The 68643-nt window shown below is 35.1% G+C and overlaps 2 protein-coding genes across 3 annotated transcripts; both read left to right on the top strand.

Moving 5' to 3' along the window:
* The first annotated feature begins 26517 nt into the window (after positions 1-26517).
* On the top strand, positions 26518-36787 carry LOC139086804 (beta-1,3-glucan-binding protein-like). Of its 2 annotated transcripts, none has more exons than XM_070635403.1 (14): positions 26518-26690; positions 28018-28245; positions 28306-28431; positions 29354-29578; positions 30934-31056; positions 31665-31886; positions 32295-32417; positions 32850-33080; positions 33555-33915; positions 34059-34231; positions 34626-34810; positions 34931-35125; positions 35264-35372; positions 36586-36787. In XM_070635403.1, the coding sequence occupies exons 1-14, from the start codon at positions 26567-26569 to the stop codon at positions 36687-36689; spliced, it is 2529 nt and encodes an 842-aa protein (XP_070491504.1). In that variant the 5' UTR covers positions 26518-26566; the 3' UTR covers positions 36690-36787. The 2 variants fall into 2 exon arrangements, with proteins under 2 accessions (XP_070491504.1, XP_070491505.1); XM_070635404.1 differs by having other exon boundaries at positions 32853-33080.
* Positions 36788-37230: 443 nt separating this feature from the next.
* LOC139086871 (transmembrane protein 64) lies at positions 37231-58192 on the top strand. Its single transcript, XM_070635488.1, has 4 exons — positions 37231-37946; positions 51858-51981; positions 54702-54863; positions 56137-58192. The coding sequence occupies exons 1-4, from the start codon at positions 37474-37476 to the stop codon at positions 56254-56256; spliced, it is 879 nt and encodes a 292-aa protein (XP_070491589.1). The 5' UTR covers positions 37231-37473; the 3' UTR covers positions 56257-58192.
* Positions 58193-68643: the final 10451 nt, after the last annotated feature.

Raw genomic sequence — 68643 nt, forward strand, 5'->3', positions numbered from 1 at the left:
CACTGAGATACAGAGACACAAGGACACCAAGACACTGAAACACTAAGACAATTAGTAATTGAGACACTACGACACTGAGGTACAGAGACACTGAGACACTGCGAAACTGAGACATTAAGACCTTTGTTTTCGTTCCAGTCCTGATTCCAACTGTCATTTCTATTTCCAACTCCCCATGTCATCCAAAAAAAAGTCATCATAATTTTTAACAGCCATCATAAACGACTTGATTCAATTCATAAAAAATAATAAAATCAACCACAAAACTCATTAACACAGAACCCCGACAGAATAAAAGCATCAACACATTTTAAATAAAAAAAATTCTCATAAAAAGCCCTAAATAGAAAAAAAAAGTTTCAATGCTTCTCGAGGAAGAAATTTATTTTTATTTACTTGTGACAAATTTTTATGATACCACAATGGGAATTTGTGAAAAAAAATGACAAAAGGAAGAAATTTTCGACAACTTGGTGAACACAAAAAAAAAGTTCATGGCTGTTTGTTGCTTTTGATATTCACACTGAGTGTCACACCTGAGTGACACACCAGTGTCTCTTTGATTAGATTTTGAGGATTGAAGGGAAAATTTGCTGGGGATTATCTGGGAAAATTAGGTTTTAATCGACTAACATGTAAGGATTGGCCGCAAAAAGGAATGATAGGGAACAAACAGGAGCTACAGTATGAATGGACAGAAAAGACATTGAAACACATAACGATAGTTTAAGACAGAAGCACGGAAAGCAAATAGCATAGAAATAGCCGAAAATTTGACACCAGGGCAGATCCAGCCTCAGGGCAGAGTCATGTCGTTCTTAAGCTAGATTTTCGGTCATATCTACCAATATCTACGTCGTTTGCAATCGGGGAATGACACCATATGAAAAGGATGGCTTTTGAGTGCTAAGAACCATCACATAGGATAACAAAGGAAGACTAGTCGATGAAACATGTCATGATTAACGATATCTGATTTGAAAAACTTGTAATTCTAGTAAAATTTATGATTTTTGATTGACTAGTAAACAAATACTTAACATCCATGTGAATATAAAATCAACTCTCCTCAACCCTTTTGCTTCCACTTAGATCTAGTCCATAGCAATTCAAAACAGAGAACATCATAAAAGTCATTTATTTGTGGTATCCAAAACTTAAACAGACGATGATAAGGGGTGTACCCGAAAAGCATACAACTTTAAAATTGCCAAAAATCCGGCAAGAGGCTAGCATGTCTTTGAACCTGCGCCAGATTTTTTGAAATCCGTTTATTATGTCAGTGTCAAGTCAGGTTGATGCTAGATTTTCGAACATTTATTCGCTGTTTGCTTCTCATCGTAGCAATAAAAGTAGGACAACTCTCTAGTTAGATCCTGAAATACTCAATATAAATATTCTTGCCCGAGTGGACAACTTAGAATAATGTTCCCTTCATTGCTCTACTTACGGTAGACTAATATTACATATTTCATCCTAAGTTCAGGAAAAAATAGTATTCATCGACTGTATTTCCAATTATTAACTAGACATTTTATCAAGTTGTCCACTTGGGTCGTAATATAGCTCTGTAGCTGTGACTTCTACTCGTACATAAGGCCTCAAAACTTCAGGCTTGAATTTCTTGGATTTTAGATGCGTATGCTTGCAGTTTGGGAGGTCATGGATCTCAATTGATTTATGCAACCAACTAAGTTAGTAAGTATAGCTTTGGGTTGAATCTTATAGTTCGTCCAAGGCTTCAGGCCTGAATTTTTGGACGAACCCTCCTTAAACATAATTTTTGAAGGAATTCTTTCAATGCTTCAAAAGACATCAATTACAAACAACCCCCATTACAGCCTCAACTTAAGCAAAAACATTTTATTTTCACAAAAAAACTTTTCTATATTATCAAGTTCTTTATTTGTTGATTTTTTTATGACAAATATCGTCATTTCTCTTTATGGACATCAAAACTCATGATGGATATTGTTCTAATTTCACTGAAAAAAAGTCAAAACTTTTTATTTTTGTGCTTGTCTTCTTTTTAGTCATACAAAAAATAATCATTCACGGATATTCTATCAATGCCTTTAGACCAGCATGATTGAGATTTTGTTTGTCAAGTCCTCGAGAGCTCGTTAAGACTTTTTTTGTTGTTGTGCTCCTCGAGGAACGAGACAAGCAAAAGTTTCAAGACATAAAAAAAATAAAGAATGAGTTTTTGTCTTGTTTCACGTTGTTGAGCATTGGATTATCGATGATTCATAGCCATGATTATCGATGACTGAAAAAAAGTTATTAATATCTTCATCAAAAATATTCTGAGATTATTTTTAAGGAACAGCAATTTTTTTCATCAAGACTTTTACGTTTTGTTGATTTTGTGGCTTATTGGGATGTGGATTTTAGGAGATTTTTATATGGAATTAGTTGGTAATTTTTTTGGATGTATTTTCATCAAACTTTTCTTATTAATTTGTTAATAATTTATCATGTGGTGATTTAAGGTCTGCTTTATTCTCAGATGATGAGGTTATTGGGAATTTTGAAATTTTGATCTTTTGGATTGGCTTGGAATGAGAATTAGACTTTTTTAAAATCATAAAAATCCAATTAACTTGATACTGATTTGAATCGAGTCGACTTTACTTGAGCTTAAGCTTTGGATGTACTATATTCCAGTGAATCCATTTACAATCACAATTCCAGGCTGTAATTATTTTTAAAGGTAACAACATCCAGGTGGTTGTACCTGTGGGAAGACACACAGCGTAGAAATGGCAACAAATCCGGCCTCAAGCCGTCTAAACACTGTCCTAAGGCTGGATTTCTTTGAATTTAGTCTGAGGTTAGAGTCACCGTAACCTGGGATCAGATTTTCGGCCGTTTCAGTATTTTTCAGACATGTATTAAGGTACCACGAAGGTTGACAGATCGAATAAAGTCAATCATAGGGGTTTCAATCCCGGGATTGATTTATATGCAATCCCGGGATTGAATCCCGGGATTACATACATTTTGATCCCGGGATTGAAACCCCTAGTCAATTATGTAGTTTAACTTGAGACTACATTGGATTAGATAACGGTACACATTGGATTAGACAACGGTACAGGAACAAGAGGTATGAAATCAATAGTTTATTTATGACCAATTTATGACACTTTACTAAACGGACAGTGGATTCGAGTCCCATTTGGGACTGTTCGATAAGCAGATACAAATATCTTAAGGCTCCATCTTTTGCTTGTGATCAATAATAATTCATCTCCACGTATAGCAAAATAATTAAAATTTTGGGCAATAAATATCAAATCATGCTTGAAATTGCCCGAAGTAAGTCTTAAGCTGTGAAGTCAAAATAAACATCAGCAGTATTTTTAATATTCATAGACAGAAATCAAGAAAATGTCTACAATTTTGAATATAATAAATGCTTTGTCTACCTTGTTAACTGAATTTGTCAACATAAATATCGAATTTCCAAATAATCTTCTTAAAATTACAAAATAAATTGATACTTTATTAGTTAAACAGCCTCAAAGTATATAACAAAAATAAATTCAATAACGCACTAAATTTCCATGTTAAAATGTCTGAGAACGGAATTATCTCCTTAAAATTATTGTAAACTTCTTATCATCATAAAAAAATTTGTCATGCTGCTTCATTAAGCAATTTACTTTTTTAAGAGCAACAAAAGCTTCTTAATTAGTCATGACTCAAAATGAAATTCGGCCCAAAAGTTATCGAAACAAATCATAAAGAAAAATAAAACGTGCCATGAACTGTGCGCATACCGTATGCTATACAATCAATAATTATCGTAGCGAAATGAAGCCTCAAACACTCCAAAAAGAGAGTAGGTCAATGAGACTGTTCATGTATTAATCTCATGCCTATCTACTAATCTTATTGACAAAATCTCTTAATTAAAATCAAATTTCTTGACTTGTTTTTGACAGGGGTGTAGATAGGATGGTTAAATTAAGGGGGTTGGTGGGGGTTGGGTTTGGATTTTTGGGTGGAAAAGAAGCATTGACCTTCCTAATTCCCATTCTCTTTCTTCAAAAACTCATTCTTACTTCTCATAACCCCATACACCCTACTATACCCAATTCTCCCTCTTCAAACCCCCATTCCCACTTCTCAAAACTGACAAGACATTGACCTTCAAAATCCATTCTCTTTTTCCAAAACCGAGGGTCCGTTGACCCCAAAAATCCCATTCCCTTCCCCAAAATCGAAGTTGCGTTGACCCCTAAAGCTCATTCTCCTTTCTAAAACCCGATACTTCCTTCTCAAAACCACCTTTTTACTCCCCAATACCCAGGGGACGATGACCGAAAATTACCATTCCCCTTCCCAAAACATCATCCCTACCCCTCTTCTCAAAACCCCATTCCCACATCCCCAATCTCCTCCTAGAAAATCCGTTTCCATTTCCAAAACAGAAGGAGCCGTGACCTCCAAAATCCCTTTATTCGTCCCTAAAACCAAGGGGACATTGACCCTAAAAATTCATATTAGTCTCTCTTAAACCAAGGTAGCGTTGAACCCCAAAATCTCATTCCCCTTCCTCTAAAATCCTCATTAACTTTCCATTCCAAAACTAATGGGTAGTTGACCCTCAAAAATCCCATTTCCTCTCTTCCTCCTCTTTGAATACGCATATTAGTTGTGAAACAAAGATTTGAGTCACGAAAATTACTTTCAAAATGAAGACTTTGTTCTAAAAGGGGAGAGGAGGGTTTGACCCTGTTGCGTCTACTCACTAAGGGCACTCAGGAGAGCGAGTAGCTAGCTTAAATTGAGCAGCTTTAAAAAGCATGAGTAACATTAGAGAGAATGGTACGAACAGCTCCTTATAGCCTGAAACCCCATTCTCCCTTCCCTACTCCCCTTGGATACACCCCTGCATTGTGAATCACAAAACAAAAAGAAAGCAAACCCCTCAAAAAAAAGAGATTTTTCAACATGAACAAACTTTTATTTCTTGTTAAATTCACAAGAGCGACAAAAACTTTTTTTTTTCTCTTTTCATTCTTCGCTTCAAAGTCAAATAAAAATTTATTTTTTTCTAAAGAAAAATCATGCCGACCATTGAAAATGTCGTCAATAACAATCGGATGATGATGATGATGGCGGAATGAGAAATTAAAATCGCAACCACGCATTTTTATGAACGCTCGAAAAGTCAGCTATCAATATTAATTTAATTAATTTTAATTAAAATGATTTAGGAGTCTTGGCATCTTCGAAAGGGAGAAGAAAAAGTTTTGGTAAATTAGAGCATTTTGTGCTTGTTGTCTGGTTGATTAAACAGAATTTTTTACTGATTTTTTGGAACGATGGAGAAATTAGATTTTGAGGATTAGGGATGGAATTAAAGGGTATGGTGGGTTTTAGGTAGGTTTGTTGGTAGGTAGGGGTATTTTGGGGTCAAAATTGAGGGCACATGAGGCAGGGTCAGCGACCGAAACCAAGACTTTTCAGAATTAGTCACCAGACTTGACTTAATTTGACTTTTTTTAAGAATCAACTCTTCAATGCCTCACTATGGGGCAAAATGAAAAAAAAAGGGACATTCACTTTGTTTTTTGGACTTTTTCGAATTACACCCAGTGGGTATTATTTCCTTGTAGTCCATATAGCAATAGACTTGCATGCCAAATTTCAGGTCATTTGGTGCTGTTTGGTGGGTTCTGGAGCTGTTTGAAGTTGAAAAATGGTGAAAAAACAGATTTTTTCACATCCTGTTTGACTCGGGAAATCCCATATTTAATTAAAAGGTATTGAAAAACGGTTTTCGGTTCCTAATTGTACTATATAAGAGCTTTAATTTTATACCCTGGGAAGTTTATATATACTGAGTTTTAGTGGCAGGGCTTTAGAAAATGTATGAAAATACTAGGAAAAAAAGCTTCATGCGTCCGGAACTAACATTTTTAGGTCGATTTCCCCCATACGGAGCCATACTGGCTTAAAGTACTTACTTTCTAGTTTCCAAAACCGTTAAAACCTTTACAATAAGTACTGGGGAGCAAAAGTTATTGCATTTTAAGTTTTGGACGAATTTTTTTCTCAAAACTAATATTTCTAATATAAATTTGGAAAATATCATTTGGAAAAAGTTTTTTTATGTTTTTGTATGCATTTAGCCATTTAAGAACGATTTGTGAAGAAATTTTTCAAAAAAGTTCAAAATTCGCCGAGTTAGAGGTACATATGCTATTTGACGACTTGACCCTTTTTCTCATCACTCAAACTGCTATAACTTTTACATGGCTAAATATTTTTCAGTTCTGTTTCTTGTTTAGTGTAGCTTATTATAATACCTTTCTAACAATATATAATACTTAATAGTTAGAAGTAGCCTTGGTCGTGAAAACGGACCCTGTTTGTGACTGACCCTTTACAAAGAAATTTTCAAAAAAGTCATTTCTCAAACTACCACTTAGAAATTAAATAATACAATGTTTTTGTGTTTTTTAGGTCAAAATATGATACTTGTGAATCTCAAAACACAAAAAATCTCATTTTGTAAACTTTCGACAACTTTAGGGGCATTCATAGGTAATACTTAGGTAGTCTCTCAATTCTCAGATATGAAACATTTTTATTGACTTTTTTTTATTGATATTAAATATTTAGACTTATTTTGTGCAAAATATATCAATTTTAAAAAGTTTGGGTCGAAAAAAAGTGATTTTTGATTATTTTGTTAAAAACAGGCTTAGGTAGGCCACGTTTAAGTCACTCCAGTAGCCACTATGATTAAGTTCTATACATGTTTTATACATATTTATAAAGGTAATAGTAGTAACTAGTATTAACAGAAAACAGAATGCAAAAATATTGGTTCTAAAAAAAGTTATAGTCATTTGAGTGGCCAAAAAAGTGTCAAGGAGAGCAACCAGCATAGGCAAAAACACAAAAATTCAAAAATTTAATGAAATTCTTGAAGTTTTTTGAATAAAAACTATTTTTATGTCGTAATAATTCAAATTATTGCGTTTTTTGTCAAAATAAACGTAAAATTTTAAATTTTTGTGTTGTTGCTTATGCTGGTTGCTCTCTTCGACACTTTTTTGGCCACTCAAATGACTATAACTTTTTTTAGAACTAATATTTTTGCATTCTGTTTTCTGTTAATACTAGTTACTACTATTACCTTTATAAATATGTATAAAACATGTATAGAACTTAATCATAGTGGCTACTGGAGTGACTTAAACGTGGCCTACCTAAGCCTGTTTTTAACAAAATAATCAAAAATCACTTTTTTTCGACCTAAACTTTTTAAAATTGATATATTTTGCACAAAATAAGTCTAAATATTTAATATCAATAAAAAAAAGTCAATAAAAATGTTTCATATCTGAGAATTGAGAGACTACCTAAGTATTACCTATGAATGCCCCTAAAGTTGTCGAAAGTTTACAAAATGAGATTTTTTGTGTTTTGAGATTCACAAGTATCATATTTTGACCTAAAAAACACAAAAACATTGTATTATTTAATTTCTAAGTGGTAGTTTGAGAAATGACTTTTTTGAAAATTTCTTTGTAAAGGGTCAGTCACAAACAGGGTGCGTTTTCACGACCAAGACTACTTCCAACTATTAAGTATTATATATCGTTGGAAAGGTATTATAACAAGCTACACTAAACAAGAAACAGAACTGAAAAATATTTAGCCATGTAAAAGTTATAGCAGTTTGAGTGATGAGAAAAAGGGTCAAGTCGTCAAATAGCATATGTACCTCTAACTCGGCGAATTTTGAACTTTTTTGAAAAATTTCTTCACAAATCGTTCTTAAATGGCTAAATGCGTACAAAAACATAAAAAAACTTTTTCCAAATGATATTTTCCAAATTTATCTTAGAAATATTAGTTTTGAGAAAAAAATTCGTCCAAAACTTAAAATGCAATAACTTTTGCTCCCCAGTACTTATTGTAAAGGTTTTAACGGTTTTGGAAACTAGAAAGTAAGTACTTTAAGCCAGTATAGCTCCGTATGGGGGAAATCGACCTAAAAATGTTAGTTCCGGACGCATGAAGCTTTTTTTTCCTAGTATTTTCATACATTTTCTAAAGCCCTGCCACTAAAACTCAGTATATATAAACTTCCCAGGGTATAAAATTAAAGCTCTTATATAGTACAATTAGGAACCGAAAACCGTTTTTCAATACCTTTTAATTAAATATGGGATTTCCCGAGTCAAACAGGATGTGAAAAAATCTGTTTTTTCACCATTTTTCAACTTCAAACAGCTCCAGAACCCACCAAACAGCACCAAATGACCTGAAATTTGGCATGCAAGTCTATTGCTATATGGACTACAAGGAAATAATACCCACTGGGTGTAATTCGAAAAAGTCCAAAAAACAAAGTGAATGTCCCTTTTTTTTTCATTTTGCCCCATAGTGTGCCTTTAAAGGTACGTTCGGTAATTATGTAACGTTCAAAATAGTCTTTTTTAAACCCCAGCATCCTCACCTGTACCCCTTCTACCCTAATCGTAACGCTCTGTATCAAAATCATCACCAAAATTTGATATCCTTAACGAATTTCCCAACGTAGAGTAGACATCTCAGGCATATAGATGTATCGATGCTAATCCAAGCCTAACCATACCCTCCAACCCCTTGTAACCCCCTCAACCCCATCCCATCATCAAATGCACTCCGATCATAATCATCCACCAAACTTCTTCTCAAAAATTTTTCAGTCGTATCCAATTCAAGCAGCATAAAAAAAAGGCAAAAACTTTTTTTTTGATGAACTCATTAGTATTGATGGATAGTCTTAGCAAACTCTGACCATGACCTTTTAAATTCTTCATCATCATCTAAACAAGATTTTCTCTTTTCCCATCTTATTTTCTTGTTTTATGATATTTTTTTAGGCATAAGTACACACAAATTCATCATCAGTGGATGGAAAATGAGAGACGAAACGGACAGGGAGATAAATGGGGGATATAGGAGTGGGTACTTGGGGGAATGGGGGAGGTTAGGTGATGTAAGGAGTTAGGTTCTAGGTTGCTAGATGCTTTGAAAACATTGATGTGAACTAATAGACAAAGAAGATGCGTTTAAGACTCTGGAGTGGCCATAAAGTAACATGATAGCATGTCTTGGTTGTGTTTAAGGCAGGGGCGTGTTCAAAAGGATTTGGAGGTCAACCCTATCCCCCATTTTTTGGACAAATGTTCTTCATGCTTCCGAAAAGACAATGAACATGCTGTCATGTTGTTATAATTGTATGAAGAGTTTTGTCCAATAAATGAGGATGGGGTTGACCCCCAAACCCACCTGGAATGTACCTCACCCTTGAATGAAACCAATGGAACCAAGCAATGTACGCTTGCAGATACCCAACTCCAAATCATCAAAAATAGGGCGAAAATTGGTAAATCATGTCGAAATCTTCATAAGTACCTTGCAAGTACCCTATCCCTGCCAACATGCATACAGATGAGAACACAAAAACAAACGACTGCCTAGCCGAAAAAGAAGAAAATTGTGAAAAAATATATGAAAAGCAATCTTTGTTGCTTCACTTAATGCAAAAGGCACAAAAAACAGAAAAAGGCTTATTTGAATAAAGCTTTTATTGGCTAAAATAGACGAAAGCTGTTGTTTTATATAATGCAGAAAGTGGATGGGATTAAAGTGAGATTAAAAGGGGTTTATAGCTTTTTATTTCTATGCCTTCTTCTTTTCTCATCATTTTTATCATCATCAGCTATCCCTCCTATATCCCTCAACGCGTACTCAATTAGGTTTCAAAATAAAAAGGCATTTGTTGTGCTCCTCAAATATCCTCAACTTTATTGTGTTGATGAGGCATCCATTTGTGCCTTTTTTGTGTGCTATTTTGGGATTGAGCTTTGATTTGTTCAATTTTGTTTGAGTTTTTTGGATTTTGTTTTAATGATTATTGTGCAGCTATTCATTTTGAGAAAATTGAGGACAATTGAGTGTAATGGACATGCTGTTTTGTGTTGGGTATCAAAAAGTTTAATTTGGGATGCAGATGTGAACTTTTGGAAAGAAGCTGTCGAGATAGTATTGCACTTGGTATCGGAAATTGGCAAGTGGAAGCCAGCGATTGAGGCAGCTTTAGGCGACTCCTGTGGGAGGTCATGGATCACAACTGATCTGTACGACCAGCGAAGGAAGGAAGGAAGGAAGGAAGTGAACTTTGGTGCTTGTTCTTTAGAAGAATGACTTTCAAAGTACGGTAAAATCTGCATTTTTAGACACCTTGGTGCCAAATCCGGTTTAAAACCCGACACCATGTTGACCTGATTCGAAAAGTGTCGGTGCTTCTTGGAAGGTTTGTTGCTGAATTAGTAATTTAAAGCTTCTAATGTTACACCAAGTTATCCCTTAAGACAATCTCGACTTCAATGTCCCATTTAATCTCATCAACTTCCACGCTGGATCAACAAACTGATTTACGGATCAGAATTGATTCTGGATCTCTGGTCACTGGATGAGGTGAACGTAGAGAGCAAGTGGGTATTGTCTGGTGCGCCAAATGGCTTTCAAGCACTTATATTAGGAGACAACATCCAACCAAGCAAAATGCATGAGATGAACATCCAGCAAGACTTAGTGGATGTGTCACTTCAAATAGGCCATGAATTACAGTCGATAATAGCACTTTTGAGTATGATTCAACAAAATCCGATCAAATGGTCTTTGGGACACAATTTTTCGACAATTTCACACCATGTACCTTTCGAGTAGCAGATTTTTATCAATCCAAGCAGCACACAAAGCTTTTCTCCATGCAGATTGGCATTGGAACTGTCCAGGTCCATTTCCACAATATAAAGAATTTGGCAATAAAAATTGACAATCAGAAGGCAGCAATAAAATCAGTTTCAGAAAGCATCTGACCGAGCCCATGGACCCAAAGACACATTAAGTTCCTCTGACGCCCATCCACAAAAATTTATCTTAAATTGCCATCACTTATGTAAATCTCAAACAACATAAGCTCATCTTAAAATTAAAGCAATCACGCAAGTCAGAGACAAAGTTCTAAGGTATTAAAAAAGCAGATAATCAAATTAAGTGAAATATGTAGCATCTCACATGAAAGCGAGACAAAAGTCTTTTGAAGAGTCTACACACAAAAGTTGAAGCACTTGATGGAATTAAATTGCAAAAATGAGGAAACTTTTCTTTGGCTTTTTTTTTTATACTTTCTGAAAGCTCTTCTGCATGTGCTCATTTAATTTATATGTGAAGGATCTAGACATGGGAGGTGGGGAATAATATGAGATTTGAGGATTTGAGACAGAGAGTTATCTGATTATATGTTGAGGCTTGAATTGGGCTTGACTTGATTGTTGTTAAATGAAACCAGGGTTTGGAAACCACTGGAGTCGATCTTGGAAGTCCAATTGGGATCCAGTCTGAGAAGCACGAATTAGTTTACAAAGTGCTGTTTACATGTTCATGACTTGGCGACATATTGTCGTGACAGCTGCATGACGGCTGATTTCAGTCAACAAAGTGAAATATACAGCTCGGTTCCATGTTCTTCCTACCCTTTATTCATTCCAGTTCAGTACTCAATTAAATTAAATTGAAAAATTTTCATACTGACACGAAGAAAATTGAATTTAAAAATCTGCTAAAAAATTGCTGAAGCCTTCAAGTTAATTCAATTCCAACAAAATTGCATTTAAACTTTTGTACGAAAGAGAAATTTTCTTCTGGAACTGTTGCTGAACCTTAAATACATTAAAATTTATACTTTTTAAAAATCATAAAATGATCTTTTCTTGAGCCATAAAGCTCAAACAAGCAAAAACTTCAATTAAAGTTTGAGACTTTTTTTTGAGGAACTTTTTGAATTTATTCATCATGTTGAGCTTCCTTTTAATTTAACAATTTATTTAGACAACTAACAATAAAGAAAGCTTTAAATGAGAAGTGAAACGAAGAAGGAAATTTTGTGGGTTTCTTGTTGGGGATCGTTGATCAGTGACGTCTGTCATTAAGGAGCGGTTCTCTAAAAGGTCTGTAGCCAGGGAGGACCATTAGAGGTACGAGTTCCAATCCAAAAATGGGAAAATTCCTAAAACTCGCAGATCTTGTCCTGAAATTCATAAATAGCTCTAATTTCTAGCATAAATCAGCTTATTTGTAGATTAAGCACTGACTCCACAGATTCTTAGTCTACAATTTGATGACAGATGTAGCTTAACTTATCTTAAATCCCAACAGGCAAAGAGCATGCTTTCATGATACAGCAAGAACACTTCTATACATAAAAGCAGTCTCTTTGCTCCTTAGCAAAAGACCCAATTATGCAGTGGACATCATTTACAGACCATTCTTAATAAAAACAGAGAAGAAACTTTCAAGAACACCAAAAATTCCACTCTTGATGCTACAAAAAGGCATGATCGGATGTTTGTTTTTGTGCTTTGTCTGATTTTTTTTGGAGAGTTTCTGTGTGTTTTTCTTAAGGATGGCCTTGTAGAATTTCTTTTGGTAGGTCTACATTGATAATTTTATATAAAAAAGTCAGTGCTTGGTATTTTGTACAATTTGAGTCAAATTTTGATGAATCAAGGATCAGACACTGTTGTAATCAGAGTCTCTATTCAAAGTCAGAGTTGACAGGATTCTACAATGGAGTCCAACTCCATGTGATGGATTGCGATGAAATTTAGAAGTTCGATTGAATTCCAGTCTTATCCGATTCCCGACGTCACGACAATTCTCATCAAAATTATCAAAAAATTCGTCAAAATTTAGTCTACAATACTCAGACGGGCTCTGAAATTGGCTCTATTGATTTCCATAAATCCACAATTTTCAATACCAAATGCATCACCGTATTTACCAACAGTTTCCTTCCATAAATTATTTAGATGTTGTGCAAGGTCATCCTCTCTTTATAAAAGTCCCTGAAGACGCAGAATTAGTCCCCTTCCATCTTAGGTCCAAATATGATTCGTAGGATCTTCCTTTCAAAGACAACTAATGCGTGCTCTTCTTACATACTTTCTTCGCTGATTGTACAGATCGATTGCGATCCAGGACATCTTTGGGATTGCCATTTGAAGCTGGGTCTATCACTGGCTTCTCCTTGCCAAGTGCAATATTACTTATTTCTATCAACAGCTTTCTTTGAAGAGTTCTTTGGTCATCCACGCAAGCTCATATGCGACATTCATATTTCAATACTACAACCATAAAGCGCAAGTAAGCGTATCAGCATCTTCAGATTAATCCAAGAACACATAAATCTCCAAAAAATGCGCTTCAAACCCCACAACACACAACAATTCGAACCCCAAAATATTTGAAAATAAGAAAAAAGTTTCAAAAAAGGAAGCTGGTTCAAAGGCAACAACAGTAAAAGATACTCAACCAACAGTATTTCTATATGTAATATATCTTACAAAAGCCAAAGATCCATTAGCTCTGGGTTAATATTATTTTGTGGATTACAGCAAGACATTTTTCTCTATTTCGTCCTCCTTATTTTTTTTACTTTACTTTTAGCAAGCATTCATATCGTCACATAGAAAATCCAAAGCCATCAAGTTATGTGCTATGTCGGAAAAAAAGGAAGAAGAAATGAAGAAAAAAAAAGAACCTTAAAAAAGGGAGCAAAAACCCTTTTCTTGAGTTTGTGGTGAGAATAAATTTTTATGTTTTATGATCTCATGTTGGATGAAATTAAATATTTTAATGCTTTATAAACCATGCCTTCCTCTCTTTCTATGCCTCATGCCACTGAATGGTTCTTTTCGGGTTCTTCATTGATATCTCATATGTATTTCAATTTTTAGCACATAATTATGAATGGTAATTGGGTTTGGGAGATGATGGGGTGTTTTATGTATGACTGATCTGGATCTGGATGTATGGATCGGGCAAGAACAACTGGACTGCAATTTCTGCATTTTAGATGTGTATGTCTGCAGATTGCAATTGAAGCTTGTTGTTCGTCCAAGGATGCAGGTCTTTAAACCCTAATCTGGATAGGGAGAGATCAGGTCCGCAAGTTGGGTCCATATTAAGTTGCATGCTCAGCTTTAAGTAGCTTCAAGTAGCTGAATAAGCTGGGCCCAGCTTTAAGTAGCATATTCAGCTTCGAATAGCTTGCTCAGCTTTAAATAGCTTGCTCAGCTTTAAATAGCTTGCTCAGCTTCAAGGAGCTTGTTGAGCTTTAAGTAGCTTGCTCAGCTTTAAGTAGCTTGCTCAGCTTTAAGTAGCTTGCTCAGCTTCAAGTAGCTTGCTCAACTTTAAGTAGCTTGCTCAGCTTTAAGTAGCTTGCTCAGCTTTAAGTAGCTTGCTCAGCTTTAAGTAGCTTGCTCAGCTTTAAGAAACTTTGCTCAGCTTTGAGTAGCTTGCTCAGCTTTAAGTAGCTTGCTCAGCTTTTAGTAGCTTGCTTTCCTCAAGCTGTCCTCAAATATACTAGCTGAGCATCCTCACGAACCTTACTTTCAGCTTACTCTGCTCTTGAGAGCAAGAGAGCTTTGCCTGCTGGAGGAACCTGACATATTAATACCTTAATAATGTCCATGATCCCTAAAAACATCCCAAAATTCCCTCAAAAATGCGTCATAACCCTCACTCATCACCCATCATCCAAAAACTCGTCCACATCCTGTTAAATCCTCAAATGCTCTTCCCTTATATCAAAAGAAATGTCGAGTGTGTCGATTACAGACAAGAAGCAAATTTCAATAATCAAATTATAAGCCTAAAGAATATATATGTATGCCTACATTCGGATATTATAGGCATCCATATCGTCTCACATTCAGGACCTTTCAATAATGTATCTTCGACACACTTTTTTTTTTTTGTTCATTTCTTCCTTCATGCTTTTAGCTTCATCATATATAAAAGCTCATAAAATTTTCATTTCAATAAATAAATTTACCCAAAGTCTCCTTTTTTGGCTCTATCGACTTGTCTTCAATGACTGCCTGAATGTGCATGCTCTTTCCTTTCTTATAGCTTATTCAACATCATCATCTACTTGATACTTTTTGGATATTTGCTTGCTTTGTATTATGAATATTCTCTATTGTAAAGGGATGTGGATGTGGATGTGAATTTTTCATCCTTTTGAGGACTTCTTTTGTAGTTTTTTTTGGGTGATGTCTGCACAAACTTTTGCAAGCTTGCAGATTGCAATATGTTAAGGTTGAGGATTTGACGGTAGTGCTGAGAATTGGTTCGGGAGCATCAATAAGTGGATGTCGACATGCCCATGTCACGTTCCTTTGGTCTTACTTACTTACTTTGCTGGCCGTACAGATCAACTGTGATCCATGGCCTTCCTCTGATGTCGCCTAAAACTGGTTCTATCTTTGGTCTCCTAGACATTATATCATGTTGTCCATTCGGAGATTATTCGAACCTTGAGCCTTGAGCACCCTATTTGCATACGCATTGTCGGTTAACATAATTTTGTTACACCGTCCATTGCAGGATATGGCGATCCAAGAGCCCCGAAAGCTACTCAGTGCAGAACAGTGATAAAAGAATGTCAGCTCAACGTGCGGACAGAGAATTTGTAAAAACTAGATGGATAAAGTGAGCAACAGGGTCAGATGAAAAGCCATTTGTTGTACCCTAAGCTCCATATAGAACAACATGGGTACAGTAAGCCCTAACAGGCAAATGTCATGCCTTCATTGTAAAGGAAAGCCACTGCGGTACCGAAAAGCGGTTGTCATTCGCTACAAATGACAGACTTCAGTTACATTTTACGTTATGTCATAAAATTCGTACTTGCTCAATAAAGGGATAATTTTCCAGGTTGATATTACCCTACACTTAGCAACCCCTTTTCTTACCCCATTTAATATCAATAAGTCAAGAGGGTTGGATCCAAAAGCAATGATTGTAAGTTACTCTTATATGAATTTTGTGCATTAAACTAACTTGAATTCCTTTATTAATCTTAAGTTGTGAACTCACAAATTTATGGAATAAACCAGCTGAATTAAAAATATAAGCAAGCCGTTTTTAATTATATTATTTGGTGTTCGCAGAAATTGCGCTATTCCAACCTTGAAGACATTTTCACAAAATCATTGTGGTGACAATTGGTTAAGTCATTACAATATCGAAAGTCACCACAACAGGGCCTAGTTAATTAGCCTAAAATTAACTCCTGAGAAAAAATTTTTTTTTTCGTCAGTATAATACGCGGATTTTATTGAAAAAAAATTTTGAAAATCTTTGGTGTGAATAAAAAGGAAAAGGATAGAGCGGAGAATTTTAAAGCGAAAAAAGTGAAGGCCTGATCATCAAGGAAGTCAAATCAATTGAAGAGCTGAAGCTAAAGTCGCTAGAAAAGGCAAAAGAAGAAATTGAAAAAATTTTGAGAGAATTTTCGAGACGCGTGTTGGTGCAGAAAATTTTTTTTGGTCAATCATCACTGGAACTTGTAGTTTCAGCAATTCCAGGCAGCTAACGACATCCAATAACACCTGTAAGTCGGTTTATGAACGAAAAAGGGGTATTTGGTGAGTTATCGAAGATAAATTGGCACTAACTTTAATTTAGCCTGAAGGCACGCGGAGAGTTTTTTTTTCTTTCTTTTTTTCTTCCACAGTAATCATTTCCTTACTTTACAAAGTCGTAAACAACTACGAATCATCACCCGTCGTAGATTTACGCAAAACTTGCATTCGTTTACGCATGGTAAACGAATCAAGGTATTTTACATATAAAAAAATTTTTCAAACCTCAACTGGATTGTCACTTGATTGATCCACTGGATCAAACAAGAGATCCTATAAGTCGCCAAGAGACTTACCAAACACAACAAGATACCCCTCATCGATCCAAGTTCAATTTGGACCGTTCAAGTGGTCTACAAGCCGGCAAGAGGCACCTGTCAAATTCCTGAATAATTTATATATAAAAAAATTACAACATGACAAATAAGAATGTCAAATCACTTAAGGAGCTGTTGAACAAGGAGAAACAATGGTTCATCGATTACATGAACAATAATCCTGGAGCAGATGTTATCGACAATTACATTTTCGCTGCCAATACTGTCAAAGAAGGCTATAAATGTGCACAAGGAAATAAGTGTGACTTGCTTCAAAAGGAATGTAAAGATCGCGACAGTGAAGAATCGCGATTATTTCTATTATGCTTCTCTTGTGACCGTATATATCATCAGAGATGTTCAAGGGCAACTGAGGAAGATTTAGTGAATGAGAAAACTCCGTGGATTTGTTTAGAATGCACAACGGATCCTTTAAATAAGCACGCAACTGAATTCTTCAAGTCCGGTAGACAAATTCTGACACTAAAAGCTAGGCTTGAAAAATACACGACAGCAGTGGAAATACCTTCACCTCTACCTATTTCATTGGAAGAATCACATGATCAGTTGGATCCATTTTTCGACATGTCAGTGATTGAGCAATCACTACATGTGGATTTTAAAAATTTGGAGCCTATGACAGTATCAAGACTTCTTGGTACAAAATTAATACAACAACAAAGTGAATTTGAGTCATTAAAGGATGTAGTTATGAGATCAGAATTGGAGAAAAAAGAATTGCAAGATCAATTGGCAAGAAAGGCAGCAGAAAATGATGCTAGAGAAATAAGAATGCAACAACTGGAGAAAACTATAAATGAACGATTGTTTTTACAGGATGCGAAGCTTCAAAGCTTGCCAGCAATTTCAACAAAGTCTGGAGTGAGACAACCTCCTCCGCCGTTAAGCTCAACTTTGGTGATGAGTCATATTTCTCACCCGAATGGCATAAACGTGTCCGGAACTGAAGAAGGTACATCTTCTTCACAAACGTTGAGACAATCTCACACCGAAAGTTCAGCCACAAAGGCTGCAATATTGAATCAAGCATCATATAGCATCAAAGTATTATCAGCAAATGAGGTTCTAGCGCAAATAGCTCAAGAGTTGAATCAACAGTCTATGCATCAAAATCAAAATGCTGTAAACACATCTCAAAATAATCACACTTCGACATATTCACTTCCAATTGCTGAAAACCTCGACGAAGGATTAAGTCTGAAAGACATTCGTAAATGTCTACCTAAAATTGAAAAATTTGACGGTAGTATAGACAGATGGCTAACCTTTGAAAGAGCTGTAGAAAGAAATATACGTGAAGGACGTTATTGTGACAGTTTGGCAAAAAGTTTAATTCGTCAGGCTCTATCAGGACAACCTCTCGAAAGAGTTGACAGCATTTACAATTTTTCAACAGCATCTGAGATAATGGTATACCTGAAAGAGAGTTATGGATGTTCTATGAACATCGTATCTAGTGCAAGAAAAAAGTTATTAGCAGTGAAGTTGGCGAAACCACTTACTCATCCTTCTGTCATGGAAATTACAACAAAAATTACCTCCTACATGGCAGCATGTAAATATGCCCAACTTCCAATACTTGATATGAGTATATCAATGCATATCCACAATCAACTGGACCCGACGTATCAACAACAATATTACAAATACTTCTATGAAAAATATCCTGGATCGACACGCTTGGAAAGGCTTGATGTGCAATTCGAGTTTCTAAATGAACTGTCCAAGACATTACCTATGAATGAAATTAAAAATATTGAGAAGAAGGAAGCAACGAACAAGAATTTTCAAGTCTTTTCAACTTCAGTCACATCGACTAAAAGTGGAACTAATTTAAGATCATCTTTTTCGAAATTCCAAGGAAAGGATAATAAAGACAGCAATCAAGACTTTAAGTACGAGATTCGCAGCAAGGAAACAGCCCCTTATATTGGCTACGATATGGATAAAGTTCAAAAGCTGAAAAAGAAGTGCGAATTTTGTGAAAAGTTGAGCCATTTCTCGCTTGAATGTCGTGATTACAGGATTATGCCAATGGATCAGCGATACAATATTTTAAAAGCCAAAGGCATATGTACCAATTGCTTACTTACTACTGAGCATCAAGCTAACGAATGCAATCTAAAATTAGGTTGTGGATTTAATGTAGATTACAGCACCAAATGCTCCCAAAAGCACCATATTACTCTCCATCGTGGGAAATATAATAAATCAAATAATTTCTACAAACATAAAAGACGTTCCAGTTCCAACAACAGTTACAAGTCCAAAAGCAATTGTCTACGTCACGAACCCCAAACGCCCTCAGCACCGCCAAATGAGCCAACATCATCAAATACAATTCAACAATCACAGCAAAGTAACAGTCAATATCAAGGTTATACTTGTTCCACTGTATCCACATCTGAAAAAGGATACACAATTTTGTCGCTGTGCAATCAGAACGAACAAATTAGTTCCCAGCGTACTATCAAACTTTTTAGAACGTATTTTTATGGTAAAAATAAAAAAGGATTTGGGTTCGCGTTGGGAGATTCGGCAGCGGAAGTGACTCTAGTTAAACAAGATTTAATCTCGGATCTAGGAATTGTTGGAGAACCTTGCCACATTGAACTTTCTTGGACAGACACAACGGTCAAATTAACTCCAGCTATAAAAGTTAATTTGAAAATTTCAGGAATCTTACACGATAGCGAAGTGTTGGAATTAACTGAATGTTATGCTGTTAAAGACTTCATACTACCTCCTCGAACGCTTAATGTTGAGAAATTGAAGAAACAATTCCCATATCTACGTAACATTCCCTTTGATTCATATTATGATGTATCTCCATGTATTTTGATTGGATCTAGGGACGCTCATATGTTTGAAGCAGTAGAGCCTGTCAAACAAAACGGAAGTGGAAAACCTGTGGGTTTGAAGAGTAAACTAGGTTACACAATTTATGGAGGCGCTCCTGAATATAATTCTAATAATAAGCTTACTCTTCAATCCATATCAATGAATAATTCATCGGACGAACTATCAAATAAGCAATTGGATTATAATTACGCTTATGCATGCTCCATAGAAAGCCTCGGAATTAAGCAAAAGGATTCACATTACACACAGGATGAGCAAGAAGCTATAAACTGTTTGGAAGAGGAAATGAAAATCCTTCCTGATGGAACAGTGGAGCTTCCGTTGGTCTGGAAGAAGATTAATGGGAATATACCAAGTCTGCCAAATAATTATCCGATGGTATTGAAACGGACATTAGCTCAAGAAGTCAAATTAAAGAAAAATCCAGAATTATTACAGGCATTCAATAACAAATTTAAGCAGCTAATTGATGATGGCTACGTTAGAGCCGCAACAGATGTGGATATGAAGTCATCTTGGCCAAACGTTTCCTACATACCCATTTCGCTTGTTGTTAACTATAATAAAGAACCAATAAAGACTCGATTAGTTTATGATGCATCCGCACGTTATAATAATACTTCATTAAATGATCATCTTTTAATGGGACCTAACTTACTGGTAGACATGCTGAAACCATTGATGAAAATGCGTATGAATAAGATAGCTTTTACAGGAGACGTAAAATCAATGTTTCATAGAATCAAAATCTGTCATCGAGATCAGCAATGCCAACGCATTCTTTGGAGGGAATTCTTGAATGATCCACTACAAATATTCATACAAGAATCAATGCTATTTGGTCCAAATTGTTCACCGTTCTGCTCTCAGTATGTTAAAAATAAAACTGCTGATAAATTTAAGGAACAATATCCAGAAGCAGCTCATGCATTGAAATCATTCACATATATGGACGATTTATTGAGCAGTGAGCCATCTGTTGAGAAAGCTATAAAAGTTGCAAGTGAATGTATCAATATTTTAAAAACAATAAACTGGGAACTTATAGGATTTCAGAGCAACAGTATCGAATTTTTAAGGTCGTTGCCCAATTCTCATGTTAAACAAGAACTAATTCCCATTATGAGCGAAGAGGAATCAACTTATACGACAAAGGTACTGGGATTGGTGTGGAACCCAAAAACAGACAAATTTGAATTTAAATTGGATAAGAGTGCACTAATTATTAAAGATGATGGCCGCAAACCAACAAAGCGCGAACAATGCTCAACAATTGCAAGAATATTTGATGCAATTGGATTTCTGGCACCTTGCATAATTCGTGGTCGAATACTTTTACAAAGATCCTGGCGAAAGAAAGTTAATTGGGACGAAGAAATCGGAGATGATGATAATAATGTGTGGATCAAATGGTTACAAGACTTAGAACAAGTCACAAAGCTTCAAATTCCACGATTACGTTTTAAGAACATAAATCTTAACGAGGTCGAGTCATTAGAACTTCATATGTTCTGTGATTCAGGAAAGGAAGCCTTTGCTACATCGTCGTATTTCGTCGCTACAATTAATTCATACAAAAATGTCAGTTTCGTTATGGCAAAAGCAAAGGTCGCTCCCATCAAGATGAAAAGCAAAACGGAAATAACGGAAATGCCAAGGCTAGAAGTGATGTCCTGTCTCATCGCTGCTAGATTGAAAAATACAATAGTTCATTTGCATCAAGATTTGTCATTCGAAACATTCTTGTGGACCGACAGCGAAATAGCACTTCGTTGGATCAAAAATCCCAATCAACGATTACCGAAATTTGCTGTTTCGCCAGTTGAAGAGATTTTGGAACTTACTACTCCACATGAATGGAGACATGTAGACTCCAAAAACAATGTTGCTGACATCGCTACAAAATTCAGAGCTTTTGATTTTGGAGATTCAAATTCGGATTGGTTCAAAGGTCCTAGGTTTCTTAAATTGCCGAGAGAATATTGGCCAAAGCAGAAAATTAATTTTGAGTGTTCGAGCAACAATGTCAATGTTATAGTTCAAAATAATAATATTCAATCGCCAATTAAACTGCCAAACATCAATTGTGCATTAGCTTCTGACTATTTTATTGATTTGTTTCCAGCTTCAATTACGAGCAATTGGGATAAATTAACGAGAGCCGTAGCTCGGTCACTGAAAATCTACTTTGAAATGATCATTCCACTATTAAAAACAAAAAAATGGAATGAAATTCTTGCGTGGAGACAACTTTATGAAAGCGCTGATATTGAACATCCAAAAGCTATCGATTATGAAAGAGCCATTCTATTCATCATACGCAGAATGCAGCGTGAGTCATATTCTCTTGATTACAAAAGGCTACAAGAAGGAAAAAGTGTGAGGAACATTGAACTTGCTCAACTAAATGTATTTATGGATCACAATGGTGTGATGAGAATAAGTTCACGGGTAAATCTTTCTAAGGAAGTTTATGCTCAAAGAAATGCACCCATAGTGCCTAGAAAAAATCCAATTAGTGAAATTTTACTCATGCATTATCATCACAAATACAAGCATGTGTGCATTGAAAGCCAAATTGCTGAATTTAGATCATCTATGTGGATGCCTCAAATCCGCTCAGCTTTGCAGAAAACAAAGCGTTTATGCAACTACTGTAACGTCAAGAATGCAGTTCCAGTTCCTCCCAAAATGGCTCCATTGCCAGATTACAGAGTAAATCCATCACTGAAGCCATTTGAGGTCACTGGCTTAGATTGTGCTGGACCATTAATAGTATATAATTATGGAAGGGCGAAAAAGGTGTGGATCCTTATCTTTACTTGCACAATGACCAGATTTGTGCATTTGCATTTACTTGAGAAACTTGACACACTAAGTGTACTGGAAGCAATAATTTCACTTTGGGCAGCTCATGGCCCCATCAGCAGATTCATTTCTGACAATGGCACCAACTTCGTCAAAGCCGCGAAGGTCATCAATCACGATAAGCACGAAATATTGAAATGTCTTGAACAGTCTAAGAAAGAATGGGACAAGAAACAAGTTGAAAAGTTTTGTACCTGGAAATTCATTCCCATTCAGTCGCCGTGGTTTGGGGGTTTCTACGAAAGGCTTATTAAAGAAGTCAAAAGAGCCATAATATCATCCATTGAGAGTCGAAAGGTATCCAAAAGGGAACTTAACATCGCACTGCAAGAGGCAGGTCACCGACTCAATTGTCGACCTCTCACTCACAATCCACTAAGCAGCGAGGATGAAGAAGTCCTCACCCCTCATCATTTAGCAAAAAACCGTTCAGGATGGCCATTGCTCCCATCATTATTCAGTCAAAAAACACCCCATGATCCGATGAATGACAGAAGTGAATATAGGAAAGGACGAATTTTAGCTGAAGACATTACTCGCAGATTCGTCGCATATTACTTGCCTGTTCTAACAAAACGAGACAAGTGGTTTAAGGACAAGCCTCCGATGAAACCGGATGATTTAGTTCTACTTGTTGACCCAAATAAAACTCGGAAAGCATGGGAGCGAGCAAAGATCATCAAAATTTACAAATCAAAGGATTCGCGAGGAAGAGTTGCTGATATTCGTATGTCGGATGGCACAATAAAGCAACGTCGTAGTGTCAATAGACTTGCCAAATTAAATATTCAGAAACTCTCCGCATGACTAAGCATGCCTTATTATAAAACTCACTTAAATTCCCGAAAGAACGCATCAGTTCTATTATTATACGCATGGTATAGCATTAATTATTTTTTTCTTCTCATTACAGATAAATCAATTATAATCATGAATTTTAAATTAAGCAAGCGCAAGGCAGAACAAAATGATCTGACAGAACGTATGAATAAGTTTCCCAGAACTCAAGACAATTTCTATTCGATTGTACAATTAGCTCCAATTCCTGAATCATTTACCCTCAGCCAAATATTGCTGGAAATTTCACCGTACATCAAGGATGCGATTGGAATAATGAGAGTGGCTGATTATAAGGCTAAACGCTTGGGTGAAACTGTGTTCATTTATCTTCCATTTAAGCAAAGCGCACAATACCTTGAAAAGGTAAAATTGGATATTAATAACAGCTACGTTTCTCCAATAGAGGTTCCAATGAAGATAGGCCGAGCAACGTTTATCGACAAAAACTTCAGTGCTTCGTTTCATGGCGTACCAATTACTATTATGCTGAAAGGCTTAGATCGCAAGCAAGAAGCGCCCATTTATTACTTGTTTGAGTTATTAAGATACTTCGAAAAGAAAGGTGTTATAACTGGAATGAGGTTGGGATATGATGGAAAGAGAGATTGGACTATCTCCCATGGATTTGCGACATTCCTTCGTCAAGCTGATGCTCGCCTAACCGCAGGAGAAGGTGGATTTATTGAGCATATGATTCAGCAGAAGCTGATTAAAGCAACACTCAGCGAAAATATCCCCATGCTGGTCGCTATGGAAGACTCTCATTTCCTCCAAAATGGAATTGTTCCCTGGAACCAAGAAGCCGAAGCAATAAATCAGTTAATCATTACTTACGAATGGCCAGGATATTTGCAAGAAAAGAAGCAAATCGACAACAAGAGATTGATCAAAAACCTGTACGACAAGTATCACAAAAAATACCCAGGAAAGGGAAATTCGAAATCAGCTAAAAAGTTTCGTCAAACACACAACGTAATGCTGAATGCAACAGAAGACACAACTGAGGAGGAGGACGATGAGGATAAGAAAACATCGGAAGGAAGTAAACAGACCGTTCAATCACGAATAGAAGAAATAGGTGAAACATCCAAGACGGCTGAACCTAATTCGGAAGACTCTGATGATGAAGTCCTTCAAATTGACCTCGATGCTGACATCGCTGAATAAGCATATATGATATATGCATATATGTATATCTTTATGAATTTCTTTCGGGCGCCGAGTATGTCATTCGCTACAAATGACAGACTTCAGTTACATTTTACGTTATGTCATAAAATTCGTACTTGCTCAATAAAGGGATAATTTTCCAGGTTGATATTACCCTACACTTAGCAACCCCTTTTCTTACCCCATTTAATATCAATAAGTCAAGAGGGTTGGATCCAAAAGCAATGATTGTAAGTTACTCTTATATGAATTTTGTGCATTAAACTAACTTGAATTCCTTTATTAATCTTAAGTTGTGAACTCACAAATTTATGGAATAAACCAGCTGAATTAAAAATATAAGCAAGCCGTTTTTAATTATATTATTTGGTGTTCGCAGAAATTGCGCTATTCCAACCTTGAAGACAAGCGGTATATTTGGCTGTTAAGGATGTAAGTGAGCTGCAAACATACATATTAAGTTCCAAGAACTACAAATCTCATCCTAACGACATTAGTCGTCCAACATCAATGTACCGAGAACTTAGTTCAACAATCACTGCCTTAAAACGAATTTTAAAATTGAGCGCATTCTCATGATCTATAACAAAAAAATCTCAACATGAGAGACTTATTCCTCTCGTCTATGAGAGTTTCATTCACTGTATTGTGATATGATAACCTTTCAACCAAATATAATTTCAAAATATTTATTATTATTCATATGATTTGCTACATTCTTATTCAATTCTATGGTTGCTCGTTGATTTTTAAGCAGTTTTGAGAAAAGTTTTATTTTGGTGGTTAGAGCGCATTTGTATTAAGGTTGTCTTGGGGCTGGTTTGCATGCCTTCTCAATTTGGTTAATCGGCCTTATATTTGGCACTAGGTTGGGATGACTCGGAATTGCTCAATAATAAGCTTGTTTGAAAGCTTTTCAACAGGCTCAAATTTGTCTCAAGTCGATTAATCGGTCAAGAATTCGGCAGCAGGTCGAGATGGCTCGGAGCTGTTAAACAATGAGGATGTCTAGGAGCTGCTTAACAGATTCAAATTCTGGTCTATTTCAGTCATTCGACATTGATCGGTTTGGAATACAAGCTCGAATAGCGCAAGTTAGTTAATCGATCCAAAGTCAAGCGTCTGAATGGTGTGACTCTGACTTGGAGCTTGGTTTAAAATTGAATTGTCAGAATCACGTACGGCAACAGGTCAGTGTTACTCTGACAGGATGTCAGATTTAAACCGAACCTTGCATCATGTCAGAGTCATGTTGATCTGAATTTAGACCGAATTCGACATCAAGTCAGACTCACGACGGTCTGGTGCTGGATTTCAGATCGATTGACCAACTTGTGTTCTTCGGGCAAATAACACATACTGACTATTCCAGCATTAAAATGTAGTACCTACAAATATAAAGCATCAAGCTGCATTTTACTTACAATCCACCATGTTGACATAATCCCAGATAAATGCATCGCATACAACTGTAAATATCAATCACATTATTAGCCTACTTCAAGCAATATCTTGAACGACATTCCCACTCATGCTGTGTTACAATAATCTAAATTTACATTTCTTATGTAGATATTCAAGACAGACATAACATCAATCATATTAACCATCCTTCAACATCTTCAAAGTAGCTTGTTGAGAGCAATATTGCATTTATTCACATGACGTACATCCTATATGATCTATGATTTTGTCATAAATATAATTCATTGGAGCGTATGAGCAATAAAAACTTCATTTTTCGTCAGACAGCATCAGAATAAAAGAGTCGAATCGATTGAGAGAATATCCCTCAATAAACTTTGATTTGATTAATTCCTCATTTTTTTGGAAGCGATTAAATAATTTCTCATTATTCTCTCGAGTGATCAGCATGAAAAAAAAATTAAATTTCTTACTTCTTTTGACTCAGTTTTGGTGATGCAGTGAGTTGGAGATAATCGTCTTAATAGATGAAAGAAATTTAAAATTAAAATGGAACAAATTCTGATTCATTTAATTTTAGTAATTATATTCACATCAGCAGTTTATGGATTTTCCATTCCAAAAGTCAATGTGAAACTTTTAAAACCGAAAGGAATTCAATTTTCATTACAAGGTTCTTATTTAAATCTTTTTGTGCTATTTTATGCTGTACTTATAGATGATATTGATTTGATTATGTGTCTTGAGTTTGTCTTCAAGTTATTGATCTTGATTGTTTTAGGATCAGTGTTGGTATATGGATGTGTCTTTATGTCTGACATGTTTTCGAAGAGTTGATAGAGTCCAGTGGTTGACATCCTGTGTACTGAGATACACTAGTGTGTCGTTAATTAATTTTTTAAATGTCATATACCATCTAATGTGTGTGAATTTGGTCGAGGCATTTGATCTAGGCTTACATAAAGTTGTGTAGCGAATAGAAAGGGGTGGCTCATCACTGGTTTAGTCAATATGTAGAATAATTTAGACATTAACGAGATGGAATAGACTATGGGGCAATTTTCGGTGGGACAGTAAGGAACGGTATAGTTACACCGCTGATATAATACAATGGTACAGTACATACATCTTGTATCAATAGAAGACCAATGGTATACCATAGTGCACCGGTTGTAGGATATAGTGACACGACGTTTCGGCACGGATGCACCGGTGGCACTTTACCGTACTGTACTGTACCACCACCAGAGAAATCGACAACATATTCTGGAGGATTCTCTTTGGGGAAATACTTTTCTAAAATGATTCTGATCTGGTGCCAGTTTCGAGTTTGGGGTGTTGAAACCCGCGAAATTCCCGCGGTAATCTTCGGGGAAAAAACTAACGGGATTCTGCTGAAATCCGCGGATATTTATAGGATTTTCCCACGGGTTTTCTATTGTGTCGGTGACTAATCATCTAGGGATTGGACTATTCATATTTTACCTAACCACCTTTCCCTTGCAGACCAGTTGATGACCGAAGATTGAAAGTAGTCATCATCGTAAGGGAGTGTTCGTAAATTACGTAACGTTTGGGAAGGGGTTAGCAATTTTGTTATGGAGTACAAATTTCGGTTCCAAGAAGTAACTATATTTTAAGCAGGTTCAGTTAACTCCCTAACTTACCAACACTGTCACTAAAACACTTGAAGCACACATCCAAAAAAGCCCCTTTTTACCAAACAACAACTTTAAAATTTTCCCAATCTCAATTTAATATCATATTTATTCGCTCTTAAATAACAGCGCGATAATCAAAATAAGAATAAGAAGACATCGACCATGAAGATTATTCAAGGATGTGAAAATATTACTTAATATTAATTATGTACTCTCTCTGCTTCTTTTCCATGCCACATGCCTACATGTAAACTACACATACACACGCCATAATTGAAACAACAACAACAACAACATCTCGTGCTTTGACAACATAAATACGTGAATACATGAGATCAGAGGAGTATGACGACGTTCTTAGCGATGTCAAAATATTCATATTTACATCAAAGGGCTTAATAAATAATTTACAATATGTTGAAAGTACATTGACTAAAGATGATAGTGGATTATGGATTTATCAGACATCAAATACAGCATTTACATCTGATGATAGCATTGAATATTGGCTTTATATTCAGCATAACAATTTAGGATATTACACAAGTCAAAATGTCAAAGTTAAAGGTGAAATTTTACTTCTTGTTCCTTGATTTATGCTTAACATGACTTTTATCTCGTCAACAGACATTGAGTATGCCCTCGAACAAAAGCCATCAGTACATCCAACACCACAAATTATGAAAAAGATCATGTACCCTGACGTTAATGTTAAACTTTTAAGTCCTAATGGAATACGCTTTTCGATCAATGGTGCGTTGACTTTTTTGACTGTTTTGATAAGTTTATGTCAATTATTTTTAGTTTTGAGGGGTTGGAGTGCGATTTTCTCTGGATGAGATTGTGGGTTTGGTGATTGGAACTAAGCTGGTGTGAATTTGAGTTGAATTTGAGTTGAATTGAGCTGAATTTGAGTTGAATTTGAGCTGAATTTGAGCTGAATTTGAGTTGAATTTGAGTTGAATTTGTGTTGAATTTGAGTTGAATTTGAGCTGAATTGAGTTGAATTTGAGTTGAATTTATGTTGAATTTGAGTTGAATTTGAGTTGAGTTTGAGTTGAATTTGAGTTGAATTTGAGTTGAATTTGAGTTGAATTTGAGTTGAATTTGAGTTGAATTTGAGTTGAATTTGAGTTGAGTTTGAGTTGAATTTGAGTTGAATTTGAGTTGAGTTTGTGTTGAATTGAGTTGAATTTGAGTTGAATTTGAGTTGATTTTGAGTTGAATTTGAGTTGAATTTTAGTTGAATTTAAGTTGAATTGAGTTGAATTTGGCTTGAATTTGAGTTGAATCGAATTGAATTTGAGTTAAATTTGAGTTGAATTTGAGTTGAATTTGAGTTGAATTTGAGTTGAATTTGAGTTTAATTTTGAGTTGAATTTAGTTGAATTTAAGTTCAATTTGAGTTGAATTGTGTTGAATTTGAGTTGATTTTGAGTTGAATTTGAGTTAAATTCAATTAAACTTGAACTAAATTGAACTGTTTTGAACTGAAATTCAATTCAATTTGAACTTAATTGACTCAATTGACTTGAACCTAACTCATCAAGAGAAAATCGCGTTCAAATCATAAATTTTACATATTTTATGACGATAAAACTCATTAAACTTTTTTTCCACCTCTCATTTCTCTTTCTATTTTTTGCCATCACTCAACAACATCCACCGTGTGTAGAAGACTCAGACATAATAAACAACGTCAAATTAATAATTTTTGCATCAAAAGCCATCGCTAATAATTCAAAATTAATTGAAGTGCCACTAATAAGGACCGATAATGGAATGTGGATTTATGAGTTGCCGACAATGCCATTAAAGGTTGACGATTTTATAGAATATTGGTTATATGGCGAGAGGAATGGTGTGGGATTTTTCACTAATCATATCATTCAATTAAAAGGTGATGTATTTATGAATTTTTTTGTACCTTATTTCGGAACTGAATCATGGCATTTAATTAAACAGATTTCTAACGAATTCAGACGTAAAATTGAATGAAACTTGATTAAAAGTCAATATGGTTGGATTGCTGATAAAATTTTATAGCAATTTCCCATAGTTTTGTTGTAAATATGCAAGATTCAAGCTATTTTGACGATATTCAGGCTGACAAAATTGCGCTTTACTAATTGAATCATTTATGCATTCCAACTTCTGTCTGAACACCAATACATATTCATTAAATGTACTAAATTAGTCGCATATTGTGATGTATGATCGAAATAACGAAGTGAAAATTAACATGTGTTGCTACATGTGCCTTATATTTAGTGCAACAAATGGGACAAGATTGATTTTTGAGGTATTATTTTGGTTGGAAATTAAAATTGAGTTTTGTGAATTATGGTCGTGAAATTGATTCAATTTTACAATGTTTTGTGAGGTTTTGAGGGTAAATGGAAGCTTGATGTGTATTATGGAGTCTATATGTATCTTTAGGCTTGAGGGATGGACAACTCAGGTGACTAAGTTTGTCTTCTTGGTGAGTTTTGTCAATTTTGCCTCTGTTGTCCTAAATTTTGTCAATTTTATCCCAAATTTTGTCACATGTCACCTATGTTGTCCACCCTCGGGGCACACTTGAGTCTGTTCAATTGGACATAAGAGACAGACAAGTCAGGCGACAAAACATGTCATTTTGTCCCGAGATTGTCATTTTTGTCACGTTTTTATCGCTTTTATGTCTCTAATCGTCTAAATTGTCTGTCAACCGGTCTGACCTGAGTCTGAACTAATAGAAGTTCGTCTGGGAAAGCGACGGACAACTAAAGTAATAAAACTTATCATTTTTGACAATTTTGTCATGTTTTTATCGCTTTTTTGTCACTTATCACCTTTGTTGTCCATCCAAGGGCATGTCTGAGTCTGATTTAATGAAATCCGACTTAATGCCGTAGTCACTCCAGCATGAAAACCATTTTTCCAAATAAATGTGCCTTTAACATTCAAAAACCTTATAGACTTTAAATACATTACATTTAAAGCTACCCAAATTAAATCAAACAGCACAGTACCACAGAAGTCATAGAAATCAATGTCGACCTTTCAATTAGACATGTCTCCATGTTGATATTACATCTCAAATAGCTTATAGACAATACACAATCTACAGTGAGTTATCGGAATCAGTTCTAATTAAATTGTCACAATCATTTCCTCTTGGGGGTAAATTGAAAGAAGTCATTGAGTCTTTATTTCTTGAAAAATCAGTTTGTTGACATTAAAGTGACTTTTTTTTGTGAATTTTATTTAAAGATTTGCAAGTTTATCAACCTGATGAAATGTCAAAGTCGATAACGATGGATAGCCCGAAGGTTACATATCCAGATGTTGATGTAAGAATGATGGGAGACGACAGACTTCGATTTTCGCTTAAAGGTAAATTAAATGTTCATTTTGTTGGATTTAAAGATGTTTTTTAAAGATGATGAATTTTCTTGAAGTTTTGAGTAAGTTTTTGGTATTCTGGATTGGATGGGAGTTTATTGCATCTTATGGCTCAATGGTGGGCAACTTATGTGCCGCTGCATGCTTAAGTGGCTCTAAATTGAGCTGCAAACGCCATGAATCACAAGATGTGTGCAGTTTCGATTGTTGCAAACCTCCAAGATGTGCTGTAGTTCATAGAAGGTTGCCTACCACTCCCCTGGCTGCACATGAATCCCTAATTATAAATTTCTTTAAATCATAGTTGACAAGTGGCCAATGACAAACGCCGAAAGCGTTCTAAATGCTATCTACCATCGGTAGACGGCTGGTGGTCTTTGACACCTGCCACCGGTCGTTGCCGGTCGCTGAAGGCATCGACACCATTGACTGCCATTTGTAGAAGACAAAATACGCTCAAAGATAGCCCATTGCCACCTCAGCTTTGCATATGCCACTCATAGTCATCCAATAACTCCTTCTACCAATCCTTCATGACTTATAGCTCCTTAAATTCACAAAACTTCAACTAAAATCACCTTCCTATTATTCAATTACAGAATCAACCGATGCCTACACCTCCGTCAAAGTCCTTCTGTTCACGTCAATAAATAATAACTCAAAATTTATTGAATACGATCTAAAACGAGACAATAGTGAGAAGTTATGGATTTATGAGATGCAAAACGTCCCTTTGAAGTTCAACGATATTATCGAATATTGGATTTATGCTGAAAATTCAAATGTTGGCTTCTTCGACAGCAGAATTGTTCGAGTTCAAGGTGAGATGATTCTTCTTTTATTATTGAACATTTTCAAGATTTTTTTTTTTACATTTTGTGATAAGAAGTTGCAGACATAAAAGATTTTTATTCTTCTTATTGGATATCTGTTATTGAATTTTTTTTTGGTCTAATATACATTTCAAAGGTTGGATAAAAGTTCAGTGTAAATTGATATTGAATTTAAAGTGGTTTGAAGACGAGATTTGGGAAAAATCGATGTGAATCTTAAAGATGCTGACCTTTTTTGAATTTGAATATTTTTTTGCTGACTTTTAAAGAGTTTTGTTGAGATTTTAAAGGGACTTATTGAATTCCTTGAATTGTTCATACACAAAAATAGTCAAATTAAGGCTCAAATTCGAAGAATCTTATTTAAAATATTTCAAATCTTCTCGAATCTTCCAGATATAATTGATGACAACTCATCCGATCTAAAACGGTCTCTTTCGCACGTTACCATTAACAACACATATCCCATCATTGACGTCAAGATCGTCGGAACTAAAATAATTCAATTTTCGCTACAAGGTATGTTACATGAGGATGGGCTTAATGGGGCTGTTTACTTATTAGGTAACGTTTTTTGGGGTTGTGGGGTTGAACTTCAAGTGGACGAAAATACGTTAGAACTGCGTATCAACTGGACATAGAGTTTGAAGTTGATTCTGATTTTGTATGGAAATTTGATTTGAATCGACGTCATTCCATGCAAATTTCAAGTCGACTTTGAGCTTTGCGAACATCTAAACGTGTCCGGACGGTCATTAACTTGCCAGCAACCAGCTATAACGTATTTCTGTCCAAACAGCTTTGTTCAGTCTTAAAAAATGATTGATTTCCATGGAAATTTTTTTACTCAGGAGTCTAAAGTCGATTATTCACGTTACCTAATAACTGAACAGTCCCCAGTTAAGCAGTTAAGCATTATAACAGAAATTGCCAATTTTTGACATTTTCCAGAAGACAGCGACGCCTACAATGACGTTAAAATTCTCTTATTTTCCCCAAATATTACAATAAACAACAGTCAAGGATTTATTGAGAATCAAATGAAACGAGACGACAATGGATTATGGTTCCATCAAATTCAAACAAGCATTCCTTTGATGTACGATGATGTTATTGAATATTGGGGATATATTGAGAATTCACATGTTGGCTTCTTCTCAAATGGTGTATTTAAAGTTCAAGGTGAATATAATTGATTTGTGAATGAGTTTAGGGATGCGATGTCTGTGGGTTGATGTGTTTTGAAGGTTTTTTTGGGTATTGTATGGGAAAATCATTAAGGATGCCTTGGATTTGACTGAATCAGTGATGGACAACCTTATATTATCATCGGCACACCTTGGTTGTAATTTTTGATCAAAATCGCACTAGATATACGGTTCATCGTATTTCTAAAAAAATGTTGGTGCCGCGGCTCACAGGTTGTCCACCACTGGACTAGATTGTGGTGTATTCAGCAAGTTTACGTGAAAATTACCAAAGCAATGCGACCAAAAATTGAATTTTGCCTCTAATTCACCAAATTAATCTCTTATTCAAACCACAGACATCCCTAATTCATCCTAGTATGTGCATTCAAACCAGTCGAATAAAAACAATTTTTTTCCCTTTTATTTTCTCCTCATATCCACCATGGAAAAATGATGATAATTAAAGACATTGCACCGTTATTCAATGAAGCAACGATAAAAGCAACAACAACAACGAGTACGACAACAGAAATTCCAATAAACTGTGAGGTATCTGTCAGTACGGTTAATGGAAAATCAGTTGGATGCAAAAATTCCATTATTTTCAATGAAGATTTTAATTCAGATAATTTGAAATATTGGAATTTCGACACTAGATATCCATTAGACGACATGCTATCAGATGCTGAATTTGTTGTCTATGAGAAGCGTCCTGAAACGTCATTTATACGTGACGATATGTTGTGCTTGAAAGCAGAATCATTTAAACGTTTATTAGGTTTTGATGATGTTCGCATACGAGTTGGAAATTACAATATTAAGGAACGGTAAAGACATACTTTTGATCTTAACTAATCTTTAATCTTTGCTCATATTTTCATTCTTTTTATGTCTCGACTGCATGAAAATTTCTGCCTTACGATGAAACAAAGACTCTCGGCATGAAAATTAATTTTCCATCTCGTTTCAGATGCACACCGCTTACAAATGATGTTGAATTAGAGTGTGAAAGACAGGCCAGATTTGGTTACATTTTGCCTCCGGTCACATCAGCATATTTAACTACGCGTAATAAATTCTCATTTATGTATGGAAAAGTTGAGACACGAGTGAGAGGACCAGTTGGAGATTGGCTTTACGGACGTGAGTTTAATTTTTTTTTTTTGGTGCTGTTTTGACCTTTCTACGGTGATATTTTTAGCAAAGTCTGAAGGTTTTAAATGCTAACAAAAAAAGAAAAAAAGATGAAAAGTTCTTATTTTGATGGAACTTTCTCGTTGGCATTTATACAAAGTTGTGCTGCAAATGATGTTTAAGACACCAGATTCACTTGTGAGTCAACAAATCATCTTAAATTCATTGTAAAACAAGATATAAGACCAATTTCAAGTCCATACCAAGAAATGAGATCAAGTTTAAGTTCATCGTCATTTAATACACAACCTTTCCACTTAAATGATCTTCAAATTCCTCTAATTTCTCAATTTTTTACCTTCATTATTTCATTCTTTCTTTATCATCTCACATTTCACATCAGAAATCACGCTACAACCACAACAAAAGCAAGATGAGGCATCAAATATCACAACACAGCACTTAAAAGTATTTTTCTCTAGAGGCAATGAGAATCTTATAGACGATACGGATGAAATTGGTGGAAGGACGGTCTATGGTGGCGCAATATTATCAAAAAATCCCAAGAATAATCTCAAATGGCTTAAGGTTAATACGTCTTGAAGGAAATGCACAAAAAAAATACCCTTTTTTAAGTACTTTTTGTGTCAATTTCCTTCTTCAATGTTGACGGTCGGATCTAACTTTATAAATATTTTTTGGCTATAGAAAAAAAACTTTCCAAACACACATCTTGGCAATGATTTTCACATCTATGAATTATTATGGACACCATCGGAAATTTCCCTTTCTATCGATGGCATAAAGTACGGTTCATTAAGCACAAATTTACGGGAGTCAGCGATGGCAGCAAAAATTAAATCAGCCGTAAATTGGGCAAATAACGGACCGTTTGATAAAGAGGTTAATGCAATTTTATGTTCCTTCCTATTTTTAGGTGCCACCTCCTCATGCTTATTATTTCCCATACAAATAATAATCATAAAAGTCATCAATTTTATAGCTCTTTGATATTTTGACATTATTATACGTCTTTTACAGCACTTTATATCCATAAATTTGGCTGTTGGTAGTGTGAAAAATTTCTATTCGTACAACTCGACGCTGCTTAATGGAAATGCGCTTGAACCGAAACCGTGGAACGATACAGGTTAGTGAACTGATGGTCAACATTTAGAATTTTGTTTGTGCTATTTTATGTTTATGGAGCTTAGTTTTGAAGGTGAGGTGTGGGATGGGAGGGATTTTTGTCATTATGTCTGGTTAGTGTAGCTTAATGGGAATATGATTTGACTTGCTATCATATGAAGTTTGTCCAAAATTGTAAGTCTGTATACATAAAATGTAGGCCTGCAGCTTTGGACGAATTATAGATTACATCCGAAAACTGAAGGCCGGCGCATCTAAAATGTAGGAAATGCCAGCCTGCGGTTCATAGTCGAGCCCTATTGTTACGAAAGAATCACTAAAATCAGGATCGTATGCTGATTATGAGGCTTGATTGCTTGATTTGAGGTCTAAAATCCTTCTAGGAAGGCAAGCAGTGAAAATTTCAGTCTAATAACGACGTAAGTCGGTTTGAAGCTGAATTTCACTGAATCTGATTCAAGTTCAGAGTCACGGTGACTTGTGACTGGATATTTGGCCTTTTTTACGCTCTTTGCCCTCCGGGTTTCAGCGACGGTAAATTTTTTCAATTTTCCATTACTAAGAATAAGCTAAGAATCGATTAAATCTGGAAAAAGAACTTTACGAACAGCACAAACCGTTCAATCAAAAGAAGAGCTTAAAGTCGACTTGGATTTTTTATGAAAAAGTCGTCTCAAATCGACTCGACTCCATATAAAATTCGAGTCGACATCGAGCTCTAATCGAAAGAAAATTCATCAACAGGCTGGCGTGACTCTAACTTTGTGTCGGACTCGATTTAAATTTGACACCAGGCCGGTGTGACTCTCTCATTGATCAATTAACCAACTTGTAGTATATGGGCTTATTTTCACCAAAATTACGCTAATATCCCTCAAAATTCTAACTTATTCTTTAGAAATAATGACCATACTCACTTAAATGAGCGTACCCACGAGCATACTCAATCAATATAATTTAACATACTCAATTAATCAATATAATTGAGCGTTCTCGATTTTGTGAATGCAGTATGCATGTCTATTCACCTATCTGACTAATAATGCCAACAATATGCGCCACATCCACCACCCCAACCTCACCCACCAACACACAATTTATTCTCAATTTTGCTTATTACAACTTTTTTCCATTTTTAAAAATTTCGCTGCTACTCCAAAATGCTGCTTGCATTTCTCATCTAATCCCACATGACATGTTATCACGGTACACAGATCCCCGAGCTCAGCTCAGCTTTTATCTTGCACATGATAAATGGTATCAAACATGGAAACGACCATCTTTAGATGTTGATTATATAAAAATTTATGCTGTTTAGCAACTGTTTGTGGTAGTTTGAGGACAAAGAGATAGGAACAGTCGCTGGAATGTGGAAAAATTTGGGAAAAATTGATATAAAAATAAAGAAAATTTTTTTATAAAAATTCATCATAAAAGACTTTTTTGGCATGATTCAGTGAGTGTGATGTGAAGCATAAAAGCCAATATCCATAAACTTTTTAATTATGAGCTATAATGTCTGATAATTAAGATGCAATAATGACTTTTTATGATCATGAGAATGAGAAATAACTGAAAAATATTTGAGATTTTTTTGGAGCGCTTGAGTGTTGTGGAGCTTTGGATGATCCGTGGGAAAAATACAGAATGCTTTTTGTGTGATGGAATTTGTTAATTTTGCGGAACTGCCAGTGGAATTTTTGATATTATTTATAATTAAAATATTTAATATTGTCGATTTTAATTAAAATTTTTCATCATTTCATTCATAAATCATGATTAAAATGTCAATAAAGTCATAGTATCCATCAAGCTTCATAATCGACGCGGATATTCCATTATTTATTTTGCATCTCGTTGTCAATATTTAGTAAAATAAATAATAATCTCGAATTAGTTCATTTTTAACTTTAAGTAACTTAGTGATATTAGTATTTCGTTATATTTATCGTGTGATGTCTCGAATCTAGTGCTCCATAGTGCATCTAGTGATATTAAGTCATTTCAAATGCGAAGAAAAAGGAGAAAATTACAAAATATAAAATAGAAATCATTTTTTTTTTACACGTCGACGGAGTCAAAAAGTTTCTATTAATTCAATTATGAATCTACTCAACATTGACAATGCAAAGGAACTGTGTATACCAGCTGCTGCAATCATTTCATCACCAACGAAATCACCGCAAACGAGTCCTCATTTCTCACCAAAAGACAAAATTAATTTATGCTTTAAAATTTTTAAATTATTAAGACGAAATACGATATTAAAACTTTTACTACCCGTAACATTTATCATTCTACTGGTTATGCTACTCATCGCATTCAGGAGCTCAACCAAAGTCGTTCTCATATGGATTGAGACACAAAATTTATGGACAACTTTCACAATATTCATATTTTTATTTACATTAGTCAGCTTTCCATTTGCATTCGGTTATTTAATATTATTAATAAGTAGTGGTTATCTATTTGGTGCTGTACGAGGATTTATTGTCACAATATTGGGTGCAAATTTGGGTGTTGCTATTGCTCATACGACAATTAAGAGAATGCAAAAAAGACTTCCATTTCATAGGTGAGTTATTGCTTTATTTTGATGATTTTTGTCTATATTTATTGGCATCGTGGGATGCCAGAACTATCTGGGCTAATGTACCATTATTTGTGAGAATTAATGTGTTTATACAATTTTTAAATGTGTGAATCAAGAGGAGGTGGAATTTTGAAATTTGTAAACAAATGTGGGGTCATTGAAGTTTAAATAAGAATGAGATTTATTTGGGATATACATTGAGTTAGAGTTTGGATGGGGATCGTTCATTTGATGCGTAACTCGAAAAATTGACTGTTTGAGACCCTTCCTACTGTTCATAACTTAATTTTCAAGGAAAACCTCCTTCTATCTCCTTGATATGAGCAGTTAACGACCCCCATAGCTTAATTACTATGTAAAATATTCTGAAAGTATAATTCGATCAACAAGATGCACTGAATGTAATCGTTTCGATCAACATTTGATAAATAAAGCAGTTCAACGTGACGTTTGGATACTTCCACGTGATTTTGATCATATGCGATCAGCAAAGCGATAATATCAAAGCCTCTCGATCTACGTTGTTGATATTTCCCACGAATCTCAAATGGATCAAATGCAATACATCATTGATGTTGCTTAGGTAATTAAATGGGTCTGGCTTATTGCATTGATGTTATTTAGAAGCCATATCTGGTTTGATGAATTTGTTGGATATTCCTCTAGAATTGCTTGTTCTAGACTTAACAAGCAGTGAGCATACTCACCTAAATGAGCGCACTCATAAGTATATCAATTTAATTGAACAGCTAGCTTCTTGCCTGGTCTATTTCTTCTTGATCTTTTTGTATCGTGAAAGCAAGCTCTTTGTCTGTTAGGATTCTAATAGCTTGCCCTGCCTGGAAGAACCCTCACAGGCAAAGAGATCATCTTTTAGTACCTTAATTGTCTTTCTGCATCATGAAAGTATGTTCTTTGCCTGCTGGGGTTGTCTATTCAGGTATAATTATTCTCTGATCTAACTTGCTGGTACAGTAGCTTCAAATCATATCAATTAACATTAGAAGCTTATCCTAGTGGACATAAATACGTTAGAACTAGTCATCAACTTGACTTTAACTTGCCATCGACTAATTACAACGTATTTATGTCTACTCAGAATACAGTTGAGTCAAAAAATTCTGAAAAATCCCACCTAACACCCATCACTCCCACTTGACCCCCCAGCTAAGAAACTCAAATAATTTACACCAATTCAGTCCAAATTAACCCTCAATAACCAAACCTAATCGACCATAAAATTCATTACAAATCACAAAAAAATGAGAACATAAAGCAGTCACATTTGAAACAGTAGAAAATTCAATTTCACGCAAAACCAGACCTCACCGATTTTGATCCCCTGCATGTAAATTAAAAACAAAATAATTTAAACAATTGTGGAACAGCAGCAACAAAAAAGCCAGCAATTATTTATACAGCAGAGAAAGAAAACATCTCAATGTATTTATTCATTTTCTGTATGTACGTATGATTTTTCCGCAGTAACAAGACCAAGCATAAAATTTAAACATTAATGAGGCCACATAAGAGCAGTCGTCGATGTAACTGACATACGTAATACAATAGCTTATTTTTGTTGATAGTAAACGCACTTTACGACTAATGTACAATTTTTCACTGTTACTTGTTCATATATGCGACACTCGTTTTGACGCTCATTGAATTTAATGAAATAATTTAGCTTTTTAGTCGTGTTCGAGCCTCTCTTTACACTCTAATGTCAATTATATTTTTGATGATGGTTGTTGTTGTTGTATTGTTGGTTGTTTAATGATGTAAAACTTTAAACAAACAAAATATAGGCATGAAAGTTTATGAATTTTGATATTTAGGATCGGATGGTTGTGGCATTGAAAATTCGAGACACAATTGGATGTTTGGTGTAATTTTGAAATGAATATTAATAATTTTTGATAGGGCTGCTGGAACTGATTTGATTATTGTTTGATGTGGGGGCCGTTCACTTCTACAGTAGGTAATGAGTATGCTCTTAAGTGAATAGTAAGCTGAGAGTAGACTAGCGAGCATGCTAAACTAGAATAATTAACGTAAAAAAGTCCTCGAAAACATGCCTTTCATTCAGTCTGCCAATAAACCAGATAAATTCCATAGACAAGTGGTGAGCAACCTTTCATTTTTAATAGTACACCTTTGTCGTAAACCATGACCTCACACGGAATTCACGGAACTCATGGCATTTCCAACATATTTTGTCGACACATAGGTTGCTCATCACTGTCATAAAGTGTCAGTGAATGCGTCCATGACGAAGTCTTGGCCGAGTCGAGACAGAACTTTGCTTGTTTGTGACGCATTGGTATTTTGCGACCTAACTTTTCGATGTAAGTACATCATGATTGACGGAATTGTCCCCTATTTTATCATAGTTTATTATAATCTAGCTGACTCAATCTCATACAACACGAACTAAATGCGATATCGATACATTAGCATGATAGACATGCTCTCTCAATTCTACTGCTTCTTTTCCACAGTTTCCATCCATAGTCGAATTGTTAACAAACATTTTTGAAACATGATATTTAACATTCATAAAATCAAACTATTTATAAAGCTATTAATTACAATAATTCACATCTAAAATGCTTTAATTAGCAAAAACCCGGGAATTCCTAAAATAAAAAAAATTTATAAAACAAGCGCAATCAACGTTCTATAAATAATTTAATTTCAAATATTGGAACTGACATGAGACAAATGCAACAAATTAATTTGAAATAAATAGAAAATATTAAAGTACATGAATAATTAAAATTAAATTTATATTCATTATATTCAATCTATATTTTTTATGCGACTTATTTGAGTAGTGCTACTCAGCCGTTTAAGTAGTACTGGACAATCTTTTATTTTTGAGCCAAATTTGTATTGATTAAGACCACACACGGCAAGCGGTTCTGACAGTTTCCAAAGTTTTTGGAGACATACTAGTGTTGCGGCACATTGGTTGTCCAGCACTGCGCTATATGTATTGCTTCGTCACTGTGTACACGACAAGGCGTGACGTTTCCGTGACGACATCGTGTTTTTGACACATTTTTACAACTAAAAATTATGTTTTTTGTGTTTTTTGCTCGGGTTACTCTGGAAACGTTTGGAAATTTGGTAACTTTTAAGCTAGTCGCGGATTAAGGGAATCGTCATGCAAGGGAGTGACTGGTCGTCGCATTCCAGCACTGCTTGTGTTCTGTTGCTCTCTGTGCACATGTTGAGTTTATTGATGGTGAATTGTAAACCTTACCATACTTTGTCTGATTGTGGGGCTGCTCACTTGTGTGGTGGTTTTGATAGTCTTCTATTGGGTTCGCCAAGATGTGCAGACCTGCAGCAGGCCTGCAGTTTTTTGCATCTATGAATCTATGAACATCTAATTTTGGCAAACCATTTATGTATTTAACGATATCAGGGTATAACATGAGAAGGCATACCTTTGACCCTTGATCAAATTCGAAGACAGACTTCAACTTCCCCAATCTCCCACGAAGAGTAGTCGAAGAATTAAAATAACTATTTATAGCGTTACGTATCATCCGAACATTCCCATTCTAATCAGTGCAGTTAACTCCAAAAAACATTTATTTTTAGAACATTTAAATCCATAAATTTACAGACTTGAGCTTATCATGTTTTTCGTTTGAAATCATTAAAAATAACTTCTTTACATCCTACAGCTGCATAGTAGTTTTGATAAGACTTTTTTTTTAAGAAAATTGTATTATAAAGTTTGAGTGAATCCGAGTGAATGATAGGATTTCTGTGTCAACTTTATATTGCTGGCATATTTGGAATCACAGTTGGAAGTAAATGTTGGGGTTTAGCATCAATTCTGCTCATTTCTTTCATAATTTAAATGTTATTGATATAGAAAATTCCATTTCCTATTTGAATTTATACCTGTAGCGATGAATTCATTGGAATCAGACGTAAACTGAAGGAGGAATATCTCAATTGATCTGTATATTCAAGAGAAGTTTAATGCTAAGTACGGCCTGTAGATTATGAATACATTATAGTTCGTCCAAAGAGATGCATCCTGCAATTTTTGACAAACTCTTCCAAATTCTTAAATTCGATATGATTAATCGAAATGAAAACCTCCAAATCCAACATTATGTCGTACTTTATGGTCAACCACCGTCCGTCCTTTAAGTCAGACATCATTTGAATGTCCTTCATGAAAGCACTTCTTATTTACTTTTGATGACCGGACAGATCAAGCGTGATCCATGGTCTCCTTCAGTCAGCGCCTGAAGATGGTTCTATCGCTGGCTACCGCTTTTTAACGTTACCAATTGAATGAAAGCCTTCATACAAGACAAAGAAAGAATTTCGTTACCTTTTAAAGGATAATATGAATATTTTTTCTTAAAATCCTGTAGAAAATTGAAGAAGTTGCTGCCCAAAAGAGATTAATGACATCAAACTCCTTCTTATTCCTCCATAAGCTATGCTATTTATCAGAGCTTGAAGTCGATTCGATTTATGGAAAAATCGACTCAAGTCGACGCGACTCAACATAAAATTATAGTCCACTTCAAGCTCTACTGCCTACAATCTCTAATCAAAATCACTCTCACACAGCCATCCAACTGCCAAACATCCACATTCATTTCATTCAATTAAATCAATTGACCAATAAATTAATATCAATAAATCCACAAATTTGCTTCCATTAAAATTCTACAGTAAATTTTATCAAAAATCATGTTTGTAAATTCACATACATTTACTATTTAAATGACTAGTCAATGCTTTTGCGTCACTAAAAAAAAATCCCATTTACATTCACAAAATCCACAAATCACAACAAAAAAAAAAAACTTAAAATATTCCGACCATAATTGCGATAAATAATGATGATATTTTGACTTGTCATAAATAATGATGTTAGTATGCGGACTAACTTCATATTATGCATATTTTTGAGAACAATCACTCATGTCTCGTTCTCATCCATAATGAATGTGTATGAGTATGTATGTTAGCCATAATGGTTGAGGGAAAATCATTTTGAGGAATTTTTGAGGAACAAAGACTTGACTTGGATGCCATAAATATTTTGTATTATATGATGGGGATTTACTGCATGAAATAGATGGAGATAGCATGATATACGGAGGTAAAGGAGGTCAACTACCTTTAAATCCATAATTCCATCTTAAATCACTTCTACCTACAATCTTACAACATGATAAATGACCTTGCATTTACTGCTGCAACTCAAGATCCATTAGACTTGCCATAGATCGATATTACCAAGGATTAAGCCCCAAATACACTTCAAACATTAAATTCCCATCGATTTCTACTTAACATCTATAAAAAGCATTCACACATGCTGATATGCAAATAAAATTAATATTCTATATTCCCTACAATGTCATTCATATCCTCATCATTGTCGTCGTCACGTGTCCACGACTAAAATAGAAATTATTTGTGGCATGTCAAATAAAAAAAAAAGAAGGTATGAACAGCGAGTGAATAAAAGGATGAAAAATTCAATAATCGCTCATGTTCTACATGTGATGCTGGTTTATGTGCATCACAACATTTATTGACGGCTAAAAGGAGCAAATGAAAATGAACTTGCATGGAATTTGAAAGCAGCTCTTTCATTCTGTGACATGATGTCGTGTCGATGCATTTACATTATTCAATATTGTGAAAGTAAGTTTGAATGGGCTTTTGTAAGCGAGTTAGGAGTGGATTTTGTGGTGGAATTGAGGTTATGTTGGTGTTTGAGGGCTTCAGTTGGCAGACGTAGGCAGGGAGTTCTGTTGATTTCTAGCTGTTTAAGGTGTTTTAGCACTTGACTTCGTATTACCCATGAAGGCACGAATCTTTGGATCTTAAGGGCATCCTCCCTAGTTGGGACATTTAAGAGATGTCTTAGTGATTCCACTCCAACATGCCATCCTGTACATTTTCCCAAATCCTCAACAAAATTCCAAGATTTTGACCAATTTCCCTCATCTCATCAACCCCAAAGCCCTGTCAGACACTCCATCAACAACATTCACATAACCTCAAAATTCCCGCTAAGTTAAGAATTTTGTTATGAAATAAGCAGCACAGAAAACATTTTTCGCAAAGCATGTATGAGCACATATCGCTATTTAGAGTTATTTTTTTTCCTATGGGAAATTCTTTGTTCATCTTTGTCGATCATCGCTCTTTTATTACGTTCTTCATCCTAGGTACACATGACATAAATATTTATATTGGCGTATCTGGGGACGTTCATTAGTTAGGTGACATGTGAAATTGAGTTTTTGGGCTAGGGTAGCCCCTGCGTCCCCATAAGTGCGTTCCATATTAAATGCACGGCCCCATATAGATTCTAGCAACTACAGTCAGCCACAACACATCCCACCATTCCTCTCATCCACAACACATCCCACCATTCCTACTACATCCCTCAACAGCCAAGAACAACGATTCAATAAAATTCAATTTATTTTATATGTAATCAATATAAATATGAAAATTTATTAAAATATACATGTATCGCTATTGAGGCCGAGAACAGACATGGGAATTAATAATAATCATAGAACACAGAAGGAATCAAAAATGTGAAATAAAAGAAAATCAACTTGATTTCCCATGCAAATTCAATATATTCGTCGCAATTCAATTCATTGGATGGAATGACGTGCTCACACGTATAGTGTGTCACACATCAGACATTGTATTACATTCGATTAAGGCTTGGTGCTATTTTGTTGTTCGGATTCACGTGGATGAACTTTTATGTTTTGAAGACTTGGAAATTAAAGACCTTGACCTTAGTTGTGTTATTTCCTTTGATTACCCTAACAAGCAGAGAACATGCTTTCATGGTAAACAAATCCCACAACGACAGAGGTTAAGGCTTCAGGCTTCAGAACTTGAAGTTGATTTTGATTTTGTATGGAAATGTCGGCTCAATTTGACTCGATTGCATATGGAATTCTGGTCGAATTCGATGTTTGCTTAGTTTTTTCACTATTTTGCATGTGGTACTGTTCACGTTGATGCGCATACAGAAGGTTTGAAGCCAGAATAGGGCTATTCAGGATTCTAGTCTATGATTTGTTTTTTTTTTAGAGGCGCCTCCACTATTGTCCTGCCAACTCTGATGTAATTTACTTAGCATATTTCTACAAATCATTAAATTCAGATTGACTAGGTTTTGATAAGTTAAAATTCATTATAATTATCACTTTAACTGCCATCCTGACACAAAATGAAGTTTAATAAAACAATATCATCAAATATCCATTAAAAGCCATCTGTGTAAAGCAGGTTGTACATTTAAATGCCTTAATTATTTGTCAATATTTGCCAAAATATTAGCTCAACAACTGTCATTTAATACAATTCAAATAGAAAAATCACTAAAAGCATTTAAGGTCGATAAAAAAATCACATTTTTTGACATGATATGTTTATGAAATTGTTTAGCATATGATTTGAAATTTTCTATTTACATAGCAATTAGCATGTTAGTGATAGCGATGAGCAAAACATTTGTTTATTTAATTTAATGTGAAATATAGCGAAGGGGTCGTTCGGTGGATACGTGACGTGAAAATTTGACAATTTTGAAATTCACAAAATTTGTTCAGAGAATCAATTAGTTCAGTATGAAGTGTAGCAACACTCAATCCCTCAATTGTGTTACGTAATATGTGAATAGTCCCAAATAAATCGTTCAAAAATAGAAGACAGTGAATTATGGGATTTTGGAGCTTCATTTATTTGTCATAATAGCCTTATACTCGCATCTTATTTGCATGATGGCAGAGGACGTAACCAAGAGGGACGGGAAGGGCATGGGGACTGTACTGAAGAACTTTTGAATCAAACTCCTTTAAAACTTCTGGGTATGGCTCTATTTGAAGTCCTAGAGACACCAACTTACTAACTTTACTTCTCTGGTCGTACATATCAGCTGTAATCCATGGCCTTTCTCAGTTTGACGTCTAAAACTGGCTCTATTGCTGGCTTTTCTTTGCCAATTGCCAATAACAAGTGCCACACTGTCTCTATCAAGAGTTTCCTTCATAGAGACAGCAACAGAGCCTTTAAAACAGCAACAGAGCCTCCAAAACAGCAACAGAGCCTTCAGAACAGCAACAGAGGCTTCAGAACAGCACCAGAGCCTTCAGAACAGCTACAGAGCCTCCAAAACAGCAACAGAGTCTTTAGAATAGCAACAGAACCTTTAGAACAGCAACAGAACCTTCAAAAGAACTCCAATCAATTCCTCCTGATGGACGTCAAAGTCAAACGCCCCCCACCTAACATGCATATGTTGTGTACATTGATAAGTACAGAAACAAAATTTGTTCAAAGCTGATTTGAACATTTTTTATGTGATTTCATGCCTGGAATGATTAGTCATGTTAATTATACGATAATTATTGTGCCTACTGAATATCTGGATGTTTAGCTATTACATCATCATTGAGCTGCTGTATGTAATCAACTAATTGCAATATAATCCTAAATTGATCCATACCCAATTAAATGAAATTCTAAAATCTCCTAACTCTATAAAATAATCTTGATAATCATATCCATATTTCATTGAAAAAACCATCAATCATCCCCAATTTTAAATCCTTATGTCCATAATTCATCTCAATATTTTAACAGTAATCCACCCCATTCTAAACTCATTGACCTAACGAAGTTCAATGACTTTTAATCCATTTCTATCAATATTAACATAAATATCTATCGTCACATTCAGGACAGGAAGTAAATGATCTCATAGATCTATCTCATGAATGTGCTTCACAGTTGGTGAATAAAATCAATAAATTTTCTTTTCATTCGATTTGCTGCTGGATTAATGACTTCAATGTGGATTGTTCATTTTCTGTGTCAGTGGAAATGAAGGTTTTTTAGTGGATGAATAGAATTGGTATTGTTGTGACTGGATGTTTGGTTTTGTGAGGGGATGGTTGTGGATATTAGGTTAGTTTGAGTGTCCTGAACAGGCAATGAGCATGCATTTGTGGTACAGAAATACCACTACGGTATCTAAAGGTGGTGTCTTTGCCTATTGGAGTTTGGACAAGGAGTTGTGCACTAATTATGTAACGCTCTTGGGATGGGAATTAAGGTTGAACATTTATTGAATGTATTGCATATGTTGAGGGGGGTATTGGTGTTATTTCACTAGAAAATTGAAGAATTCCTTTCAAAAATGTCATTTTGAACCTCAAGCTTCCTTCCCTGAATATGTCTCTGGTGTTATATGATGATACATGCCAGAGAAAATGCCCCTTAATTGGCTATGACAAATGAAAATGGATATTTTAATACTGTCCATATTTAAAAGCTTCCTCGAAAGGCACACATCATGACCAAATCAAAAATTAGTGTCCTCAGACCAGTGTGACTATAGGCTAAGTCCGGATACTTCCAAATTCAACTCAAAGTCAGTATCATGCTGCCCTGGAACATGCTTGACTTTTAGTCTAAATTCTTCCAAATCCAAGTCAAAACTAGTATCACGAATGCCTGAAACATGCCCAATTTTTACATACCGTGTGCCTTTCGAGTCTACTTCAAAATGCACTTTTGAGTCTACCTCAAAATGCACTTTTGAGTCTACCCCTAAATGCATTAATCAAAGACAAATCAACTGAAATAGTTGAATTACAAGCTTTTATTGACATAACACATAAGTCAGATACATGCAAACCAGAGTTGCAAAACAGTCATGTGTCACAGGCAAAAACCGTACAATTTCTCTGTTTTCAGCTCTGATGCGACTATAGAAATACAAAAAAACATTTTAAATCCTTAAAAATCAACCCGAAACTCGATTTATTCACTTTTTGTTTGATGGATCGTCCAAGACTTCATCTTGCTTCTTTTCATCATCATTTTTTGTATATTGTGTATAATCAGAGTCATCATCATCATAAGATACATGACAGTCGAATTTGAAAACGTTAAAAAATTCAATAAAGCTTTTGATGCTCATTCGCTTGCTTCTACCTCTTGATGGCACACTATTTTCTGGTGAATTCGCAACGTAATCACATCTTGCTGTTACAACTGCATCTGTTAGCACTGCGTATGCTTGATCTTTTAATTCACTATACTTGGGATCTTTATCGGCGAGAGGATTTAAAATTTCAATAATTTTATGAATTAAAAGTTCAGCATCTTCATCATCTAGATCTTCTTCTAATTGCTTGACATATCCTTCAATGACCTCCATTGGGGTTGAGTCCATATTTTCTGACATTTTATATATTTGTGAATTTGTAATCTTTGAGAATTAATTCTTAGTCAGCTTATGAAAAGCAGCAAATGACAAATTTGGAACACAACAAAGAAACGAGACTGACTGATATGATTTTTAATTCAAAACTAGCATCAAGTGATGCTTCTCGTTTTTTTATGAAATGTTTTGTGGCTGTCCCGATCAGCACACGAAGTGAAGTGCTGGATCAGCAGAGCTTCGTGCTCTGTTTTGAATTATATGGCTGCTTCTTAGAATGTACTTGCCGAATTGGTGCTAATTTGTAAAATTTCCGTTTAGTGACATAGCAGAGCTGATAATAGTGGACTTTATTATCAGAATTCTGTTCAACTGCTTTATTAAGGCCCTACGATTCACAGTGGATCAATAGGAACTGATCATAATATTCCCAGGGTGACACGATCATGAATATACAAGAAGCATTTACATGCTCACATATAGACATCATCGACCACACTCCTGTGTCCGCTTGACATCCGCAAACCAAAAATTTCAATGCGTCGATCGGGTTTTTGATTAATGCACCAAGTTGCTTTTTCAGCACCAGAACGTCTTTTTACTTGTGGATTCCATCAAAGCGCGGTAAAACAAGTTTGTGGTTCCATTCCATTAGACATCATCTATAATCGTCCCCAAAAATTGATAAAATAATGAAATCATAATGTATCATATACGGTAGATGACTAAGCTCCATTATAGCCCCGATTGGACAATAATACGTTAGAACTAGTCATCTTACTTACTTACTTACTTTGCTGACCGTACAGATCAACTGCGATCCATAGAACTAGTCATCAACTGGTCATTAACAAGTGATAACGTATTTTTGTCCACTCGGGAACTGATTAGCATCAAAATTCCTTATCATCCAGAAAATACTATCAAAATATCCATATAAATGCAAAACCATAATCCTATTCCACATCCACAATATCATAAGAATTAAGAAACTTCCAATCCCCACCATTAAAGCACAAATCGAAAAATTATGCCAAAAAAATAAAGAAGAAGGTGAAAAAAAAAGTTTAAGTATGTACGAGATATGCATGAGACATATCGAATGAAGAAGTAATTTTTTTCATCTTTCCAATTTTTCTTCGTTCTTGCCTCAAAAAAAAAGGAAAATCCACATGAATAGAAAAGAGCATTTTGTGGGTAAATTGATAACAGACATGTATCATGTGCCTGACTGTCGGGTTTTGTTACGATAGATGGTGATGAAAAAAAAAAGGCAGGATGAAAATAAAGAATTATAAAGCACATAAAGTAAAACGAGAGGACTCAAGAGAGCCTTCCGGGCGAGGTTGACAAAAGTGAATTTATCTTTCTGAAATTTTTTACATCCAAAAATTGTGTGTATGTGAATGTCGTCATCATAATAAAATAGGAAGAATGACTGAATAGATGACAAACTTGAATTTTTGTGTCACATGAGACTGACACACTTGAAATGACAGCATATTCTATCATTTTCTAGTCACTCGACGATAGAACAGCATTAAAATACTCTCCTGGTTAATCAGTTAAAAAATAGATACAAAATCGTGACGTAAATACCAAAAATTGGTATTTTTGTGGGGAGTGCTTATTGCGTGGAACAGGGATGTTGATCTGGTATCAGGTGTAGGGGTATGGAGAGGATATTTGAGTTTTTTGATGGAAACATGCTCTGATTTGGAGTCTGGGTTACTACAAAAGGCGGTTCATCTGACCCTATTGGTGGTCTTGTCACATCTAATTGACATTCTGTTAGAATCTCCTTTAACCTTGTTGCTTTTGGCACTCGAGAGCGCCATTTTCCTTGCAGATTCCATCCTAGAATCTTAAAACATGCATGAGTTTCTGCCTCAGCTTTAGCACTTTCTGCTGTATTGCGGTTTTGAATTGTATGAGCTATCCAGCTATCCTTTCCAATCAGTATCTCACTATCAATGTCCTCCTGGAACTCGGCAGTTTCATTTGTCCTGTTTCGAACCGTATGCAGCAGAAACGAGGCTCACAGCCTTCATTCGTAGAACGAGACAAATAATTTGACTGTCCACTGCTTCTACAGCAGTGGAAAAATTCGTTGATGGCAAGTTAATGTCCAGTCACTGACTTTTTCAAACATCTATATTTTTGTTCACTAAGGATAGACACTAATCATACAACAAATATCCAACACTGCATGTGGGCTTTTAACTTTCAGACATCTTCTTCTACTTCCTTATTCTCTTAGTTACTGATGATCCCTTTATCAGCTGTCTTGTCCTTTTAATCTAAGTATTATTTAGTCTTCTTCAATATCCTTTGTCGCTTCTTGCGCTCGAGTTTCTTCGATAAATAATATTTTTGAGTTCTTTTTCAATCTCTGATCCCTTTGAGAGATTTTTATTAGGTTTGAATGAGAAGATTTGTAAATTATGTAATGCTTAGAGGGAAATGGGTGATGGGGTTGAAATTTCGTTAAGACAGTGGTAGGTAAAAAGCAACTTGTCGTTGAACAGTAATGCGGGAATGTCAATTAGATGTCAAAACTGAGAATTTGTACAAGCTTTGTGATTCGACCAGCATAGAGTCAGATAGAAGGCCTTTTGTAATAACCTAGGCTCCAAGTCGGAGCATGATTCCAGTAAGTGCTAGGTAACTTAAGTAATTGGGTAGCTTTAGCAATTTTTAGGACAAAAGATCCGATTCCTGTGTGCTGTTTGAGTCTAGCTTATTACCAATGTATGTTGTAACACAAAAAAGGTTGCCCATCACATTGTTAAGCCCTAAGAGCTCTCTAGAGCTTGTTCACCATAAATATATTAGTTGTGCATTCTCGTGAACGTTGCTCTTTGCTTACTCTGCTCTTTGCCTGCTAGGGAAGGAATACACATTATGGTTCATGATTTGCAAGAAACGCTGCGGTAAGGGGAAATACGGGTTTAAAAATGGTATTTTAAGCGTTTCCTATTTTCCAAACAGTCTCAAAATTGGATGTGAAATTTTACGAAATTATCTATCGAGGACATTTTATTGCTTAACTGAGATTCAGAGTTGGGAATATTTATTTACTTACAGTAGTCATGCTCATATGTGCTCATATTCTGTCATCTAGTTTGTTTAAATTCTCATGTCCACAAGTTGAGTTTGATATTCTTTCATCACTGTTCTGCGCGAAGTAGCTTTTAGAGCTCCTGATCGCCGTTTTCCTTGCGTATTCTATCAAAATTCTGAGTAGCAAACTTGTGTAAGAGTTGGGAATGCTTAGGCATTTCTATTTGAGATTCTTTGAACTTTGAATGACGTCAATAATTCCTCATCAATTCAAAAATTCCTTCCAAACTTAAAACTTCATTAAAGCCACATACCTTCGAATAAAATTATTCCTCCAACCGATAATCAAGTTCCAAAAATTCTACCTCCAATGTACGTCTACCAAAATATACGAAAATAAATATCATCGCATAAAAGTAAGAAGAAGACGTAAAAGTAAAACTAGATTGAGGAAGAATATTGATTGGGAATAAATTATTCATGATGGAAATTCCATCTCATAATGATGATAATAATCAAGACATTCTCGTGTATGAAATTTACAGAAAAAAACTTTCTCATTTTTCTATTTTCAGATTAATAAAAACCGAAACCGGCCGTGCAATATTACGGGTCATATCTGGTCCACGAGCTTTTAAAGTTGTGCTGTTTGCACGTCTTACGCCAATACCATTTGGATTACAGAATACAATCTTTGGGGTGAGTTGAAATTTAAAGTAAATTACTCGAGTAAAATTGAGAATTTAAGTATTTATAAGACGTAGCTTCATGCCTAATATCTTACTTCCGTTTCATAAGAATAAAAAATTAAATTTTATATAATTTTCCTTAAGGCGACATAAGTTCCTCCTACGTTTTTGTGTAAATAAATGTAAAAATAAAAATTCTCATTCGTGGTATTGATGCCCAGAAGCCGTACATTAATATCTATTTTATTATTTGAATGTGACGCTGTATTGAAAAGCGATTTCGGAATATTTGCTTGTTTTGCTGTCTTATTTGAACGTTGTGATATACACAAAATCGGCAGAATTCAATGGATCGCTTTTTTAAGGTCTAAATGTACGAATTCTTGATAGATTTGTGCTTTCATGGAAGCTTGAATGCTGAAATTTGGCATAGAATTATATTTTGTTATAAAGCTAGACGAAATTAAGGGTTCTTGATGCACGACACCAAGACTGGGACTACTCAGGTTGTCGAAAATTTGTCGAGATCGAGATTTCGGGCAACCTTAGTCAAAATCAGGTGTGACGATGCCGTTATGGCAACTGTGTGTTTTCTCATTGAGACAGTGATGAAGTAGTGTCGTACCGAATACGTTGTGATGTTCGGGATAGAATATTAGTTAGTAACAGTTGAAATATTTGGATCAGCATACACTAAACAATCCCATACAGCAGACAGTGTTTGTTAGAGCTCCTTCATGTCACTGTATACACAATGAGGAGCGAAATTGCCCTGATTGAACTATAAAGGTTGATTTCAACCACATTTTAAGGCAAAAACTACGAATTGCCGTATCGTGTCGTTTGGGAATTAGAGTGAATTAGACCTACTTGGTAGTGAGTTCCAATAGTCATTTCCTAAACTGTTCTAATCAAAAGTATATACCCTTATAGATTATACAGCATTTCATCGTTCACCAATCAAAACAGCTTCAAATAAATCTTTAAAATGAGTATTCAGAGACCAAAAGAACCTCCCAATCCATCCACAAATCAATTTATATTTCCCATTTTCCACATCATTAACTAGAGCTCATTAATCACCATAATCGTTCATTCCTTCAAGCTTTAAATGCAAAATGCATCTCTTTGTATAATCAACATCATACCTCCCTTTAACCACTCACCTCTTTACTTTTGTGATGCTTACTCCTTACTCGAGTCCGCAACCTTCTTCAACTACATTCAATTTCAATAAACTTTGCATGCTATCCGAACCCACATTGATTTCTACAACCCAAAAAAGAGAAGAAACACGAATTATAACTTTGAGGATTCACAAATTAATTTACTGAATAAGCACATCTCGATAAATGATGTAAAAAAAGGATCAATGGAAAGTTAGAAGAAACGAGGAGTTTTTGTAATTGAGATTGAATAAATACCAAGATGTTGAATTACTTAATGAGATGAAAATTGTAAATTGACTTGGTTGCTGTGATGGGGGATGAATTATTTTTGAGTTGAATGGCTTCTTATGAAATTACTTTGATTTGGGGTTTGGATATTTTGATGAAAATTTATTGTGACTGATGCGATTCATTATAAGTTTTTGAACAATTATGATGGAAAATAAGCTTTTTGGGAAACTATAAGTTTTGGTATTCAAATTTAATAACCAGTTCCGATCAGCGATGGACAACCTATATGTCGCGACACAATACTCAAATAATGCAGCCCACCAGTAGTTTAGATTGAGGCTAATTCATGGTTCGTAGGAAATCTATATTAGACAACCTGTGCGCCGCCGAGACAAAATATTGCAGAACTAGACATCAGCAGGATATTGACTTGCTCTAAGGTATTTTTGTCCAATCGGGTCGAATTGTTCAGAGCTTAAAGACGTCTCGAATTTTATTAAAAGTTAAGATGACTCAAGTCGGCTTTTCTTTACAAAATTCGAATCGACTTCGAAGATCTGCAATTTTTTGAAGATCAGCAGAGCAGGCTTCATAAGCTCATAAGCTCTAGAATCGGATTCTCAACTTGAACTGGATTCTCATCTAGAACAAGATTCTCAACTAGAACTAGACAAAAACTACTAGTTCTAGATGAGTATCTAGTTCTAGATGAGAATCCAGTTGTGTAGAGTGAATCTAGTTTGCATCTAAATCTATTTCGGTTCCTACATATCATTCCATCCAGAGTTACAAAAAAGGTACCTATGACAGGCAAAAACCTTACAAATGTTCGATTCTTTGAATGATTTTGTAAGAAAAGCCATTAGCAAGAATTTGTACGGATTTTGTCTGTCACAGGTGCCTGTTTTGCAATTCTAATTCCATTCTCCCATTTGATACCCTTTATCCTACCCCTATCCCATCCTAATACTTTAAAATCACAAGCACACATCCTCACTACCCATCCCATTCCAAAATCATCCCTATTCATATAACACAACTTGTATTATATATTTTTTTGGGGTATGGAAAACAGCATTAATGAATAGATTGATGTAAAATGAGGCACACGAGAATGGAACAAAAATTTTAATTGATTTACACTAAAATCCATCGTGAAACGGAAAAATTTCAATTAACTGAGCATTTATAAAGCTTGCTGAGCTTCATTATTCATTTTATAAAGTGCTTTACTTCTCATTCCTGTTCGAAGAATTTCAATTTGAATTTTTTGCCCTATTTTATATCCATATAATAATTTATTACTTTATTTTTTGTTCCTTTTTTACAGATAAGTTCCGTTAATTCATTCGATTATCACACGGCAACATTGTTGGGTCTGATGCCCGCTCAAGCGATTAATGCATATCTCGGATCAAAGTTGCGGTCAATTCATGATGTGATTAATGATAATCATACGGCTTTGGCAGGCTACGGAATGTTTGTTGTTGAGGTGATTGAATTTAACAAAAAAATGATCTTTTTTTATGTGGTGTTAAAGTTAAATAATGCGAGTGTGTGTTGGGAGGGTTGGGGGGTGGTTGGGTAGGGATTCTGATGTTTTGGAGATTTTATGAGATTTTGCCGGTTTGTAGCAGAGTTGCAAAAGCAGGTGCCTGCGACAGGCGCAGGTAACAGATCTGTCTCAGATTTTGCCTGTGAACACTCATTGTCTGCGAACAGGCAACGCACAGATTGCAACTCTGGTTTGTAGAAGTAATCATGAGTTGTAGGATGTGGTTGATTTAGTATTTTGCTATTAGGAAAGAGTAGTAGCAGGCAACGTGACACCTTATAAGCACTAACATGTTGCATTGACATTTTGCAGTTGCATCATAAGCAGTTGAATAAGATGTAGGCAAACAAGGTACTCAGATACACGTACAGATCAAGCCATTGCGAAACAGCACATTGTAAGATATGGAAGATACGAAACAGCATGTTGTGCAGTACTTTAACTGAGAAGTGTGTAGAAAACGGATGATAAGCGATTATGCACACTATGTTTAAACTGTGAAGTTCCTGTCTTGCGACATGCAATTTCACCATAGCATGAAATGTGCTTGAGCGACTGCCTATGTACATACAAGTGCCCTACAACGACTGTTTTATGCTTCTTCGGAGTCATTTGTCACTTTATCAGTCCAAAAATTGGAATTTTATATAGTAAATAAATTGAGGAGGTTTTATTGTTGTCTTATGGCATAAATGATGATTAATAGGTCTAGTTTATTTAATCTTCGGTGGACTTTGCAAGCGATTGGCCACATTAGAGTCCATTATGACTTGCAACTCAATGACTGTTTCTTAAATGTTTAGTAACTGTTAAAATTAGTGTGAATACTTTAATGGATGAATATAGACTATGGATCGAAATCGGAAATATTCGGAATATCTCGAGGAATCTCCATCCAGATCCCGATAGCAAGAAAGCATAATATAGACAGTTTTCAAAATTTCCCGGCATTAATCTCCTAATAATCTCAAACACATCCGGACCACTAATCCCCTAAACCCCAAACAATACTAAAAGACCATCTCATTGATTTTATAATAGCTTTGGCATACTTTTTTTCAATATCCAATATCCCATCAGGATAAACTGTGGATAAAGTCCACCAATACACACACTCGCATGCATTAATACACACATGTCTCTCTCTCCCCTTTACAGTCGATTTAATTTTTCGGTTGTGTAATTTATTTCCTGTCGTTCACTCAATCAGGTCATAGTCGGTGTCAGCTTGATGATATGGGTCGTACATAAAGCAAAATCAGAACTGGCAGCAGCCCTTCTCGACAGCATTGACGTGGATGAAAAATTGCTGATTGAAGTTGATGTCTAAAGACGAGGTCTTTTAGCTTTGAAGAAGTTAAGCATCTCTCATTTAGTAAGTTCGTCAGTCATTTTAACAATTTGGAACAAAGAAATGGATGAAAAGTATAGCTGCACACTGATATCAGGAAGTCGTTCATTAATTAAGATAAAGTACCTTTTTTGACATAAGCATGAGGGGGGATATAAATGAAAAATGGAATGAGGATGAGGATGTTTAGTCTCGACTCCGACAACTTTTTTACAAAACAATTATTCCTTTCTATGCAGAATTTGAAGTTTGATGGATTTAATCAATTAAATTTGTGAAGTTGACAGGTTCAAAAAAATCTGTTGGATGCTTCAAAAAAGGAGTCAAATGGACGTTGAGGATTCAATTGTTGGGGAGATGAAACCTCGGTGATTAATTGGTGATTATTACTAGAAATTGAATTGTGGATGTGGAATTAGAGTTTTGTTCTAGAACGACACATCAGAGTTGCAAAACCGGTGTCTGTGATATGCAAAAACCGTACAAATTCTTGATAAATTGTACCGTTTTGGGAGAAAAACCATACAAATTATCAATAATTTGTACGGTTTCTGCCTGTCACAGGCACCTGTTTTCCAACTCTGCGACATGTGGTTCCGTTTGCATCCTGAGTGGACAGCTTGAGATAATGTCCAGTTGATATCCAGACCTACCGTCGACTAGTGATATTCCCTACGGAACGTTCCATAAATTAGTTGACTGTAAATCTATTTTTTATGTCAAATTGTCCATTCAGCAAGCCCATACTGAACTATGAATTCCTATGGCTGTCATGTGTCGCTCGGAATTAATGTGATTAGGCTTAGAATTATAAAAAATTATCTGAATATTTTACTCGAATTAAATTAAGGATCTGAAATAATATTTATACATATAAATTCAACGTGACATCAATGAATCCATTTAAACTTCATGTTCTGTCTTCAATTTATACTATGATGCAATTTTTCTGAGAAAAAAATATGTCAAATTTTATAATAGAAAATGTAGAATTACAATATAAGTAAAATATATATATTTAAAATAAATCAATTTATAGTGAAATGAGAATGTAAAATGTGAATAATTGTAAAGCTATGATGTACAAAAGTGTCCATGTAATTATAGAGCTCGAAGTCGACTTGCATTTTTGCATGGAGTCGAGTCAACTTTACTTGACTTTTCCATACGAAATCCGAATCGACTTCGAACTCTGATGAATCACAAATATGTGAAAGGTTTGGTTGAAATGAGGAATTTTTAAGGATGATCAAATGTAGATGGATTTGGGAATTACTTACTTACTTCCTTGGCTGGGACGCACGGAAGTCCTTTTCCGCGTTTTAAGAACGTCTGTCGAAAGCTCTATTTTTTGATAACTGCTGCAAATTTGGGATATTGACTATCGTCTTTATCAACACTTCCAATCCAGGACGTTTTCGGTCTTCCTGTCGTTCTTTTACCGACTACAAAGTGGTAATGCTTTTGGCATCGGCAATTGGCAAACAGTTGGAAACAATAGACCCAGCTTTAGACGCAAAGTAAGAGAGGCCTTGGATCAAAGTTGATATGTACGGCCAGTACTATAAATTAGGTATCTTCTAGATCTTCTTATGATCCTCGTTGTTGTTCCTTGACTTGGGCGAACGAGAGTCCATTGCCTCGCGGAGGAAAAGTCTAAAGACAGCTCTATCCTTCAAAACCTTATGCTAGTTCGGGATATTAAATACTCCCGTCCTTTCATTCTTCCTCGCGATCTTCATTTCTTATGATCCTCATCCTTAAAATCCAATCTTGATCATCCTCGAAAAACACCTAATTTCACTTGACACAAAAAATGCTATATATGTACATGAAATCTATATATAATTGAGTATTGATATGAATATAATGATGAATCTCGCTCGAGAGCAAAATAAAATAAAAAAATAAAAAAAATTATTTTTGTGAAAATAATGAAACTTTATTGATATAATTAAAACTAATTTACTTTATTCATTAGCATATACAGCAACAACAAAAAAAAAAAAAAATTATGAAAATATTCTCTTCTGAAACGAAATAAAAATGAGAATCCAAATGGGAATAATGAAAATTGAATAAATTATCAATTAATTATTGTAGTAGCGTTAAATTAATTTTTTACAATGCAGAGTTGGATAAATGGAACTGATTACTTTATGGAGTTTTAGCATATTTTGAGTTTGGGAATAAATTTTCAGAAAATTATTCAATAATAGGCCCAAGCAGAGGTCGAAACCGACCTTAATTGACTAAAGATGGCTCCAATCGACTTGGTAAAGGATTTACTGGATTTGAACCCACGACTTATAGGTAACTTACTCACACTTCGCTGCCCGTACAGATCAAGTGTGCTCCATAGCCTCCTTCAGTTGGCGCATGAAGCTGACTCTATCGCTGGCTACCACTTGGACTTTAAAATCCACGACTTTCAGGTTACCATAGCAAATTTGAGTCAAGCACTTTACCTATTTGACCAGCAACGTATTTAACTGCTTATTCAATTCTTGGAGAAGAAGTCTCTTTTGGTTATGTCCTTTAACCATTTCCTAGTGGAGCTATAATGGCATAAAAGTCAATTTTAAGTGACACGCTTCATATTCACCATTGAAGTAGGAAGAAATCTGCAGAATTGATTCCATAAATAGCTTTTAATAGAGTTCAATTATGTATAAATGTGTCGACTATAACCGATTTGACAAGGAGCTCAGACTGATAATCCGACACATCCCTTATAGCTCTTTCGATGGGCTTCTCAGCGTTTGGTTTGAGGAAGGTGGCTTGCTCAGCACATCCTGCATTAACTATGCTTTCTCGATATCAGGAGAGTTCAGTCCCAGTTCCGTGAATTTTGCGGGACATGTACTAATCTATGGGAAAGCATAGTATTAGCCCGACCCTCGTTTGACTCTGTCCTACTATGAAAAGTTTAACAGCAGCATATAGTTCGGGTAAATTCTAATTTCTTCTCCAAATTCGCTTCTTAATCAGTTAACATAAGCAAACACAGCCATCATTCTATCAACTCTGCTTTAACATAATGAATCCGCATTATGCACACATATTGATAAAAAGAGAATTTCCTCTTAATTGTGATAATATTTATTCAGTGATTAAATTTTTTTTTATATCTACATTCACACAAAATCGACAGCAGTAAACCACAAAATGTGTATGTCGATCAATTAATTCTTCCCATTCTATTGATAGATTTTTTTGGTCTTCTTTTTATTAAATCGATTTTAAATGCTTTCTATTTTCATCGTCAATTTACTTTCTGAGCAAACAAAACATTGAATTTTGCTCGCATTTTTGCGAGAGGAATTAATTCTGCCAAAGAAGCTCTTGCTTATTTATTTACAAAGGAATATAAAATTTATTTTGTGTTAAAAAACTCGAATTTCGTCTAAAATGAGAAGAAGATGAAAATAAACCTATAAAAATACATACATCGATTGGGGGGAGTATGAAGATAAGAGGATGATAGGTGCTGAATTTTGAGTTTGAAGTTGTTTTGAGATTTTGTTGAAATTAAGCGCATTTTTGGGGGATCTGATTTAGTGAATTTTCAGATATGCAGAGCTTGAGGACTCATTGCCGCTCAGCAGAACTTCAGTCTGTTAATAATGTTAAAAACTTTAGCGTTCTAACGGTTTATTGTCCACTCGGGGCACAGACAACTATTTACAGCCTGTTACCCACAAGCAAACCGTCGTAGGAATAACAAGAAAGCTAAATTCAAAGTAGACTTGATACTTAGTTGGTTCAAAGATGTCCTCAAGCTATATTTTGACATTTTTGTCGTTGTTTGCTCTTTTGGGATGTATACAGTACAATTCAGTACAGCATGAGTGTCTCAACTAATGTGTAACACTCAAAAATGTCTCCAAGACCCTACTAGACACCCATAAAGTCCTCACAAAAAATCATCCCATAAAAAAAATCCGCTAAAAAGTGATAAAAAAATTTGAGAATAAAAATGAAAATATTTATCCATGCACTCAATATAAACACACAATAAATTTTCTACATTTCCTTTTTTTTCAGCTCTTATAGCAGAAATTGAAGCAGAAAAAAAGGAACTCATTCCATTCGCAATATTGCTTCGTCAAGCGAAAATTGATTTGATAAATATTTAATTTTCACTCGAAAATCTCTGAGAATCAATCAGTAGAAAAAATAATGAACATAAAAAGTGAGGCCCTCCTTAAAAATAGCAGCGAGAGATTTTTTGATGTGTGTCATTTTATTTTAAAAAATGATAAAAATGCTTTTAGTTGGGAATTGTCAGAATTTTGTACCCTAATGCCGGATTTCACCCAATTTTTTTTTTCCAGCACACCTTGTTGTTGTGTCTCGACCAAAACAGCACACAAAATATCCAGTCCTATTATCATGCCACGGCACAAAAGTTGCCAGTTCCTGGTCTAAGATGTCGAATCGACTTAAAAATTAAAAAATCTAGCCTAATTTTGAAGTGATTGCTTGCTGTATGGTCAGATCAGCTGAGATCCATGCCTTTTTTCAGTTTGCGTCTAATACTGACTCTATCACTGACTGTCCTTTGCCAATTGTCAATACCAATTGCAACTGTGTCTCAATGAATAGCCTACTTCCAAGAATGTTTAACTACATAGGCTAGATTATCACATATGTAGGTTAAGGTGGTAGATCTGTGAATTTGATATCAAGCTTGGTATCGGTAATTAGTGTATTCGGGACCCCCCAATTTTCTGCTTCACACGGCTTCACATGGCTTCTCAGGGCTTCCGTTCTTGTATCAGCAAGGAATTGGCTGTTTATAATATAGATTAGTGAGCGGTAGCTAACGTAAAATCAGTTTCATACGCAAACTGAGAGATGCCATGGATCACACTTAATCTGTACGACAAGCACAATAATTAAGCAAGTAAGTGTACCAACCCTAAATGTTTAGATCTGTGCATCTAAAATGCAGATCTTTGAACCCTCCTAAACATCCAAATTCTTCCAAAATCTTCCCATTGGATGATAAAAAGCAACAATAATATTATTTTTGGTGACAAAAAAAAAGAGAAGCGACAAAAGATATAGAAATTTAATATAGTTGTCACTTTTAATGTTCAATTGTTCTCACAAATCCCACATAAAACCGCCATAACAAACAGAAGAAGAAGAAGAAGTAATAAAAATTGAATAAAAGAAATAAAAAAATAAAGTGAGTCCTTCTTTTCTGACATGGAAGAAGGAAGTAAAAAAAAGAAAGAAATCCATTAAAGTGCCTTTTGTTGTTTTGCTACATGATTTATGAACGATTCCATAGCTTTTTTTTTTCACTTCAGCTTTCTCCCGCCACAAAATTTATGTGTTTTTTTTGGATGGTTAAACATTCAGTCTTTCCATCTCACTCGCTCATCGATTGTTGATTTAAAGAGAGAAATATTCAAACAGGGAATGAATGTTGTGTGATGATTATTGGGGGTTCTGTCGTTAAGCTATGGATATATGAACTATTGAGGATGGTAGAAAATATTGATAAGTGCCCTGGAAAGCGATTGAGGAAGAAGTGTGTATATATAATGCTTGAAGGGCCCACCCTTATTAGCTGAAGGCACAGCGGTTTAAATCTGCTGCTTCATAACGAGCTTCATAACTTACTTACATACTTCCTTGGCTGGGTCGCACAAGGGGCCATTGCTGCGCATAGGGAATGTCTGAAGACAACTCTATGCTTCGAAACCTTCTATCAATTCGGGATGTTAAGGACTCTAGAACGGTGAAATGGAATAGCTTTAAAAATTAGAACTGACTTGGGATTGAACACAGGATCTTTGGCACGTAAGGCCAACGCTCTACCATTTAGGCACTAGGACGACGTAAAACCAAGATTGGAGTGTTGATGTGGCATCAAATTAGCACAATGCTGTTTATAGGCTTCATTTCTAGCTGTTATCATGCCATATGTCATTTGTAAAGGATGCTGTTGATAGCGACATTATTACAATTGGAATTGGAAATTGACAGAAGGAAGAAAGCCATCCGGTGCGACATAAAGCAGGATTAAGATTGAAATATACAGCCAATAATAAGCAGTAAGTGCCAGTCAGGTATGTAATTTGTTGCCAATTAAGCTAACGTAATTGATATTTCTGATAACTAAGTCAATGGTCTATCTAGAGAGCATTCAAAGACAACCCATTGATTGTGCCTCTTGAATATGGCTCGACCAAGAACCGTTGAACTGGAATTACTGCATTTTACATGCGCAGGCCTACAGTTTTGGATTAATTCAAAACTTTAATCTTCGAAAAAAAAATCCCGGAACTCCACAATCCCTAATTATTTTAACTATAACTGTTTTTTCTTTCCATCCTCACATCAATGCAATATTTATAGCCTTTCGCCGAATAGAACAGCAATTGATATCAGCTGCATGCAAAATATATTTTTTAAAAAAGACTTGCAACTGTATGGAAATGAATGAGTTGAAAAATGTTGTGATATTGAAAGAAAACCGTTGTTTCAGGGTTGTAATAAGCTATGAGGTCATTCAGTTATGTCCAAAAAGTATTTATTACATTCAAGTTGCCAATCACTGATCGTTGTGTATTACGGATCAACGACTTCCATCTGGAAGTAAAGCCATCAAAGACATTCTAAATTGCCATCTCCCAAATGCCTTAAACATCCACATACTTTAAAGTAGAGACTTTAATTCTGTATGTTATATAGACTCAAAACTACATACAGACATGGTTACACAAAGAAAGAAATAAAAAAAAGGATAAAAAGTTTGATGAAAAGTGGTTACCGTCATCAGATTAATTTGTGTTCCATGTTGTATAGACCGTTGGTTGGTATTACTCAATGGCCATTCATTCATTCGTTTCTATTTTCTGTGTAAATGTCTCCATTTCACTCTCCCTTTTTTTTGCTCTGTTCATCATCTGCAAATGCTTGCTTGCTTGCTTTATTGTTGAAAGTTTTTTTTTCGAGTGTGAAATGTTGAGAATTGGTTGGAATTTAATTCAGTTTGTCTAAAATTACTTATTTACTTTTGTGACTGGATAGATATGACAAGATTACATGACTCTATGACAAGATTGATTGTGATTATGGTTTTTAATGGCAGCAGTTCTTAAACTGTTCACAATTGGACAAAACAGAAAAAGCATCCCAAGTGGACAAAACTATGTTAGACTGACTACCAATTCTGTCTCCTTGGCCATGCTTTCATGATACTGAATTGCTGTTTTGGTACCTAGAAGCAGTCTATTTAGGGTTTATTGAAAATTTGAGGAATAATATGTTATCTTGAATGATTTTTGTGTCCTATCTGAGGTCACATCACAACAAATTTGTGAATAGTTTGGGAATCATTAATTTAGGCATATGTAGGAAATCAATAAAGGGATTCTAAATTATATTATGACCTGTTTTATCACAAAACATTCATGTGAGTTGAAATGGCTCGTTGCTGTTGTGGTTTCCTATTTCTGTACCAAATTATTGGAATACCGACCTTGCGATTGATATTCTTTGTAGAAGTAGGCCGTTATGTATGCTTACTTACTTCACTAGTCGTCCATATCAATTGAGATCCATTACCTTCCTTTATGTATGCATTCTTTAAGCAAACGAAATAAAATATTATTCCTGCGACCATGGACTCGAGTCACGTCAGAATATATCTTCACTATAATACATCCTCATTGTGTTTCTTCCTGATACACTCTGATACACTTCAGTTTAGACAACAGAAGCCACATCATGACATGTTTCTCATATAAATGCGCTCACAATTATAAGAAGCCATCATTGACCATTTCTAACATATTTTACATCATAAATATATCCCTCATATACATCTATGTATGTCACCCATTCAGCAACTCATTTAACAAACTTTATTTTTCACCCTTTCCCAGGTCCTGCAAAGATGAAAACTTTTTTTCCCCATGAATTTATCGTTGATTTTTTTCTCATATTTTCAAAAAAAAAAAAAATGTGAAATTCCAGCCATTGAATGAACAAGAGGAAAACATGTCATATGAAGCATTTATGTATGAACAGCGGTACATGAACGGTGAAAATACAGTGCTCTCAGGTAAGTTCACATATAAATCACCATGCCTGAATTGTTAATGACAAAAACCTATTGCGGTTTGTTTTTTTCGATAATTGGATTGCGATATTGTGGGCTGCAAAAGCATACGAAGGGAGGATGAAGAAGAAGAAGCAAAAAAAAAACAATAAAAGCAGCGCTGAACTGAATCAGGTTTGAGGCATGTGAATGGAGAAACAGAACAACAGTTTTTATTCCTGGTGCTGCTGCTGCTGCTTCTATCTCGAATGTGTTTTCAACATTTTAATTTATTTATATATATTTTTTTTTAATGGGGAATCGACACATGCACACGAATATCGAATGAATTGTATTGGAAGGAAATGAGCTCGACTTTTTTTTGGCTCCACCAAGAGTAATGAATCGAGAAAATTTGTTGTACTTATTGTCATTATTTTTTAGTGAAATGTTGGAGGTGATTGTTGATTTTTAATGTTTGGATTTTTGTTGTTTATGAGCATCGATTAGTGACAATTTTATGGGGAATTATGCTTGGGGTGAATTTGGCACATGTTTTTGTGGGGATGTTCATTGAACCTGACATTATTGGTTTTTGTGGATTTTTTTTTAGATTTGTGTGTGGACGTCTAAAGAACTCTTGGAAGGAAGCTGTCGATAGAGATAGAATTGCAATAGATCATGGATCAGCGAAGTTAGTAAGTAAGTTAAGGAAGCTTTTGCAATTTAATTATGGATTATAAATCGTCTATTATTAAGATCTGAAACAATAGAGTACCGCGGCCCACAGGTTGCACATCACTGGAATTGATAGATAGTATTGAACTAGAATTGAAAGATCCTAAGGTTTCAGGGTTGTGTTTAGTTAAGAGTTCGTTGATCATTTCTCCAATCAAGACTTGAAGCCAGAGCTCAAAGTCAGATCGACTCCAATTGGGATTAATAAGAGACCGCATTTAGTTACCTTAGTGGTCTTTCTGTAATATGAAAGCGTAGTCTTTGACTGTTAGGCTTAGTGGAACCTTAAACGCTTCATAGTGGAGCCTTATTCTTTTGTCTCCCTAACGACGTATTATTGGCGCATTATAATACTATTCCATAGATTGTCTCTTAACTCAGTTGACTGTGTTTTGATATTTGTAACAAATTTCAGCATATTAAGAAAGAGATCTTAAAACTACCAATTTTCAAAAATTTCTCACGGCTGCACACCTTGGTGGTAAGCCTCAATTTAAACTATGCACATCATGCAGTTCATGCCATTTCCAATCAATTTTGGCCACATACAGGTTGCCCACCACTGCATTAAGACAACAATTCCAACTTAATATTCATCTTCATTAGAATTTAATATATATTTCCCCTAAAATATATCTTCAACAATCCCAAAAGCATCTCTTCAATATCCATCAAGTAAAAATCCAATCTCCATAAACATCCACAGTCGAAAAGAAGATCATTTAATTCTATTGACTCAATTTACGATAATTTTCTAAACAACTCAAACTGAATATTTAATTACAATGATTAATTCAGAGCTACAAATCTGCTCTGACAAATTTACTGACAGGTAAGACGCAGAAAAAAAAGAAGCTGGAGAAAGTCGTTGACTGTAAATGAGGTAAAATATTTCCTTTTGACATTATCAAGAAGAAGAAAATGAAATAAAAAAAAAATTAATTCCAATTTTAAGAAGAAGAAAAACTTTTTTTTCACTTCCTGTCTCGATTAAAAGCAGTCTGAGGAATGAGAAGGTGAAGACAATGACGAGGATTAGGAATATTTTAATTTGACTTAATTATGATTTACTTTATGTTTTATATTCTCATCATAATCATCATCAAATGAGTTAGTTGCTGTACTAAAAGACATGAAAATTAAAATCATAAATTTCTCTTCATGCGCTGAACTTTATTTAATGCTTTATCATTCAAAACAAAGAATAAATAAGGATTATGAGACTGAAAATGTTTTTATATTGGGGGATGTTTTGTAAGTGATGTCAATTGAAACCGATACGCCTTCCCCAATCTCCAATTTGCTAGAGTTTATCATCTGAGCCAAAACCCAACTCTTGTCTCCTAAATTTCTGAAATCCATAAGGCTAAGGCTCACATAATATTTATTGAAGTTCGGTTAGTATGTTGAGTGCAGTTTTGAGGTCTTTGGCCACATTATGTGGGCCCCAGTGCTAGGTTTAGGAATTCTAACCAGTTATATTGCAGATACATCATGTCTTATGACACACTCGTGTCTTTCTTAAGTACAGAACTCCCGTGTGATTCGGATCCCACTGTAAACTGTAGGTCTTAATATTTTTGTTCAACAGATTGCTAATCGCAGTGCCTCAGCTCATAAAATTGGGCTATTCAAGCATTATATCAGGTATGGTGCGGTTAACCTTCTCAAAGTAGTTCTTTTTGCAGCAGTAAATAAATATTTAGATGTTTAGATCTTAGAACCAAGGTTCATGTCAGCTCCTATTCCAGTTATTCAATAAGTTACGATACATGCAGTTCATTTCCAGTAAAAACCTTTAATGATTTCCTTATTTGATTTCCGATTATAAACTACTGAAGCCGAAGTATCTGAACTACCGAAAAAGGCTGTTGATAGAGACAGTGACGTTAGTTTCAAGTGATAGAAAGAGCTAGTTTTAGACGCAAACTAAGAGAGGTCATGTATCACAGATGATCTGTACAGCCAGCGAAGTAAGTATAGTCAGAGGTCCAACAAAATGACTATGATTTTTCATATCTTCGTCCACTAGGCTTGTTGCTCAAGCAAGCCTAAACACAACTTGACCATCAAATGACACCTTGTTCTACCTTCTTCTGTCCACTTTTACCAATATAACTAGAAAAACAACTTTAAATCTTAAATCTAAAAACTCCTTAATCTTCAAAAGTATCTAATCCCCTAACATCATCTCTTTCTGCGACACTTACTTTCTTTCTTTATTATTTTCATCTCTGCTATAAAACAACATTGAGCACATAAATTCAAATTAAAATAATTTATAGTAAGTTTTCATTTCCACACGCTTTTTTTTATTATTCCTTCTTTTTGTGAATTTTTTTTTGTTGATGGTGCTTTAAGGTGTTTATACTGCTGTGCACAAACAAAGGTATATTCAGAAAGTAAATTGTTCTATTTTATTTGATCTGAGCTATTCTGAGAAATTATTCGTTTGTTTATTTTTTCGGGAATGTGTCTGGGAATGGGAATGGGAGGTGATTATTGAGTATTTTTTTTTGCTTCAGTTTGTTGATTTAGTGATAATTTTGGCTGTTGTTTGCTTATTAGACACCTTGAAATGAATTGAATTTGATGACTAAGTGGAAATGTTGTCATGCTGATAAATAATTTTATTTGGTTATGGCGTAAGTGATTGATTTGACATGGAAAATGAGTTAAATGAAGCAAAATTCTAGGGTTCGGCCAAAAATCACAGACTGCAATTTAGATTCGTAAGTCTACAGTTTTTGGCTAATAGTGTTGTAGCTTGGGGAGGAACACAAGCCTGCTATCTTGCTCTTGGTTGGAATCTACAAGCCAAAATGAGTCCTGATGCTCCAAGAGCCATAAGGCGTAGGACGGAAATGAAAGAATGCCAGTTAGATGTCAAAACTGAGAATTTGAACAAGCTTTGTGATGTGGCCAGCAATAGAGACAGATGGAAAGCATTTTGTAGCAACCTAGGCTATACTAAATGATTCACCCAAAGCTGCATGTCTGCATTTTTAGTCTTCAAACCTTCATTTAAGGTAAAACTCTTCAAAATGTACGAACCAACCCGAATAGACAAAAATACGTTAGAATAAGTCATAAACTGGACATTTACTTAACAACAACATATTTAAGTGTTTAATGGAACCACGCTCCGACTAAGAGCCTAGATTATTACAAAAGGGCTTTCATCTGACTCTTTTGCTGGCCACATCACAAAGCTTGTACAAATTCTCTGTTTTGACATCTCATTGAGTACTAAGGCGTCTTTTTGCTTGTGGAAATCAGCTAGTTATAACGTATTTTTGTCCACTCTGTACATCAAGCATCATACCATAACAATAAAACAATCTAAATTACAACATTTTACATTACAGACCAACACAAAAAACCAATTTTAATTCACTTTATTTACCTCCCATTTTTTTTTTTCTAAAAATGAACCTTCTATCCATCCCTCTGCCTTTTTTTTAAATAGCCATAATTAAAAGGTAAGGGAATCGCAAGCTAGTACAATAAATGAAAATGACTTCCACTTCACATTGATAACGGTCAAGAACTTGCTTATTTATTTG

This window comes from Chironomus tepperi, unplaced genomic scaffold (genome assembly GCF_022539635.2).
Source record: "Chironomus tepperi strain 1889 unplaced genomic scaffold, CSIRO-AGI_Ctep_v1 contig_89, whole genome shotgun sequence".
In the NCBI taxonomy this organism is placed as follows: domain Eukaryota; kingdom Metazoa; phylum Arthropoda; class Insecta; order Diptera; family Chironomidae; genus Chironomus; species Chironomus tepperi.

Excerpts from the sequence above, each read along its gene's own strand:
- LOC139086871 (XM_070635488.1), top strand. The coding sequence starts at position 37,474 with ATGAATCTACTCAACATTGACAATGCAAAGGAACTGTGTATACCAGCT. Across the intron at positions 37,947-51,857 it reads AAAAGACTTCCATTTCATAG|ATTAATAAAAACCGAAACCG; the intron begins GTGAGTTATTGC and ends TTCTATTTTCAG. Across the intron at positions 54,864-56,136 it reads ACGGAATGTTTGTTGTTGAG|GTCATAGTCGGTGTCAGCTT; the intron begins GTGATTGAATTT and ends TCACTCAATCAG.
- LOC139086804 (XM_070635403.1), top strand. The coding sequence starts at position 26,567 with ATGGAACAAATTCTGATTCATTTAATTTTAGTAATTATATTCACATCA. Across the intron at positions 34,232-34,625 it reads TGGAGATTGGCTTTACGGAC|AAATCACGCTACAACCACAA; the intron begins GTGAGTTTAATT and ends ATTTCACATCAG. Across the intron at positions 35,126-35,263 it reads ACGGACCGTTTGATAAAGAG|CACTTTATATCCATAAATTT; the intron begins GTTAATGCAATT and ends CGTCTTTTACAG.